This window comes from Varroa jacobsoni, unplaced genomic scaffold, assembly GCF_002532875.2.
Source record: "Varroa jacobsoni isolate VJ856 unplaced genomic scaffold, vjacob_1.0 scaffold_431, whole genome shotgun sequence".
In the NCBI taxonomy this organism is placed as follows: Eukaryota; Metazoa; Arthropoda; class Arachnida; order Mesostigmata; family Varroidae; genus Varroa; species Varroa jacobsoni.
The window spans coordinates 377759-449847 of NW_019213333.1; the positions used below are offsets into that span (position 1 = coordinate 377759).

The 72089-nt window shown below is 39.2% G+C and overlaps 2 protein-coding genes and 3 long non-coding RNA genes across 8 annotated transcripts; 3 read left to right on the forward strand and 2 right to left on the reverse strand.

The window, feature by feature from the left end:
• Positions 1-3790: 3790 nt before the first annotated feature.
• Positions 3791-8463, reverse strand: LOC111260366 (uncharacterized). The gene is made up of 4 exons (XM_022833071.2): positions 8307-8463; positions 7653-7728; positions 7170-7206; positions 3791-4045 (listed from the first exon to the last, which is right to left on the reverse strand). The coding sequence occupies exons 1-4, from the start codon at positions 8328-8330 to the stop codon at positions 3844-3846; spliced, it is 339 nt and encodes a 112-aa protein (XP_022688806.1). The 5' UTR covers positions 8331-8463; the 3' UTR covers positions 3791-3843.
• On the forward strand, positions 3950-4977 carry LOC111260367 (uncharacterized). The gene is made up of 2 exons (XR_002680302.2): positions 3950-4085; positions 4526-4977. It is a non-coding gene; the product is annotated as an uncharacterized LOC111260367 (long non-coding RNA).
• Positions 8464-16482: 8019 nt separating the features above from the next.
• LOC111260377 (uncharacterized) lies at positions 16483-22900 on the reverse strand. Of its 2 annotated transcripts, none has more exons than XR_002680307.2 (3): positions 22098-22900; positions 17052-17268; positions 16483-16862 (listed from the first exon to the last, which is right to left on the reverse strand). It is a non-coding gene; the product is annotated as an uncharacterized LOC111260377 (long non-coding RNA). The 2 variants fall into 2 exon arrangements; XR_002680308.2 differs by adding an exon at positions 21797-21942 and having other exon boundaries at positions 16483-17202.
• Positions 22901-25101: 2201 nt separating this feature from the next.
• LOC111260374 (gastric triacylglycerol lipase) lies at positions 25102-33450 on the forward strand. 3 transcript variants are annotated; one of them, XM_086968302.1, is made up of 9 exons: positions 25108-25902; positions 26655-26770; positions 27006-27082; positions 27279-27472; positions 28377-28526; positions 31872-32012; positions 32491-32562; positions 32646-32850; positions 32979-33450. In XM_086968302.1, the coding sequence occupies exons 1-9, from the start codon at positions 25597-25599 to the stop codon at positions 33167-33169; spliced, it is 1452 nt and encodes a 483-aa protein (XP_086824428.1). In that variant the 5' UTR covers positions 25108-25596; the 3' UTR covers positions 33170-33450. The 3 variants fall into 3 exon arrangements, with proteins under 3 accessions (XP_022688818.1, XP_086824428.1, XP_086824427.1); XM_086968301.1 differs by having other exon boundaries at positions 25113-25902; positions 28353-28526; XM_022833083.2 differs by lacking the exon at positions 32646-32850 and having other exon boundaries at positions 25102-25902; positions 28353-28526; positions 32981-33450.
• Positions 33451-65457: 32007 nt separating this feature from the next.
• Positions 65458-70477, forward strand: LOC111260371 (uncharacterized). The gene is made up of 3 exons (XR_002680304.2): positions 65458-66395; positions 67432-67569; positions 70366-70477. It is a non-coding gene; the product is annotated as an uncharacterized LOC111260371 (long non-coding RNA).
• Positions 70478-72089: the final 1612 nt, after the last annotated feature.

Consider the following 72089-nt stretch of genomic DNA (forward strand, 5'->3'; position numbering starts at 1 on the left):
CAAAGCTGAGATTTAGCAGTAGTTAGGATTAAGATAAGACGTTATGAAGACAAGTAAGGGTTTGAAACTAAAATGCCATCTTTTACAGTTATAATGCAACAAAGGCATACATTCCGCCCAGTCTCATGAAGACATTTGCGCTTTTTATGATGAAAATGCGCAATTGCATGAAACGTGCCTACGATGGTTCTGTCGCCTTCGTTCTAGAAATTTCGATGCTAAATATGCTTTTCGTAGCGGTCGACTAAGTACCAAAAAAAGTTATTGAAGCTATAGTCGTGCAAGTTTCGTCAAACCGGCACGTGAGTAGCTAAGGCATTTTCAAGAGACTAAACATTTACCGTTAAACAGTTTTAAATTATTTGGAGACACATAGATACAAAAAGGAGTTCGATGTCTGGACGCTACAAGAATTGACATAAAAGACTTTACCTGAGCCTCCCCCCATCACGGGTGAGGAACAGTTGAGCTCATACGACATTATTATAATATGGCTGCTTATAGTATGGCGATTTCTGCTGACCGACTATCGCCAGCTATAGCACAAATATGATGAAGTGTTTTTCTTACAGTCGTTTTGCTTATACCTCACCTTTTGAACGTGCCAGAGTTCCGGTCTGTTTAAGTACATACCCACTTTATCCCAAGGTTTTAACTACAGTGTATAGCGTTATGATATCACGCGGAAGAATATCATGGGGAACGTTTGAGAATGGGGCTCGAGGGTTGCGTTTAATAGAAAGTTGCGCCGACTGAAATGCGGTAAAGATTACAGCGTCTGCATTACCCATTGTCTGTGAAATAAAAATATCAAATAAGGCTACAATCAGAAACATTCTCAAAATAAGTAGCAGAAGAATATAGTAAATATATGATGGTGAAATTCGAATTATTTCTAGGCTTGGAATGCTCATTGCGTGTTTCAAAGAATTTATAGTTGATAAAGAAATGTATCGCTTTAAATGGGAACATTGAAAATGCAACACGTTTAAGGCTTGTACACCGACCAAGCTGGTTCTTATACGCTGTTCTACAAATCTAATCACGATAAATGTGATATTGTTAGGGTACTCAGTAAACTGTGATTCTTACTCTCCTTATACTCGTCCAATGCAAAAAAATATATTGTGTACGGTTTTTTGGAATATGACAACTGCGAACAAGTGATAGACAAAAACAGCGATAACTGATGCTTGAAGCAAGCAATGAAGTTACGGATACAATCCACTCTCTAATACGTAAGCTTCACTAGACGTCCTATGCTTTGCATAATATCACAATACTCTAAGCCATTTGTTTTTGTCGTTCAAACAATCTGAACGAACAATAATAAGTCAATTGCTTATCGCAATGCAAAGTGTCTAAAAGACCAACAAAGTGGAAGGAACGCTATGAAATTTCTTCATGCTAACCCTACATTTTTGGCAGATTGATTGTCCCTAGCATAACTTTGGTCAAAGCCAATTGGGACTCACACTGAGACTTTAGGTCATTCTGGTGCGACCTTAACCGGATCCTTTAGAACACTCTTTGCGATTCACATAGCGTCGTGGAACTCTGCATTGTTTTATGTCTTCCGTACAAGTTTACGTAATGAAAATAAATAGCTAGATCTTTTTTATTTATTATTATTTATTTACACGTGTCGTGTAGTGCACGTTAGTAGCGTGGTTTGAACCAACAACCTCTGACTATTCGTTCGAAGGTTTAGCGGCCAAAGCCACAGCACGCATGACTGTATTGAAACTGTTTGGCGAAAGCTGTACATGGGCAGTTTCAAAATACCAGTTTTCCAAAATTTTTTAGGGCGAAACCAATAAAACTGCGAAATAGTAATACTCGTTTTAATATTGGAAGCTGGGGTTTATGGAACAGTGCGATCTCAATTTTTACAGATTACTTTTTCCGAGTAAGTATAGTCATTCTGTAACCGTGTTATACGTAGCAGACGCCATACGCTTTCATTACGAAATCTATCTGAGGTTATCAGTAGAATTATATGGTAATAGGAGATCCGAAAATATCACCATAACAGGTTTTTAACAATTAAAATTATTTTCTGTTATGACGGGCGATCTAAAAGCGGCTGCGTTAAGATCAAGCGATCGTTGTTTATTGAGGCCAACGAAACAGGCTCTTACCTTCCAGTATTGTAACCAACGTTTCTCGTGTGCAAAAATTTAAACGGAATTATTTAAACAGCTTACAGGTAGAATGTTGTCACAGTAAGTGCTTGAAGTGACTATTGTCATATCTATAGTCAAGTTCAAGTAATCCTTCCCTTGAGTCAACAAGAGCTCTTTTACTACCTCAGAAAAATTCATTCCGACTTAATCTTCGCTGCAGGAAAAGAAGCATTTTCTTGAGAAACTAGTTTTTTGCTAGCTATGTAGATACAAAGCTTTCCAATGGTAAAACACAACGTCGATCATTAATTGTTATCTTTTAATGTATAAACAAATTTTGCGCCTTGTAGAGTATTTGCTTTAGCCTTTCCACCTAGAATTTTTAGCACTTTTCTGATACGTGTATAACACTCTGGTACAATGGTGACATCATACATCTGGGATTGTCCGAAAGGCCTACTTGCTGCCTCTGACCAAGTCAGTTCTGATGGTGTCTGTTACAGGTGATTCAGCAGCCTGCAAGCTCTGGCCTGCGGAGCGTTTTCGCTGCTGCTGTGTTTGGTTTTAGGGCAAGCAATCTCTAACATAGTGAGTGCCTACCTGTGTTCGTAGATAATCTTATTTATAGCCGGTCATTGTCATGAGTCTGAGATGAAGTGCAATTTATTTCCCCATATTTACAACATAGTTATGAAGAAAAACCAAGACTTTCCCTAAAAAAAACTTTTTGCTCTCTAGGCTCATCATTTTGCTAATTATGTAATCAGATTTCATATGTAACGTTCAACAACATAGTGAGTCTGTGAAAGCTTACGCGTTCTAAAGATTTAGAGTTCAGAGAAGATTTCGTGAGAGCTTTCAACTCTAGAAAGATGTATTTTTAATATTAAAAAAAAATGCCAGCAACTTGCCTAATTTCTTTTCGCTCTCTTTATAGCATCAATAAGATTCGTCATATTGCCCTGAACTGTGCTCTGTATTACTGACGAGCTTGCATAATTCAAGGCCGTGAGCTCTACCTCATACTAGTTTAATATTGATTTGTCAGCGGCTGAATATTTGACATTTGTGCCTAAGGCCCGTTCTCATTCGAATAACTTTTATCCAATTAATCAACTACGACCAATACACGTAAAGCTACATATGTGTAAGAAGCATCAGAATTGCCCTCTAACGAACAGGACTCAATGATGGACAACGATTTTTGCTGTTGGCTTAAGCAAACTTATTACACCGATTTCATATCTATATATTTTATCAAAAACCGTATTTAATAGTTAGCTGGGCTCCAATATAATAAAAACACGACATAAGAAAAACGAAGGATCGGTTTAGTCTTGTATGATACGACCACTAACCGAATGGCAATACATAGACCTCCGACATAGTTGCATCGCCAGATTTAAGAGTTCTTTTATTAAGTTAAGAAAAGCTTAACTTCTACAGAACCGTACGCACATCAACTAGAACATAGACGGTATGAAGCGATGCTTCAGTTAATTGGTTAAAGTGAGAGCTCTATGTTCATTCATCTATATCGCAAATTAGAGCTTGGTGCAATTCTCTTTACTTACGAGTAGAAAGAGGTCAGAAAGTTTTTAGCCAGCAGACGGAGCAAATGACAGCGCATTGAACCATAGTAAGCTACGCATCAGACGCACTACTGTTGTCGCAATACATTTCTTTTTAGATTTATTCAATCCTTTCGAGGAAAATACTATCCCGATTGCGTGATTGAAACCGACTGATATCCTGCACTTGTTGATGACGCTTTTTCATATTTTTCGGTGCCTACGCTTGCTCGCCTAGCGTAACCTTCGGCACCGACTTCTGGTACTTCGCTGCCACGGAATCCTCCGAAACCCCCGCCAAGTGATGCTCCAAAACTAAGTCCAGAGCTGAAACCATGCACAGAGCCCCTACAAAAGATTGCGAACGTGATAATGAAAGTCAAACGCGGTGAGCACTAACAACCGACAGCTAATACTGCCACGAAAATTTCTAGAAATCACTTAGCGTATCGCCTTGATTTTTTTTTAGCTTTCCAATGTTGATCCTAAATAAAAATTAGCTCCCCTTGGCGTAGATTTGTATATTGTGAACATTGGTTTTGTTCATACGTACCTGATGAACCTTTTTTAGCAGTCCCTCAAAGCTGTTATCATGGTTTTTAAATTTAATTGACTCCAAACTGAAAATGCCAGTAACTGGCTTTACGGTCACAGAAATTTCGTCAAAAATTATTCTGTGGAAATCTTAGAATAGCTACAAGTTAGTGAAAGATAAGCCAACGGAATGCAGCCAGTGGCCAAGCAATCTGAGCATCATTCGGAACCCGAGGTAAAGGGATGACGAGTCCTGCAAGCGTTCACGGAGAAATTAACGTAGTTCTCTTGCAGCATGACGCAACCGGCAAGTGTCAGCAGTTCGACGACATGGGTCTCTCAAACATTCATTCAGGAACGAATCGGCATCCATCGTGGCTTACACTCGGACACAACGGTGGGACGATGTCTTGCTGTTCGGACTATGCTGTCCGCCGAGGACAGCGGACCTTCACATGGTATTCAATCGAGGAAAAACCTTTGTAAGAAAGGTATCATTCTCAGGAAGTTTGCGAAAGCAACACCAAAGAATCCAGTCCGGTTGTGCTCACAGTAGGACGTCATCAGGATAGTCCTTCGATTGCATTTATACTTAGCGCGCGTTTCCGTTGAGTTGCTTAGCACATGTTGAAGTACTGCACTACTATAACCCCAAATATACAACAAAGACTTATTAGCTAGTAGCTATCGACAAGCTGACTTCTACCAATTCAAATAAAGATAGCGTACCCTTTCAGGGCCGAGAACAGGTGTTGCTTTAGCAGTGAATCCAAAACATATTGCCAGTTCCTACGGGTTTTACTGAAGGGGTTAAAGTGTCTCCACTGTGGGATTCAGAAACCCTTGTTGGCTGTGTAGGATTAAGCCGTTGTGATTCATCAGTGCTACGGTGAATCAATAGCAATGACAAAAATAATTACAAAAATACAAGTTTTCCCTGGTAGGTTGGAGGCGCGCTCACAGGGAAACCTCACGATTTCACTGTACTCAGAGACAGAGCTTTATATCACCGGAAGAATGAGCATATTGGTTAAGTCATCCCGTTGGCTCTGTGCGTTTCAACGAAAGCAACAACATAAGCACACCTTGGGGTTTCAAGGAAATATCAACAAATAGCTGAGATATTCTATTTCAAGCCTGCCATGTTGCGAAAGAGCGATTTTGCACGAAACTATGCTGCGTGTTTGCGTCGGACGGAAGGCAAGCATGATAGGCCGCGACTTCCTGGGTTCAAATTTTGCAGCCCTGTTCATCTTCGTATTCGTAAATTACTGTACCTAATTTGTACGTGTTGACCTGACCAGCGATATCTTAAGAACCGTGGTCTTGACGTTTCCTCAGGATATTTATGTATAGATAAGCTCATCTGCCATTGGCGACGCAAAGTGGTTTTTCACTTGGTATTTGATTGTTGCGCTACCCAGAGGATTTTACACTACAGCGACCGGTCGCGTTTCCATTAACCATTGCTGTCGGCGCTTTTCCAAGTATCGCCTTCACCACCAATCCTATGCGTAGGGTAACTCTAACCAAGGCTCAGTTTGAGCTAATATTTAGGCATCGTGCAATACTTTCCATGAGACTATCCAAAAATCCGCAGATGATCACCTCTTTCGGGAGCCTGAAGGAAGCAACTCATTTGCAGGGTCAGCGCTTGTTGAGGGCATAAGATGATTAATAAGGGCAATGCATAAATTACGTGGTTACAATTAAAAAAAAGTCATATTTGCTCGCTAAAAAAATGGGAGCGATACCTGTCGCTTGCTGGACACGGGGGGAATTGCTAACGCCAATATGAATCTGAAAATGATTAAGTAGCTCTAATAAATATCTTAGAATAAAGCCAAATCTTCACATTGAAGAAATCATGATTAGCGCTTAAATAAAATGACGATCGTTAATGAACTCCCATGAGGCGTAAGATCGTTTTAACTATTTGCAAATTTAGTTTTTGTCATAGTTTCATCCTGGAAGGTCACTGCAGCCACTTGAGCATTTGCAATCTTGTCCTTAAGACAAAATTTGGTGCACACTTTTGTTTTCCCATTGCATTTTTGAAACATCCGCTGGACTTTGAATCGTTCCAAACACTACAAAAACTTGCCAATTTGGAGTGATCTGGACATCGTTCTTGTTCACAAAGGTAAGTCCTTGATTAGTCTTCGGCATTACATTACGCACAGAGTCCGTTTTGGCAAAACTGTGATGTGCCTATAGTGCTAATGCTATTACTTTGATTAATACAAAATTGTAGTTAAATCGTGTACCTTCTTTCAGTGTCAACTTATATACATGCACACACGCACACACACACACACACACACACCCACACACCCACATACACACATACATACACACACACACACACACACCCACACACAGAGTGGCACGCGAGTCTCTTGTCAATCTGTATTTGTAAATACATATATATATATGATATAGAATTTAAATGGACTTTTACTATACGTTGTATTGGTATAACGGTCGCTGCATATCCACTTGCAGTCACTGTGTCATCCCTGTAGGTAATCGCAAGATTTCGGATTTTATTAACTGATCGTGATTTAGATATTGTTCCCTTTCTTTCTTTCTTGGTTAGAAAATAATTAGCGCTATCAGAGACGATGCTTTTATGTTCAGGGATAATCGCCGGAATGAAACATCCGCAGGGAGCTAGTTTTGCTCTATTTTTATAACTCTTTTATAGCTCTATTTTTTATGTTTTTATAAGTAAAAAAACTTGTTGTAATTGATAATAAATAATAATTGATAAATTGTAAGTGATAATTGTGATTAACAATTTTTATTATATTATAGATGGAATTTTTTTTGGAGGAAGGTTTCTGTATGCTTTCAGTAAGTGCAAATAATGAAGTATCAATGCAGTTTATAATAATTAACCCTTCAGAAGTTGCAATTAGAATAATATGGAACTCACCGTTTATCGCCAGTCACGCCTGAATGTCTACCTGTCACTGCGCGTACAATGAAAAATACAATTATATAATTGTATTTTAATAATTGACTATTATATGCCTGCGTTTTGATATATTTTTCGCCATAAGACCCTCATGTGCTCTTCTTGATCGTTTCATGTCCTTATTCGTTTATTATATCCTTGCTCGTTTATTAAATACCTTTTCGTTTTCGGTGTGAATAAAGTACGGTTAATTTTTCACAAACTCTTAAATTTTGAGTTTGCCCTTCTGGGTAGCCCAGTCTATGAAATCAGACCTATACAGCCTACTGTGGAGGAGGAGGAGGAGGAAGATACCCGACCAAGCCTAGGTTTGATATTATTATAGATGTAAAGGGCTAGCTGTATGGGGAGGTACAGTATGAGGTAGTAGTTTACGGCGAGGCTATAAGTAAGCCTATTCTTTTCTTAATACTTCTGAATACTAAAATCGTAACTGCTTACCTTCACGTCCTACTTGTAGGCCACTATCCGCACCAATCATTTGAGCTATCAGCGTAAAAATTGCGCAAACCAGCATCTATCAATAACACGTAAGAAACAATTTGTTAGTGGGATAAAATTCTATATAAACATTTCAGTTTGAATTGTGTAGTTTGGCATGGTCATTATGTATGAGAATTGAAGGCAATGAGTGAGTGTTTGTACTAGAACCTGTAAGGCTTCACTCTCAACGCGAATCTACAACTATTTCTCTACTGTGCTCACGACAAATCGCCTCGTGCCTATTTTAGCCTTACAGTTACGATATTCTGTAGCGTAGATTTTAATCACCTCATTCTTAAACTTCTCAAAAGTGTCTTTTACTAAGAAACAACTGAATCAGAAACCTAAGTAACCCAAAATAGGTCCTACTGAAGGCATTAAAGATACGCAGCCCGCACTTTATGATACGTCTGTAACAGGGGCAGGCGAGCTGAAGAGGCTTCATGTTCAAAGTATAACAGAGTTGAGACATTTAGATTACCAGACACATATGGGTATTACGAAGACCTTTGTAAGACGACAGCGTCCAAACTAAAAGCAACACCTAATTAGTTGAAAGTAAACAGCACACGATTTTTACGTAAATTAACCTAGAATCGAGCGCAGACTTACAGCATATGTAAAGCTCCTCTCCATGTTTGCTTAAGATTTCCAGCAAAAATACGATCTTGTCTTCGCACCGCTCGTACAAGTTTATGCACACGTTTCTGCACCTATACCCTTGTATCGACCACTGACGCATGAAATGCCAGCATATTCTATGGCTCCATTTATAGGAAGCACGACCACAGTTCAGCAGGTAACTTCCACGTATACTATAAATTTAATCTCTCAAGGACTACAGCAGTTCGGTTGCCTGCCAAGTTCTCGAGCACGACTCAGACGCTAAAGAAGCGTTCGAAATTTTTTAAGTTGCAGCAACTATAAAACAGAAGTTGATAGGATAAATCTATACTGCTTGATGACCCCACTACAGTCATACGTATATCAAATACCAGCAGATAAGGATGATTTTTACCTAGATTCGACAATGACCATATTTGATCTAATAAGTATAGTTGAATTCAACAGAGTTAACAGAGAAGGGTTGTAGCATATACCGCAAAAAATAACTAAGATTTTTACTATACTACTTAACCAAGTGGGGCCCTAGTGGGAGAATAATGAGACTGGTCCCAAAGGCAAACTCCTTGAGTCGTATTCGTCATGATAAACTAACCTAGCTTGACAACATTGTTCCTCATTGTTCAAGATTTTACAGCTGTTGTCGCGCGCAAACCGAGGGAATTCGGTTTGGTTTTACTTAATTATGAATTAATATAGAAAATATTAATACTAATTTTTAATAATAATAATAATAAAAGTCCCCGTGATAGCTTAGTGAATAACGTAAGACTGACTTCGTTTCGCGATGACTGGGTGCCAACCAGCCGTCCGTCCGTCTGTCCGTCCATCTGTCTGTCTGTCTGTCTGATGGAGTGCAGGCCTAATGGTAATAACGGACCTAAAACTAGAAACATAAAGAGACTGGTGCAATCATATCAAAGCGAGCATAACATTCTAAACACTTATTTAAGAAGTAGCGAAGAAGAGATTCTAGTTTAATCAATATATCCAAGGGTGAAATGACAAACATTTCCTCCTTATGGAAAAAATCTGTCTTAGTTGCATTTGTAGTTAATTTTGGAAAGTTTCATTCGGGATCGACTGTGAAGATTAGAGAGGCAACGCCGTATACAGTTAATATAAAATTGTTTCCCATTGTGTATCCGGATGTTTGGTAAAAATTTGATTTAACAGTACTTGACTCTTGTACCTCTAGTAGTTTTACACCTGTGCTATCCCACTGCCACGTATCGGTATTGAAATAACCCAATTCGTTTCAAATAAATACTACCTTTAACAGCGGATTAGACTGAGCTTAGTCGTTGATTGATCTGACCATTTTACACCTAGTTTCCTAACATGTACTGTGGCTTGACTGCTGATCGAGAACTTTACCTCCTTAAACTCTATTAGTAACACATAATTATATTAACACATAATGACTATTCGGCTACACCATTTCTGTTTTCCTTGTCATTATTATTACTCCATTGTATTAAGCTATTATCCTACATATCCAACGAACGAATCTTGATTTCATAGTCCTGTCATTCCGTTGAAGTAATCTATTTTCCCATAGACCCCTTCACTTATTTGCGGCTAGCCCATCCTTGTGCCTCGATAGTGTCCGGACAAGTAAACAACCGAGCTCGGCTCTAAAGCTCTAAAAAAGCACAAACACAAGTCAATTCTACCATCCTTATCGTAAAATCATCTAGTTATACTTCCGTCCAAACCGCTCAATCCTGTTACCTTAACTATTACGCTAACGTACTACTCGTACATTTTTATGGCCGGCAACAGGTCTTGGCAAGTTTAACGTCAGCTGATATTCTACACTTTTTATTACGAGTATGTATGATTATAGCAAGAAGTATTAAGTAAGGTTGAAGAATACCCGCACACTGTGTTTGATCAAAAATTGTAAAGGGTCCGCTTTGTTTGGCGGTAGACCAGCATCACCTGATGATATGATTCGTTAATAAGCAGGCAATTGATTATTGATACCCAGCAGGCGTTGTTTAAGATTGAGCTTTTGTGAGAATTTTACAAACGTTGGTTTGTACCGAAGCGAGTTTGCATAGGTGACCACCCTATGCATGTAAAGAGTATGAAAATGTTAGTGATATCTCTTGAAGGCATTTTTCGAAGCCTTTTTTTTTTAGAGACTGGGCACCTGTTTTATAGTTGCGTCCAAATGGGAGTAAGCCATACGGGAGAGGGGACTATTTCGATTAGAGGCAGGACTTTTATAAAAGTTGATTGACGATATGTGCACTAATTTGAATGACGACGCATATGAGGCTCTAACTTGCTAACATCAATTCACACAAACTTTACCTCACTTATATATGTAAGGCTAACTGCTACTGGCAGTGCGCTCGATGCACCTAACTTGAAGTCCTTATTGTAGTTTCGCCCCCTATTGCAACGTTCTTGTAATCGTAATAGTCTTTAATTATTCCATTGCTCAGATTCTACATCAACATATTCCAACAAATCGAAATCATTTTGCCAAAAAACCACAGTAACATTTCCCAGTCTCAAAATTGTTTGTCAAACACTTACAAAAATTGTCAAGGGCTGTCAAGCAAATCACCGGAAAGGTCGGTGGCGCATAAAGTAGTTTCTAAAACATAATTATCCGACCAGCTGGCGATCTCAGGGTCACCACCCTACCAGGCTGCAAGGACGACTTCAGGCTGGCCACTTTACGAAGACCATCTAACGTGAACAAGTAGACAAATAAGCATTTAATTTTTGCAGACACATTGAGATAGTCAGACAATCGATCGAGGTTGTTCTTCGATTCCTTAGCCTCTGTTACCTCAAGTGAATATAGCAACAACACCGCACTTACTCTACTAGTTTATACTTGTTTATTATACTATTTAATAATAACTACTTAATATAATACTTAAACAAACGTTTCGTTTACATGCTACGAATCGTGACTGTATTATGCAAATGACATATTAAAAAGTATGTCACAGGTCTCATCGTGGGCGCCGACGTTGTTATTAATTTTTCCTCGTTTTCGTCTTGTTTTCAAATTGATGTGGTCATTCGTGTGGTAATAGGACGCGCAATGTTGTGGCCTTGCTTATCCTTTCAATTTTCTAGCGTCTCATATTAGTGGAATTGTCCGTCTGAGATGACGCTGTTTGCGCATCTTGGCGATGTTTGCTCTTTGCGACCGTCTTCATTTCCGTGCTTGTGTTTACGACTGCTTTTTCGTACGACGACGACAATGGCGGCGGGTCATGGTGAACTAACTTTCCTGAGCAAAACTTCAACGTACAATGTTCACCCTGGACAAATTATCTTCGTTGATGTAACCTATAGCGCAAGATCGTTGAGTTGTCGGATGCTTGCTGCGATTGACGAAACAGGAAGCGGTGCCATTGACAGGATTACTAGTTGGGATGCACCCATCCCGTCACTGCTGTGTACGACTGCTACCATTGCACCCTCGCAAGCCACTTGATCGGGTCGGCGTCATTGTCCATCTAGATGGATCTAGCACGTAGGTCGCGAATGGCTGATAGGGCTAGATTGCATTCTACCATGGGCGATGTGTGTCGTCGAGCGGCGTTTAGACATCACCTTGAATACTCCTCCTGGGGTCGTTTTAGGACACGCTACTTACGGTCTAGTTCAGATGTCAAACAAGGCCAGTAACAACATTTAGGCACTCAGTTTATTTCTACTGCCAAAAAACTTAGCGCGCTGAAGTTGGACATTATCACCGAGAGTTGTCTCTTAGTCGCCTTTTAGAGTAGTTGCTGTCCATATGAAAGGAATGCGCCTATGGATTTCTATAGATTCAACTGCCTGATTTCGGCGATGGGTGGGCTAACGATGCGTTTGATTCTAGGTGCGCTTAGAATTGCTGGAGGGGATAGCACTTGATGGACGCTCATGCCGCTGTGTGGAGTTTCTGTGATTGCAAGATGCGACACGCTTGTTGTTTGGAAAATTGTACCCACCATCTTATTGGTTACACTTTGTTTTCCTACCAAGACGGACGTGAAACCGTCTGTCTCTGGTTCAGCAAAACTGGCCGACAAGTAGGTCGACGCGTTCAAAATCTAAGTGAAAGCGTGTCTTTCTCCACACCGAAATAATGAATTAAATTACCTAATACGATTTTGTGTTATCTTGGAGAGGGAGAACGTCTTTGAAGCCGGATCGGATTTTCGGTCGGACGTTAATATTTGGACAAGTCAAAGCGGTCGTTTCCATTGAAGTTGAATAATTATTTCGAATTTTATGGGTTTGTTGATTCATCATTGTCAAGGAAGATATTTCTTACCCGCACCAATCGACGACGACGACAATGCTATCTAATTATCAGCCACAACAGCAGCAGTAAAGGATACTCGGGTGCAATACGGCGTGAAAACAGGAAGATCATCTCTTTGGCGAGAGACAAAATGGAAAGGCCCGCATATATCGTAAGCCGCAGCTAGATTTTAGTTCCAATAAACGGTGTGCATTTTACAAATTATTTTTGCTTTACAGGTAGCTAACGAAGCGTTATTTTCGTTTTAGGTTGCGTATTGTAGTCATGGAGCGGCCCTACATATGATCGTATGTACCTATTTGTTCCAACTGAATGAGACCTCTTCATTTATGCCTAATCCCTCTAGACACATTTGGGAATAAGGGCTACGTATATCGCTTATATGAGTGATAGACTGGGTCGTTAGCATTTTTTTTCTGAAACCTCTGTAGTTCACCTACGCCTGCTACAGGCGTATCACGAGATGACTGCGTATTCTGAATGTTTTCAATGGGGCTAATTTTGCGTTTTTTCGGCTTCTGACGCTGTTATTTCCGATGTCTTCTAATACGAAACATTTTGAAAAATAGATTTTATAAGGCGATGAACGTATGTACGCATCGGCATTGGAATATCAAACTGTATGGCTAAAATAGATACACCAATGTTGTAAATACGGCGATCTATCATCAGTGGAGTCTAGAAACGGTGTCAGCTATTGCAGGTTGTTTTTTTTAGTGGTGAAATGAGTTATATTTTCTAATACAAACACTCATTGCTTTCGACTATCATGCGTAGTTATTATATTAACTATACCACCTCGACTGGGTGACCTATTATACTATGCCAGTCGACTAGCAAATAATTTCCTTTCTTTATTGATAGATACTGAGCTTCGAAATTTTCGTTCTGATGGCTCAGACAATTATTGTTAGCGGGTTACTACGCAGGGTTGAAAGTTGAGTGTGTACCGAATTATATCTTTTTTTCGTCTAGAGGCAGATGAGCATTTTTACTAAAAGAAAGATACTTATACCCGCCGCCGAAGATTATTTGGCCCTTATTTTATTGACAAGTAGCCTTCTTCTGAACCAGATTCAGATACATGAAACAACAGAAAACGAGATGAAAAACAGGAAGTTATTAAAATAATTAAGGAAACGGCTGTTTAGAATAGAGCGACCTTAGTATTTGCATTTACCAAAAACATAAAGTGATCTTTTTTTTTTTTAACAAGACCAAATAAACGTGTGATCTATAAGATAGACATTCTTATTCCTATTCATGTAATAAAAGTTACAAAAGAAAAATACTTGTATTAAAAAAAAAATAGAGCTAAAATAGACGAGCTAGTTGTCTACGTGTCGCTCAGATCGCCAGATGGCCAACTCGTAGGCATAAAAGTATGAGGATAAGAAGCGAATTTGTATGAGGAGAATCCGAGATCTTGCGAATAATGGATTATACCTGCAGTGATATATATGGGATCACGTCTATACGTGGATATGTAACCATTGTTATCTTAATGTTTATACAATTATAGGGTGGAACAAAAATCCCCTGGTACATAACTATATGTCTGATATATATATATATATATATATATGTCAAACAGGCAGTTTCTGCGGTTCCAGCAAAACCTCACAACAGTTAACTTTTTGTGACGCCTTAAACGACGTAATTTTCTTAGCAGACGAGCGAGTGTTTTGGAGATACAATAAGGCAGCAAAAGCATGCATCACATTCTGCGTTGGAAATGAAATTTCATCTACTTAAATGGATCTGGGTTAACTTTGCACCTAGATGGGTCTTTCAAAGCTATCTATCTTTTTGTCAGCCTCATATTGACGTACAGACTCCATATCTCACTGCCCGTCACAGTTCTGTGCAGAAATGTATTATTGTAGTTGTGTGTTGCTCCATGTCGGCCGTGATACTGAGAAGCTGCACTTACTATGCTTTTCACCAACTTTTGGGATACGTATGTTCAACTCCGCTCGATAGTATTTACCATATTTGTAATAGCATTTACATTGGGTACCTGTCTTATGAATAAGATTAATATTTTTATAATAGTTTTTTTGCTAACGTAATTCTGTCGCCAGGTTACGAGACCGCCTGCGTTCGACTACCGTGCTGACAGTTAATGAGTTCCTCCAGGAACTCGGGACAGCGGCCTGCATTTGCTGTCTCATTTTCAGTAAATATTTCATAACAGCAGACACCTTTGATTTCGATGCGAGTACTATCATTATATTACGTCCGCACCTACCCAACACCGATACCGAACTCGATTTCACTCCAGGACAACAATATTCTTTCGTTTGATCCCTGTCTCGTCCTATAGTGACAGTGTGTTCCAGAAGGATTCTTTGCCAATGAAAGCTTTGTAAATTTCCCACAGACTGCACTACACGCATCCAGTTTGGAATCAATTTACGGGGAGTCCATTTTTTACTTGATTCTTACATTCGGATTCCAATTCTAAACACACTACATGTGAAATGCCAATTTTAACCGGCAGAACTTCTTAGATTTTAAACCTTGCTTTTATGAAAAGTACCCTTGATTGCGGCAAAGCGTCCTTGTCCTTCGGGTCCCGATATCTGGTCACCTTTCTTCTGGCATTCGGCACTGCAGTCTTTTTTCTTGAGACGTTTCTGTTATTCCCATATTGTGCTTCCGCTTAAGGCTAATGTCTTCACTCATTTTCTCACAGCACTGTGGCTTTCGAGAAACAAGGACTTCGCCACAGAGCGTTAATCTTCAATACCAAAAAACGTCTTTCTTGCTGAGCTCACTTCTTTCATAATCAGTTTAGCCTGGTTATAGAAGTTGTTTGTATTTCAATGTGATAAATATGAAATAAACGAACCTTCTCGCGATTTTAATGGGATAAAGGTGCACTTAAAGCTATTGAAGAGAGCCAATCCAACCATCTTTACCACAATCGAATGGAAATTTTTAGCTAAGAAATGCTGTGTACAACGACCTAGTCTTATAGGGAGTTTTTCGCATGTAATCCCCTAATGAAATTAGATGCAGTAGCATAATTTCGTAAGTATATTGTACTGCTATCGACCTTGTGCGTGTATTGTCTTGCGTATCTGTAAATTACGTATAAATTATTAGCTAACGCATATGGTGATTGAGCGCAACTTAAAGAATTGAAATTACACACGATAAAGAATTGCTTTTGCATGTGTTTTTTTTTGCTCGAGCTGCGCAGACAACATAATCCTGTTTTTTGCGCCCTCTCGCAAGGCTCTACGATGATCAGGCTTCTTATCGGTCCTTTTGTTCTAGCCAGGAGCACTTGAGTGACATGCAACTTGAACGATTCGCACGAACGATTTAGCTAGGAGGTCAATTAGATTGTATTCTAAAGTTATTAATAGCTACATCTCTTTGCCTCTCAGACACACACCAAGTCGTGAATCACGGCTTCGATGTTGCGATGATATCGAAACTTTGAAGTTAAAATATTAAAATTTATGGGAAACGTAGGACAAAAGTAGGACGCATATTTTAGAATATCAATTCAACATGCTTGTAATGTAAGCCCTAAAGAGGATTTTTATAAATTAGACACTATCTTGTCTTTTGTGCTAGTTTTTGAGAATAGTACTACTGTACAAGAGGTAAGGATAAGGCCAGCAACAATTATAAAATACATATATGTTCCATTGAGGGCCCCACATATAGTACTTAACGATACTTTAAAATTACATTATTTGTTATTGATAAATCATACTCACTACAGAATTGTCAGCGTATAGTTCTGATTCTATAAGTATGCGATTATTATATTAATTATATTGTTAATTCCTCGAATAGAGTCAAGACTATTTTTCTTTTTATTTTGTAAAATTGTATAACAAAAATCAGTCACTCCTTTTGGCCGCATATAGCCGTAAACACATTTATTGATAGAGAGAATATAAACACACGTACGGCTACAAGATGCGAAGCTGCAAAACGTTCGTTCCTGCCAGGTGACGAGGAGACTCGAAGCGGAGATTAGAAAGAGTCGGAGTTGATGTCCGACGAAATCAGATTTTGATGTGTACGCAATTCGCTGAGGGCCGCCCAGGATGCTATTTATAAGCTAGTATTATATCATCAACCGGCGCAACCATACTGTAGGAAACGTTCTGTATGTGGTAGGGCATCGAGTCTATAGGTGCTGAGACCGAGAAAAACTTCAAGGATGTTTCCAGAGCAGTTTTCTGCGGACGAAGCAGAAGCTTGCCTAAACTCTTCATGCCGTAAAGAGACTGAAAGGTTTGTGAGGCCGAAACAGGAATTAATATTATGCAAGTGGGTGGTTCTTTCCTCCAGTTTGCTACCTCCATTACGGCAGCTAGCTCAACGTTCTTTATCGAGCCCTTTAGCAATGTACGGAGTTATAAGCTGAAATGGCCGAATTCCAAAACCGGTGACTGCACGAAGCAAAAAAAACTCACGTTTTCTCTTATCGTAGCCGACATTGATGCGTATGAAGAAAATGGCCGTCAGTACAGTATTTAGGAGGGTCTGGAGAGATGTTCGCTTGACCTCGTATTTGCAACGTAAGGCGCAATCTGTTATACGGTCTCTGATTCATATCTCCTTGGCCTTCGAAAGGATAACAGTTCAATATATCTAAATATTATCGCGTGAACAGACGACATATTAAAACACCTGCGGAAATTGTTCAGCAGTTAGAGGGTGCTTTTCTTCAGAAAAAAGTTCTAGACTAGAATGGCGTGCCTAAGCTTGAGGGCCTACACTAGCTGCCCTTGACGGTCGTGGGCCTGTTATGGCACTCTTTAGAGCAGGTGAGCTGTTCACAGCGACAGGAAGAGGGGTATGACCGCTTCGTAGAGGGGCTAAGCAAACCGACGAAACCTTGGCCTCATCAACGGGGCCGGAGCCGTGGGACACAGAAAACTTCTTTTGCATTGAAAAGCATGTATTAGCATTTCCTAAGGATACACTCCGTTTGTATAAAGAAGTAAATCTTTGAGGAACATACATAGCACAACGTTTAACCTACTAGTGGCTACGAAATCGAGTATGATCATTTATGTTAAAGAGACATATATATATATATATATCGCTAGTTAACTGAGATATTGCATATCCTTGCTATAACGTACCAATGTTGTCCTTGTCAAAAGGACACATATTTATTTTCAAGCTTACTATACTAAAGATCGGCCAGCACCGATTCATATACCGTACCATTTTCACTAAGTAAGAGCAAATCTATGAACCTTTGAATATTGTAGTATTTTGCGATATTAATATGAGTCATAGCGTTTTTCTCAGTTTCCCTTGGAAACTTAGTCAGTTGTCCAATGGTTAATTGCTAAATCCGACATTTGCTAGAAAATCGGGCAGTATGACACGATGCTCTCCTCTACCCATTTGAGCTTCCCCTTATCAGCTTAGGTCCAGAAAGAGAAACCTTTATCACTACCAAACTATGCTTGTAAAATTGAAGCGATGCCATCAAGTCCTACGAAACGATTGGTGCCGAATATTTTTATATAATAAACCCTGCAAAACTGTAAAGCTATTAGTCACGGACGTAAGTTTACAGATATATAGTACACTCTGATAGGCAATGCGTTAGCAATATAACAATTACTATAGTGTTAACAATGAAAAGAGTACACTGGGATATAGAGTCTATCGGAATAAAGTTCAAGCCGATAAGATAGATTTAATTAAACATAGCTCCTATTGGGTGAATCGATAAGCCTGACACGGGATTGCTATTACATGAACCTATTTTTACCTTATTGAAATAAAAAAATACCAAACAAAATCATTTTGATCAGGAAAAGGCCATTATCACGTACACGTTCGAGCCACTAGTCCCACGCTATACATATGTCTCTGAGGGCGCCGCGTACTCGCCACGTAAATCTATAGTTGATCTTATTCGACTTTATGGTTGGTGTGCCCATGACGTTGCGTAAATGTACCATGATTGTATACAAGCACGGCTCGATTTCTAGATAAGATCAATCATTAACTTATCTGTATTTTCATCAGGTATTAACATCGGAACAAAAGTTGTTTCTTAATACTTTCGAATCGCGCAAAAGAGCTCCGACTTGTGGACCGCTAAATTTGAAGGCAGTACACACATTTTGACGAAGTAGCAAGTAAATATTTTCTTAACAAATTAGGAAAAAAAGAGCTTCTAGGAATGAAGCAATGGCCGACGGCATTTCCAGCCATCGTAATATCAGTATCTTTTCAACGTCGGAATAGCGGCTGTATTTATACTCATTTTTTGGACAAGTCGTTCATCGATGCCTCGGGCAAAAATTATCGTATCATTTTAGCCGCGTCATCAAGATGGCCATTTGTAAATTTCTACTATTACATTTATTATTATATTTTAATACAATATTACTGAGAAATTCAGGTTATAAAGAATCCCATGACACAGATTCGCAAAATCAGCTCCAGACCATAATAAAGATACTGATATTACCTTCATTTAATGTGATTAAATCGCATACGCCATATTAATGTAACACCTGGAAACATCGACAGTTATCACTGTTTCATAATAGCATTCCACTACTAGGAAAAAATTCTCTGCTGATCACTGATCGTTTCTTCCCTATCGTGCTTCTGGAAGGTCAACAGAAACATTTCTAATTCGGGATTTTGTTGCAGAGGCCCACGGTGCGCTCACTCTGGCTGTTGCTGATTTGATACGAAACAACGTGGTAAACCCAGAGTGGTACGCACAAGTTCACCATTAGTACAACAATATTAGATCTTAAAAGGTACCATGACAGTAAACCTGACCGCGCTTCAAATATGACCAGCATTAAAAACAGAGGGGTTGTTATTGATTGATGCACATTGAATATGTGCGCATAGTAAACTCGATCAGTTTATTGCAGGTAAAAAATATATTATTTATAAATAAATAAAATCCTTGCTTAGAACTCGCCTACAGCGATCACGTTATTAATGTTTATTATAAGAGCGTCTTATTATATGTGAAACTTTCGGCACACGCATTTGCCCTAGGTAGTGTTTTCTGCCTGGGTCTGGTAGCCGTTCGTGAATGATTCGACACGTGGGGAGGTACATGTTTGTGTCCCAATACTTTCTCTACCGTGAGATGATTATTCCAATCGCACGTGCCCTATTTGCTTGTCTTATCAGATTTCTCAATAAAATTAGGTTCTATGCTACCTATGTTAGAGGAATACAGTTCTGAATATCTCAGAGTTGAAGCGTAATGTGTATTAGGCTATCCGAATTTTTAAATTGGATAAGCTTTGATTTACGGATCGCCAAAAGACCAAATTCGGCTGATAGATGCACTACTCCGCTGAGGACCCGTGAGTGAAAATGGCTGGCTGGTTTCTGGAACGTGGCAGTTTGGAGCTAGCGGTAGGGTGTTTGATGTGTGCCCTTTAGAATGCTTGTGTCTGAGCCACTAGTAACTATAGGCCTTTCTCGTAGACTATTTGTTCTCTAAGCGTGGATGATCCCGATCTGAAAGGAACGCGGTTACGGTACCATCGTCTATGCATTTCCCGTAAATAGTTATAATTTACATTTGTTTTGCTGCACGCGAGCTAGTCGGGTTAATGTGCCTTTTTCCCTAATAAGGCTCATTTTTTGGGGTAGTATTGAAAACTTAATTTTTATAGTCGCAAGATGTACAACATAGGGCATGCAGCGACGTTTTTGTAACTTTCGTAAAAATGATAGTTTTGTCCAGATGCGTCAAAAAGTTAGCTTAAATATGCGCTGTCTCGTTGACGGTTATAGAACTGCTGAAGTTCCTTACGGTAAAGACCAGAAGCACGGAGCGGGAGTATTTGCCTCTTCGTGCAGTTTACGCTCCAATCGAGGTCGAACTTGATGACTGCTTTATCTCGTAAATGGCATTAGTTGCAGTATTATAAAAAAGAAAAAAAACGCAAATTTGCTTTCCGTTACGTAGTCTCGTATGTTTCAATATCTGCTTTGCCTTTATCTAGGAGCGTTCTAGTAATGACATTGTTGCAAGTTGTTCGAAGACGCAAGTTTGAATTTAAAGCGCAGCAAGTGACGACTGAACCTAGAACCGTCATAGAAATGAATCAAGTATAGCATAAAAGTTTCAGTGACAGCGTACAATCTGGCTTGCTATTCACATTAGGAAGAATCATGTGTACTTAAACTAACTACTTCACGAATCGTCAATGTCGACATCTTCGTTTACGCCCAACTAAATATGTAATCCCCGCCCTTAGTCTGATAAATTTAAAATCCTGCAGAACGATTACCTTGCATACTTGGGTTTGCTTTATGTGTATTATTAATTAACCAAACACAATTTTTACTTGAACAACACCGAAAAGATCTTGAACTGTAAAGATAGGAGGGCTCTTTGTTAAACAATGCATAGCAACGGTAGTAGATTTTTACAACACGGATATCTCAACTTCTGCCCCGAAAACTCGTTTTTCTAAGCCTGCATTAATGCTCGAATGACCCTTGCTATGTAACTTAGCGATATTGCTCCTACATTGCATACGAAGTAGCACAACTGACCCGTAAGTAGACTAATAGTTACTCGAATCGACGATGATCTGTGCAAGGTAGTGCCTCTTCATTATGTGGCGCCCTCTTAGCTTCTCCAGCCCAGACCACTTAGATATGACGGCAGAAATGAGCAAACCTCCGGCTTTTTCTCTTTCCGAAGCCCGGTATTATTGGCCATTACTCTGACCGGTTATGTATCTCATCGAATATGGTATGAAGCATACTTGTTTACGGGTGCTGGCTATCATACTCGGTTGATGAATGCGCGAGGCAGTTTTTTTGGCGTGCGGCACAAAGCTCCCATTACGTTCGGGATTGATTTGCCCTTTACAACGTTATCTATTTCTGCGCAAATCGGCTGTCATGTGTGGTGCAAGACTAATGAAAATGCGAAAATAAACAAGGCTCGTTTTGAGATTTGGGAAAGTAGGGCTAATGGTAACGTAAATGTCAGTTATGTGACAAGATCAGGTTTTTTAGATGTAGTAGAAGGGTTCTATTCACTCTTCTGCACTAACCTAAGTAGTCGACCAAATAAGCTGACGTGGCCGACTATTACTGCTTAAACGCACTGCCCCAAACAACGGGACTAGTCAGCCAGATCTTAAGTCTTCAAATGATTGTATTAATATGAGGTATTGGCAATTTAGCGTACCGAATTCAGTGGTTGAATTGAGTACTGAAAAACTGGTTTTGGTAGAACAGCTAGAAAACGTAGTAAATCTCTACAGACATCAGGTGCTGGGACACGGAAGAAAGACGAAGCTGGCACGCTCGTTGCCGGTAGACGTTTCTTGCGACCTATTCAAAAATATATTGAAATATAAATGTTTAAAATTTACTGAAAGATACACCTAGCAATGTGACATTTAAACAAAACATGGGGTCGTTCCCTATGTCAAAAAAAAGCAGGCGTACTGTTGAGGAGAGCACTAATGATTTGGTCGATTACTTACGGATTTTGTTGAAAGCTTTTCGAAGGGTATGGAGACCGCACGACAAAGATAAACTCTGAGGGTGTACACGTGCAACGAAGGAATAAACACATCAAAAGCCAATGATATATCAGTGTAACGAAGTGACTGTCGCCACTGGACCTGAGCTCTATCAAAGAGCGCAACGCATGTTCAGCATTCGTTCCATAAGTACCTATAGCATTTCCTATTCATCGTTTGTTTGAACCGAGCAGACACGATTCCTCTATTCTTCTTCTATTCTATTCTATCCAAAGTGAGATTTAGGCCTGTCTTTCGCGAATTCGAAATATCATAGCTTGTTGCGATCGTTGTGACACTTCATTGCCGTGTCTGTTACCCCGCTGTTATCATTGTTCCACGGTGTAGCTTCACGATGTGCCTTAGCCGCTTTTCTCATCTAGAAAATGTTTTTTTTTTTATTACTCGTACAGCACACGTGAACAAACGTCAGATATCGCAACGGAAAATGAGCTTGTTTAGCTGAGAACTTAAACGTAATAACACCGTTGTAGCGCATTATATAGCGCTTGCAGTTTAGCTTGTCATCATTGTCTGATGTACAAATGTAGGCACGTAATATAGACGACTACGTACATATTGTACGTAAATCGAGCATATCCAAATTGCGCGGCCAGAGTTTCAGTCGTAGCAGTTATGTGACTATCCAAAAAAGAACCGATAGTAAAATATAGGGAATGTTAAATTAATGCAGAGAAACTATAACAGAAATTGCTATAGCCTTTAATGGGAGCGATCGCGCAGCGTTGAACTTGGGCGGGAATCGAAATAACGAAAAACTAAATATCGGGCTAGTACAAGTAGCTAGAACGAGCGGAAAAATATAACAATCTATAGTGGTATCCGTACAATAAGACACCTTTAAGGAAAGGGAAAAATCACGTGATAAGATATAATGCATTAACCCTTAAATAGATACGTCGTAGCGTCAAATGGTAGGCAGGCAGGCAGGCTTAACAAAGGTTTAAGAAACTTTCGGTTGGAATTAGGTAGCGTATCAAACGATCCCTGCTCCACTAACAGTCTCAGCGAACCCGAAAGCACTATTTAATATGTGTTTTATTCGAACTCCTTTGTCCCGTTGCGGCTTGCGGTATATCGGGAGAGTTTCTATCGGTTCGCTTATCCACCGTACTTATAATAGATAGCGGCAAATTAGTGCTCCGGCAGAAAATGTATCAACTCTGGTTAACGCACCATAATGGTATATGAACGATAGGGTCAGGTCTACTTTTGGATGGCCTGCAGAAGCCATTCGCTAATGAAACGTCCTTAGAGGACAATCGCACGATAGCGATCCTAAGAGTGTACATGTCTCAGGGTTTATAGTAAGTCAGTAGTCGATTTAGGTCGAACCAATGATTTCAGTCCACTGGGCTGACATCTTCTGAACCTTAGCAAAACGATCTTTGCTCTGCTGTGGCCTATGCTCAGGGTGTTATATACGCTGTCTTTAACGGTTACGTTTTTCGGGTTTGCTTTCTTTAGCGGATCGATTCTGAACGGCTGACAGATGCACGGCGGAGGACGAATCGGCGAACGAGGTTAGCAATGCGAAAAAGGGTTTATGCGACTATGAACTGGCAAAGCAGTGTGTTCTTGTGTACTCGTCCGTTTTTGGCTGATCACCGTAATCGTTAGTAGTACGCTAACTACTACAGATGAGTCAAATGCCGATACCGTATGCATACAAACGAGACGGGCGTCAAACGTTCGTCTACGACTTTTCCTAAACTTTCTACAACAAAACATAGCAAAGGAATGCCCTTGATCAACACGGGTTGATAGCCATGCTTTATATGATAACACTGAAAATAGCTCGGTGCAAGTTGTAGGCCAAAATGAATCAACCTGAAATGCTTTTGCATGAACATTTTATACGGAACAAAAATATTGCTCTATTGTACTTGCTTGATTTTTCGGCCTTTGCTAATAGGCTTAAGTGGTGTGTCTTCTATATCCTTGTAGAGTACTTGAGGCACTTTTTTAAAATTAAAAAGGCAGCCATATTCTCTAACATACCTAGATTGTATATCGCTACCTTATTCTATAGCTACAGCATGTTCATATAAACGTAGATTGAGTTTCGTTTGAATTGTATTAAACCCTTGTGTATTAAACCCCTTGTGACTAATTTGCTTGGTATATAGACAGCTCAAAAGCCCACTGACGAGTTTAAAAATGGACCCAGTTAATGCATATACGTAGCTCGTATTGATGTGTGATAACATGAATGAATGAAACCTGTTTAGACATTTGCACTCATTTTTGGGATGGGTCGAGATAATCAACAGTTCGTATGTATTATAGCCTTTAATGGCTGAAATACACTCTTGTGATGTATGCCAATTGCCAGGTGTTTAGCGATGAGGGTACTCGGCAACTCTCATGATTTACTTATTACGACAAGTAAGTTAAAATTAAAAAAAAATTACATCGTACATGAACGTAAGTTTTTAGGACTGAGATTCGGGTCTGTATCGAACAGTACTATTATCATTTTGGTGATATAAAAAACGTTTTTTAAAATAATAGAAGCAATACGATAGTTCGACTACCCTTTGTTTTTATCAAGTTTTTTCTTTAATTATTATTATTATTATTGTCATTTTAAACATAATCAAAAATATTTATTTTATTGCTTTACGGTCCACTCAAGATCACAGTTTGTGTATTTAGCATTTCCTTAGAGGCAACTATACTACAGTATTTCATACGCATTCTCCGTTTTTTTTTTTTTTTTTGTTTCCATTCTAGTTTTTGTCTTTAGTTCAGCTGAATCCGATTATAATGGAGTATACTCGTAAAACGAGTATCGAGCATCTGCATCAAATATCTACCATCATCGGTCTCTTTGACACATCCAATTCGAGTGCGCGTTTTCGACACTTGGGTAAAGGGTACTCGCTAAAATTGTTGTTCGACATCTCTGTAAAGCTAATTTTGATTGAGATAGCATCTTGTTGACAATGAAGAGGCTAAGATTTATCTAATCTTTTAATATACGGTTATCGGCACGTCAGACAGGTAGTGCGTCCTAACGCTCCGTATCCATTCTATTCTGAGTTGAGTGGTCCACAATTGTCCTACGGCCACCAGCGGTACTGTGACATGTCTTTGTTAATGATAACTGTCAACTTGGAAAACCAGTGAACGGCTTACTGAGTGAAAATTCCGTGGAAATAAGCGTAGGCGCGAATCGAAGGACTATTACGGCCAGTGCTCCATGTCTGTGAGAATCGCGGCTACTATTGTTCTAAGTAAGGAAAAGTTTGCTGGACGATTTTGCGATTGAGGTGGATTCGTATACGTCTGCTACTGAGATCTAACGCTTTTTACAATACACTGGTGCAAAAGGGCCTCCAGTAACAATCCTAAACCTAGTATTTTATTGTTGTCAGGAGGCTGTCATTATCTTTAAGTTATCGATTTTATGCTAACTTGTACGTGAAGAGCGACGATGTCAGCCATACTGTCGCACAAAGAAAGACCATCTGTTCCAGTTTTAAGGTTGAGATACCAAGATGGCAAGGAACCTCGCGATTCGAAATATCAGGATACTCTTATAAGTAAACTCAGTATCAGCAGATTACTAGGACCCCGAAGCCCGACGCGCGTCTTATCTCGCTCGACGCTCGTTTTAACTGTCCTTTCTGGAGTGCTGTTGTTTGATTTGTTCACGGGTGGGCCCTGTGTAAGGCTACTGATTCCTCTTGTGGATTATGCACTCCCCGTGCTGAACGAGCCCGACTTTGGAAGGAGCGTGGTAAGTGATTGTCCACGCATCGTTTATGGATAGCCCTAATTTACAGTTAATTGCAATAGTCTCTCAGCTAATGAGTGTATTTTACCAGAAAGATAGGATTTATGAGACTTCAGAAGAGGACTCAGTGTTTATATCTGTATTGACCAGCGTTGGCATACTTTATAAAAACGAAGAATTTATCCTACATACATTAGGTATTTGTTTATTATTGTTAAACCTTTGCAAATTTAGGCTCAAGGCAGAACAAAAGAGCTTGCAATAGCCAATATAAATAAAATATGACATAAATTTGAACTTTTCAAGTTCCTACCTTTTGAAGCAGACGATCAATATTTCACTCACGATACAGTATCTTTACAACAGTTAAGGGGTTAGGAAAAAAACACGATGCAAAAAATTAATTAATGAAAGTTTTTAAATACTTGTAGTCGAAATTCTCTCTTCCGCTTGTTCGCATATGTATCGTCGTATAAACCGCCAGCCAACCACCTATGAGAACTAAAAGCTTTCCTTCACCACGCGAAGTTCAAGAGTCGTTGTCCAAAGTAAGCAAACTTTGCAGCGTTCATTTGATGGAGGAAAATTAGTGTCTCTTTGGTGTTATGGTGATTGAATTTGACGATTGCCCACGCTTAATCGCGTCATGTGTAACACTGCGAAATGGGTCACAAACATATTTTTCTCACATAATCAGATGTTTCGGCAAAATTTCATAATCATTTACGAGCCTGTCAATGGTGAGAGTGTTATAGGAGGAGCTGGTCCGAAGTCGCGGCTTCGAATTCGAGACGCACGAAGTGACGACCAAAGATGGATACATTATAGAAATGCATCGAGTGTATCACAAAAAATTCAGCAACAGCGTCCGGTTTGTACAATATGTCTATATTTTAACCCAATTTTTCTATTAGTTTTTGTATATGCATACGATTGCTTACTCGAACACTGTTACATTCGCGGGACATAGAAGTGCCACTGTTTTTTTGTTTTATAACATCAATATCGACCGATAACATCAACTACTACTAGAAGTATCTAAGCAGCGACAAATGCTAAAATGCGCTCCTCCGAGCTCATCTTGCATTGAAAACTCGCTTTTTCAGGCCTGCGCTGATGCTCGGATTACCGCTCTTCTGTACTTCAGCGATAACGGTCGTTGACTACAGGAACAACACAGCTGGTGCGTGAATAGGCTTATATTTACAGAAATTAGAGTCATACTGCAAGCTAAAATAATATGGCTATGTCGAACCCTCACGGCCGACACATAAAAACGAGATAAGCGTAAATTTCAGACTGCTTCTGTTGACTGTCTCAGTGGACCGTTCACTGTATTACTCGCATCTGTAATACATTCTACGGTATATCTTGTGCAGCATATCTGTTTGCAGATGCCGGGTATGATGTTTGGCTGATGAACGTACGAGGTAATCGATTTGGTAGAAGGCACGTTTTTCTCGATCCTGTCAAGGACAAGCTTGCCTTCTACGATTTTACCCACCTCGATATAGCAGAATTCGACTTTCCTATGCAAATCGACTACGTCATACAATATACTGGACAAACAAAGGTACCAAAATTTCAAGATTTAGGAAGACCAGGTAAACATTAATATATATATATATATATATATTAATATGTAGGCAAACAACTGGGTCGTCAATAACACAAGGGACTATTATAGTTAGTTAAAATTCACATAGCAGATTATTACAAAAAAGAAAAAAACAAGAGCAAATTGGTGCGGTTTGGTCAAGTCGTTATTTCAAGGACGATGAATTATGAAGAAATTGCTTGTATATGGGAACCGGCTCTTCCTTCTAGAACGATTTGTTACTACCAGGTTGAATGTTTATGTCCAGTGTAATACCGTTAACCAAATTTGTACGACCGGACATTTTTTTCATTTTCTCAAGATCTTGAAAATAGTTGAAAATGATCAAGAAAAAATACGGAAGCTCGGTATTTTCTATACGAATCTCCGCGATCTGGTAGCAGCACTTAACCCCTATGCATGCAAGCCACTTTCAATTTTCTTTATCTATAAAGTACTATTTCGAAGGAACTATAAAGTTTTTTTTTTTTTGCCAATTTTGATTATCCGGCACTTCAAACTCTTCTTGTCAGTACGTATTCGAGAACATCCAACAATACCTCAAGAAAAAAATGTAGCGGATCATCACTTCCCGTCATGTTGTACGTAATTTCTTTTAGTTAACTGGTCATTGGAAACGAATGTAATCGAGCACTCTCTCTCACTCAGTTCTTTCTTTTATATTATACAATCTATTTTTTTGCAACATATTATTGAGCTCACCACTGTACTCATAACTATAAATAATTAATTATTTACAGTTCACGCAATGCGATGAGTGGGGAATGTGTGTTTTCCCTATCTAACCTATCTACACCTATCTTACAATCACGTCTTCGGTATCGACGCTATATAGGTATATTTGACCGGTGTTTCTCAGGGGGCAGCCGCTGCATTCGCCCTACTCTCGAAACGGCCAGAATATAATTCAAAGGTCCACGCCATTGCATCGTACGGCGGGTTTCGGAGTCTTTGCTTCTCCAGCAATGTTGGAGTTGTCGTGTTCTCCAAACTAGCATGGCCCTTATCGGTAAGTGCTTTTTAAAAGTCACTCGAATGTACATATACCAGACAACACAACCATATGGCGTCAAGGTAAAGTTTGCGATCGCCCCGTACACATCGAGGACAGGGCTTGTTTTGTATTGTTGATGATAGCGATTAATAAACATGTATGAGTACTGTTTATTTTCTGAGCCACTGACGCCATTTGTTGCAGCTTGTCATAAACCATGAAGAATAGTACTGCGAATGAAATGACCTTCCAGCTGATCACCAATACCAGTTCATGGATTAGTAATAATTCATATATTTACTGAACTCGTGTGGTGTTCGTCCACTTCTACTTACGAACACCCATTGCGGTCCTTGACTTCGAATAAGTCAATCTATCACATTAAACAGATGCACCACTCTGTTCCAGCTGCCCAGCCTGAACCCAGGTTGGTCTAGTTTGTTGTATTCGCTATATGGTTTTGTTGAATCATCCCATCACTTTGTCTTAGCTATTTACTTACATTGATTCAATACACTGATCCGTTACTTTTGCTTCGGAGGCTTACCCCAATTCAGCTGCTTCATTACCCTGCTCCAAGTACGCCCCTGGTCCGAGTATCCTAGTGACATGTGTCAATTCTATCGTGCTCGTGTTGTGATTGAGATGGCACTCTGCTGCCTTTGGCCCGTTATTTCCTAGGGACTATTCTGGTATGAAAGTATTTTTAACTTTCAAAACTGAATAAAGTAAATGGGGAATATAAATAGGGAAAAATATATATTTTTCATAAATTCTAAACTGGTTAACACAGCACATCCGACTGTTGCAGTCAAAAAGATAAGTAATTTCTTCCGAGGATCTAATTTTCGACGTACTATATACAACTCGAAAAGCTAAGACCGTTTCAGGTTTAAGTGTATCATAAATGCCGACCGTTTCTGAGTTAATTGCCGCATCTTTCCGAAGTTCGCAGCGCATATAGGTCTTTCATATTTGTTGACCGAAAGAAATTTTCCCATATATCGCTTTGATCAATATTTTCTGTTCGAGCCAAGTCCACACGCAAAAAACACACAGAGGTATTCCCGAAATGGTAGGTAAGTACGTGAATACAAGCCCTTCTTTCTCCTTATTTGTATTAACTCAAATTTAAGTTTATAATCATAACTATACAGAATAAGCCAAGACTAGATGAAGGCCTGTGTTGCCATACAAACGCGGAATTTCTCTGTGTTGTTTTACATAGCTATCCTGGACTAAACAATACAGGGTAACTATATAAGTTACTGCGTTTCGAGCACACGTATCGGATGCCTTCGATGCTAATTTTACGGAGAAATTAAAAAATCTAACCGGCAGTGCAGAGTGCGATTTAGCTCAATGGGCATACGTATAAGTGTCTATATGTTAGGTCAGAGCATCGTATATTCAGCAACTGTTATATCACATGTTGTCGTTGTCAAGAACGTAACACATTTTCTTTTTTTTTTTCATTTCATAACGGACAAAACTGTGTTATACAAATGTGCACCATACTGTGGATAATCCCGAGCATGGATGAATTTACTATAATTATGTATCTACTTTAATTATGTACCTTCTGGTTGATGTGCCCGTATTTAGAGCACTCAATACCGGAGCTCACATTGTGCAGCAGAACTTCATATGGACCTATGGGAATGGACAGTCATTTTTCGTGTGCCTAACTTGGCAGTAAATGGTTATAAAATGTCGTTTCTAATCCCTCTCCTCACAGCCCTTTCTAGTAGGAAATGCATTTTTCTCATTCTGCAGAATAACAGGCTCGTTCGCACGAAATCATGAATAGCTCATCATAGCTGATTCACAACAGTGATGTTCTATAAGCGGATTTTTTCAAAAGTTAATAAATTGTAGTGAGCCTATTATTGGGCTATATAACGACAAAAAAAAGAAAAAAAAAACGTTAACGAATAAACTGGAATAATTCTTCCCTGCAGAACCGGTTGCCTTTAACGATAGTGTTAAGCTAATCATCACCTACATAGTCCTTTCCTACCTAGCAGTTATTGAAGCATATCGATAATGGTAATATTTTTTCATCATCATGACGCAAAATCGCCAAGGTGAACGTATGCTTCAAGGAGCTTGCTGGTCTGCTGACCAAAAGACTACTTGCCTTTTTAGGAAGTAGCAAACTTCTACCGAGGGAACAACATAGATTTCGGAGGAGCGGAATGCGGTGTCCTGATGCCTGATATTAAATAGGCACCCTAAATAGCCGCATTCGGCCCTGCATCCAAATATCTGATCCTGCGTATTTTGGCGTACACAAGTCCACTATGATATATGTTTGCCCTGCCAGCTGCGATCCTCCTAGAGGAAAATATAGGCATTGATGACAAGGTTAAGAGAATCTGGTCGAGATTATCCTATACGGGCATAGCTGGGTAATTTACCCTTTTGGAAAATTTTAAGAACATTCCGCGGCTTTGACTAGGATTGTTGCGGCCGTAACGGAACTGGGCTTAACGGTCAACTTGGATAAGGCCATAAATTCCAGAAGGGAGGCAGGATCATGCCTGGCGATATAATGCCTCTCATCGTATCGTTCCTTCGGTACGGCAACGGATTCCGATTATCTCAGGCTATTTATCTCATTTAATAATCACTACTTCACCCCGCAAACCACAGAAAGGTATAGAAAAGCATTAATTTTATCTTGTGCAATTAGGACTCCAAATCATCGTTCCACCACAAGAGCGCTCTGCGTTTTCGGCTTCAAAGAGGCACCCGTAACGAGATAAGTATAGTTTAGGGGGATCTTACTGCAGGTGATCTCGAGCTACTTAACCAATAAAAGCCTCTTTCCTCAGGCGTGCTCTTGGCTTTTATCGTGCACTCCGCTGCTCTCCCTGAAATCTCGTTGTGGACTTCCAGCAAATGAGAGCTTCTCTGAATGTCTCAGCAGATCAACCTAGCGAAAAATGGAGTTGTAACAGACGTGAAGGACTGTAATACATACCATGCAGGATTAGCCTTCTAGTGCCCTCGCGCGAGAGCCCGATACACTGATGCAAAGCAGCTATGCTGTAAACTTAACCTATTTTTTTCTCAGTCAGTGAATGTTCCAATCTAGGGGCCATACAGATTATCATTGGATCCTGTGATATAGAACATATGTGTTGTTGCTAAGTGTTTGTGGCATATATTTAAACATGTACCATCAAAATGTAAAGCGCATGTTATGGTTTTTTCTCCAACGTTAAACTAAAGTTACACTCCATTTCTATACGAAGGTAGTTATTTCATGGTTGCTGAATATTTAATGTTAAAATCAAGCGCCTTGAATTACTAGATGTTGGTTATTGTTTGTTATTATTTGTTTTGGGTACCTAGGATTTGCTGCTGAATATCGAATATCTGGCAGCCCTCTTTCTCTCTTTCTCACCAGTAGGCCGTCTATGTGCGAGAGCTGGCAACTTCTGCGGGACGCTTATGACGTACGTGGGCTTCAAATCGGACCATTATTTCAATGTTGTAAGTATTCACATTACAAATACGCCTTGGCTTCATTTCTAAAACTGCAGGAACATTTATGTATATTTACGTATTATATTTTGTTCCAATACCGCTGACACGAGGTTGTGTAAATTAGAAAAGTTTGAGCATTGATTACAAGCGACATCCGTTTGTAAGCTACCCGGCGAAAACGTTTATCATTTCTTTTCCCTCCAACGTTATTTGTATGGTCTAACAATTTGTCATGGCTTTACTTGTATATACGTACATAGTCATCTTGAAACGATTATGTACACATATATAATGAAAATACATCTGAAGTCAAAGTGGCATTGTTAAAGTATCGGAATCTTCATTTATGGAGAATGTAACTAAAAAACAACAATGCAACAACATAGGGTTTTACTATGGGACTGCGAAAAAAAAATGTATTGAACGACATTGTTTTCAGAAAAGTCAATATACCGTTTACATGGCGTTCGCTTGCTACTTTCAGTCGCGGTTCGCGTTATATTTGGAACATGTTCCCGCTGGCACATCACTCAAGACATTTGTCTACTATGCTCAGGTGAGCGATACATCAGCAATCGGGACGAAAATTATACCGGAATAGTGATAGATGCTAAAGCTATAGTGTTCCAATAATTCCAGACGCGACAAACCGGGTGTGATGGTTCAGTGCGTGATTATGATTATGATCAGGGTGCGCTCACGTCCCTTCTTATCTCGCTCGGCTGGAAAGAGTCGATGAACGTAAAGAAGTATGGAACCCCTGAACCGCCGTTGTTGGACGCCAAAAATATCCAAGTTCCAATTAAAATCTACTACAGCGATGGAGACGACTTCGTGCCGTTTAAGGAATGAGCTTTTATTGCTAACTAATAAAAGACTGTCATTTACTGTTCAAGTTCATACTTAGTCCGTAAACGTCTCTTCAATGAGGAACTGAGTTTGACGTCATGCTATTTTTCCTGTCGAAATTGCAGGAGGTGCAGAGAATGGCGAAAGATATAGGCATTCCCTCGTCGAACCTGCATCGAATCGCCGACGATCGTTTTTCACACGTCAATTTCGTGTTCAATAAAGACCGAAAAGACTTCATTGTTCACGCGATCGACTTCTTTCAAGGAGGAAACGCCTCGTGGCCGGAAGACCTAGAAAAACTTCGAGCATAAAACCGATCTATACGAAATCGGTTCTTCCTCTAGCAAGGGTATTTGACGGATGTGTTCTCAGTGCGGAAAGCGTCGATCGAAACACTCCGTAAAAGTGATTACGATGACCCGTGCTTCCAGTAGCACGGTTTGCAATATTACACATATTGTTACAATTAACTACGACGTTCTCGCGTTTAGCCACGAATTACAAGCTTTACACCCTGCAAAACATAAGGCACAATTAACTACGTAATAGAAGGTACGTGTAAAATCAATAAATTCTGCCTTATTTACCTATACTTCTTTGCGAATCCGTTTCAACTTTAAGTACTGGAAAAGGTTTTCTGTGCAAGTGAAATCAGATATTTAACGTAAGTTGTTTCGATGGGTAGGCAAGCACTTGCGAGGGCTAAAAACGTTAGCAAAGGACACATTTTCATTCGAGTAAAATCTAGCTGTTTTAGCTTGACTCGAAGCTTTTTGAGCACAAAATTGAAGTCAACTTCACCCTTTGTTATTAAGACCAGCGAATTAGGGTGAGGGCGCTCCGTAGGTATCATACACCGATAGTAAGAGGTATAGGTGTGTATTTTACTTTTCGCAGCTTCTAGTTCCAACAAAGACACACCTACTAATAATGCCGATTTTCCAAATTATGTGTACTTTTATTGAAGTGTGTTACATGAATTTTTTGCAACCAGGAGAAATTCGGCTTTCGGAAAAAAAAGAAACATAGGAAAAATTAAATTGTTGGTTCAAGCATTTTAGACATTAAACGACGCGCTAACACTGAAGAATCTCCATCACTGGGTGTCATAACAAATTTTCGATTTAGTTTCAATTTTTGGCGCGAAATTTAAATAAATATCGAGTATCAAAGACACTTTTAAGATCCATAGATTTTTTCGAAACTTTCATTTGGACATTTCGTTACTGAAAAGACGGATATGTTTTTGTAATAAAATTGGACTCCGATATCCTCCTAAGTGTTACTTTTTTATGTTCTTATATTAATTTTTTTTTTTGGTTTTTTGCAGCTTGCGTGAAATTCTTTTTATCGACTTAATATAGGCTCTACTAGCGAAATCTGGAGTGAAATTCGGGAATTTTATTTTAATTATGGTTGGGAGATATCCAAAGCCTGAATTGGCTGTACGAGAGCATTTTTTCGATAAAATCGCTGCAAAATATAGTACATCAATACAAAACATAAACTCTCTATCCAAAGGATCGTTTGGCATTTGTTACTGATGCGAATAATTATTAATCATGAACATGTTTGTAGGCCCCTCTGTGAGAGACCGTGTGCAGAAATTGTTAACTCTGCTCTTAAGCGTATTGCACATAAACCGTGAAATCTCTTGTGTGCGTTTTGGTCTGCTACAGGTGCCGAACATGTACACTTAATAACAGTACATGGTACAGCTCGAAACAGCTTTTACACTCGTATGTAAACGCTATCTATAGGCTACCCAGTAACCGTAGCAGGGTAACAAAGCTACTTTTATAGGGCGACAGCTCAACGATAGGGAAGTCACGAATGGATGGTATTATTATTACAGAAAGACGGGGTAATTAATTCAAATCTATTTCTTTTTCGGAATCGCAGCTCCCACAATGTGTGCCGTTTCCCAATATAACCTAATGAGACTAGCCGGTGTAGAGTCACCCTGAAATAATCAAGATCAATGAAAACAACGATGATGCATGGTAAATCGGTTGACGAAAGCCATGTGAATGCTCAGGAAACTCCGATAAAAGATTCTCATGATCAGTTAGGTAGTTTGGTCAACTGATCTTACCCACGGAGTGTCGAAACAAGCAAATAAAGGGACGCGACATAAAACATGGCTTCAACGTCGCGTCTAAAACCGTTGCTAATTAAATGTCCTAAAAAGAGCCTGGTTGTCGGCATTTAAAATCGCTACTCAGTGTAAATTTGTATTTTATGTTGCCAGTGCTGGCTCTATAGTCGTCGTCATCATTTAACAACAGGAATCAATGCACTATTCCTCCTGTGCAAAATCAGTCCTATCACTATAATCATATCAATCCATGTATAGATCAATTTTATAGTGAGGGTATAGCACGGATTCATCTTAGGCTCATCTTGTCGTAAGTTAGTTCAACTTTCAGTAACGTTGACCCAAACAACATCACTAACAGTGACGTTGCAATAATTAACAGTAAATATAGGACTATTCCCCCTGTGGAAAATTCGAATCAATACATCATTACTATAGGCGATAAAATATATGCTGAATATGGTTTCTTTTCCTACATAACGTAACGGTACATCGATGTCAAAGTATTAGAATTAAATTCTATCTAACTTCGGGTACTTCAGACACCGTGCAGATAGACAACGCTATCATTTATATATTTAGTCTGCTCCGAAGTAAAGTAAGTCTGCACTCAAACGTTATTCAAAACGAAACAAAGAAGTCAGGGAGTCAATGTACTAGATAAATCTAGTAGTTTTATAGCTTTATAATATGGAATCTTTGTGTCACTCAAATACAATTTGCGAACGACATATATCTTTTAGCTGCGAGGGCAGATCATTACCTGAAAGCTCATTTGACTGGAGTATTAGCCGAAAGCAGCCACTGGCTCAGGATAACTTTATGCTATTCGTAGGAAAAAACTGAGATATTAGGTCATACGAAGGCCAAGACATGGAAAGGACAGGAGAAAATGTCGACTACTTAGAACTCACAATTAGGTAAAAACAGTCAAATCGCAAATACTTTATATAACTGAAGGCCTAATTAAAAGCGTATCCAAAACAGGTCAGCTCTATCCAGCGTATTCTTCTGTTCGCTAGATTCACCAAAAACATCCTTAACCCAATTGCAACTTTTTTACACGTCGTTTCCTGTCTGGAATATCTAGAAACTACTGGAAAATGTACTTTATTTCTATGATATCGGCCGCAAATCAAACAGCCAGAAACTGTTTGGAAAACTACCAGGTTCTCACTTCAACCTTCAAGGAAACTTCGGCCTAAGCGTCAATAGAGTTAATTTCAAGGACCGAATTATGAATATAAAAAAGATCATCAAAAAATCCTCAGCATACTGGGAATGCAATCAATTCAAATAAAAAAGAGAACCAAACATTACTACAATATGTACCAGAGGCTCGGCAAACGGTAACTTTTAGTTAATAGTATTGATAGAAGAATATACTGCGTATTATAATTTAATCGTGTATCCATCTAAATTCAGAAGCCCAATGTATATATAGTGTATATGTAGGAAAATAACTGTGAGGTCTACGACTCACCTTATTCAGAGATGGGTGTTCGCCTTCCCAAATAGCAAATAATTAATATGCCCACATAACACACGTGTTTTGATAAACAACTGTCTATCATGTGTCCATAAGCCTATAATTGTGCAATAACACAGTTGATTACCATAAAAATACATATATAATTAATAAACTTAACTCAAGCCAAGTGGTGAGGTCCATTCAAAAACTATATGGTGACATATGGGGTGTTTTTCATAGCAGTAGCTTGTACCGGAAACGTATTAGAACTCTCCTAGTATATTCAGCATATAGTTTTCGTTTAAGCTATCAACACTAATAGCAACACTGTTATTTTATGCTACAAATAAAACCTTCTATCATTCAAGGCTAAAAGGTCGTGTGCGTACATTGCCATTTAAATCTTCGGAAGCGTTTTGCCTAGAAGCATACTAAATCTTATTCAGTCGGTCTTTAGAAATTCTATATTTTTTTTTGTATTAATCAAATCCAATGTTGGGATCGGGACGGACGCTCGTTATAACTGTATTTACTAGATTTACTTACCTTGAATTTATTTACTGTGAAATTTTTTTGCGGCCTATCAAGGATCATTGACCTCCACTAGGAACATTAAAATTTACTAAATACAGTTAACGAATAAACCATTCATGCGGTTGTGATATGCAGTAGCAAACAATTGAGGGTCTAAAAATATACAGTATTAGTTGAAAACAATAAGCCATCATAAAGATTCAATTTGGGTTCGGACGAAACATTGAACATGCCATAACTGACCCGTTTCTAATAAAACCCCACGGAAACACGCGAATATATACCTATAACGGCAAATAGATGTTACAAGAAAATATGCAAAGCCAAATAATTCGTTTATAAGCTTTTTTAAACAGGGTTACAATGGCGTCTATAAATCCAGAAACGGTCTTTACATCATTATGCAACTTCAAAGGCCGCTGTGAGCCTACTGCTTGTAGGTAGCGGCTTCGTATCAATCGTTTCTTTGTTTCTATTAGGCTCTCGGGAACCAATATTAGCTATCCCCTCAGATATTATTCATAGACTTGATTACAAATGCATAGGAATATATGGAAATATCGTTTTCCTGACTTGACCTCCACTCTTGCCGTTTAGGGAACAAGCTGCCAAGTGCGTTTCGGTAAATACTAGGTTTGTTGACGGACACGGTCGGCAGAGAACTTTCTGTGCAACTTTGCACTGTCAACTTAACAGAGCATTCTTTCAAATTACACATACTTTTTGTCGGGTACTAAAAATAGAACTGTTTGACGTTCCGTATCAGGATAGAGCGGAATACGTGCTAAGGAGCGTCGAAAAGTCAACATAGTCTAACAAAATTTTGGCGCGCATCCGTTGCTGCCGGTACAATAAAACCTGGCTTCTGTTGCACTGTTAGACAGACTATAGATGAACATGGACGAGAAGGGACAGCGCAATAGTGTGGTAAGTTAGCGAAAGTTTCTAGTGAAATAGCTTGAAAGGACTAATCAGTCGAGCAAATAACAATCCAATACTAGCAGTATCCTTTTGTACGACATGGAGGGGACCATTTAATCGGAACTTCCAGGGAAGCATTTTGTTCCAGCTCTCGTAGCTTGTGAAGACTGCTACCCTTTTAGATTGTTTCCTCGCATAGGTAAGCATACTCTTTTGGACCTCATATGTTTATAGTGTATCTAATGAAAATGGTAATTAAGGAATTAATAGCATCAGGGCCAATGCGGAATAGAACTATTTCTGGCGTATTTTGTATTGCATTAAATGGCGATGTGTCGGACCACCGTGCTGAATTATCAGAATATATATAAACACTTGGGGTTGCGACATAGAGGGGATAAAATAACTACCCGATCGCTAATGAGGCAAGCTGTATGCCGCAATAAATGCATAGATTTTAGAAAACGAATCTAAGAATGACATAGCAGAGTTTTATATAAGGCTGTCGCTGCAAAATTCAATTAAAAACTTCTTCGTAGCATTTTATTGGGATCCTGCTCTATTATCTAAGGTAAAGGGCTTCACAAGACTGCGTTTTCCGACGCCACTCTAACCTACAAACTCATCAAGCCAAGGTAGGAATCAGAACAGGAAATCCTAGGACAGACACCAAAATTTATGAAAACAAAAACAAGGTTCTGATAGGGGCATCCTGACATTTTGACGTAATATATGCCTAGATTACATGCATCATATGGAAAATTTACTTTCGGCTCATTGTTTTCGTTTCTGTTTAGCACAGTCAGGCTATTTACATGACTTGTGATATTATCGATACTATATGAACATTATTACTTTGCTAATCTCAACTTAGACTAAGTTACGTGCATAGGTAAGTTCATAGAAAATATCCAATAAAAATGCGAATTCAATGTGAGCAGAATGAGTATCAAACCTACGTCGTAAGGAAGGTGTAGGCCCCAGCAAATGTTACAACGTCAACGTCTTGTGTTATACAATTAATGCAAAGCAATACACGTTGCTGAAAGCTGAAGGCTATATATCTTTCCAAGTATATTGTTCCATAATATTGTGACAATTAAACAGTAGGTGTTGATGCTTATTTTTAGAAGTTTGCGTTCATTAATTAAGAAAGCCATTGACGAGACGGAGTTGCACGCTCGCCACAAGAACAGTAAGGCCCACGTCTCTTCTAGCACTTTTAGGCACCGTTTTGCCTCGGGGTCCGATGTATTTTCATTTAATCTGACGAGCATCTTAGTTATGGCTATTAAAGCAGTATCGGCCAAACGGAAGGAGAACGCTAACTATGACGATATTTTAGTCATACTGTTTTATACACCCGTCATGACCCACAGTTAACCTCCATACGGTTTCATCCGCTTAACTATGTTGGCTGACTTACGTGGGCCAATTGAATTCGTAACGCAGGCGCCAATAATCAATAATATTACACTTTCGCAGGTATTGAAGGATCGGACTCGTAATACATGACAATTTATCAAGTACCCTACGTGTGGAAAACTACCGATGCGTTCAGTTTTTTTTTTTTTCATAAGGCGGCAAGAAAATTTAACGGGAGGATGATTTAAAACGTCACTACGACTGTCTTCAGCAGTCCGGTTTTTTTTTAACACAACTGCGTAAAGTTATCGTAGATAGTAAGTCTTAGCCCTCGTATTATTGTAACCCCGACATTCTAATATGTAGCATACAACTTCGACACCGCCTAATAATCTGGAATGTGTAAATGGAAGTAGGATCGGATTATTAGATTGTTTAATATCTGATTGATTAATATCTAATAAAAAAAAATTTCGTACTAGCAAAGCACATACGCCACTGTACCTATGCAAGGATTTGCCTATTGTTCGCACTTCTCGACTGTTATACTAGATAGTAAGTAGCACGACTTTTTGAAAGCATCATAAAAAATTATATGTAATCAATTTAAAGAACTAGATTTTCTCCTAGAAGCGTGCCTCCCCGCAACCTATAGAAGATCAGGTATTTCAGTCGTCCATTGACGACGATCCCGCCCGAAATACGCCGTCTTGTGCTTGAAAACATACACGAACAGAAGCACAAGGAGGAAGGTTTCTTTGCAGTTACGTCTGCTAAGCCGTATAGAAATTTTAGCGATGTAATGATAACAGGCAGGCCTTGTACTTAGTGGTAACTTGTAACAAGTGGCCTAGTAATTAATTAATTAAATACAAATGGATAATTATATGCAAATATCAGATAGTCTGAAGCGATAACACCTAACGCTATTCTCATACGTGCGATAACAATTTGCGCAGCCGATAAATGACATCAATTAAGAAAATGATCCGTACTGAACCGTTGTGTATTACACCCTCTTGACGAACCGGCAGTATTGCGGGTCCAACATAATAATTATAATAATAAAAATAGTAATTGCACATTGGTCCCCTTTAATTTAATATAAACATTTTGATTTGCCCCTTGCCCAAGTGAACGTCTTGCGATACGTTTTATTTTTTACCCAGTCGCTCTCGATCTATTAACTGTAAGTTCAGTTCAAGTACGACAGCCCTGCAGTGTTTCTGAGAATTGTCACACAGCTACTTCTATTTCTACTTAATATTGACACTGCAGTGCGGCATCTCAGCTGACACCATGTTTAAATTCAAGTTTATTCTAAAAAAAAACTATCCCTGCTTGTGAGTTATACTATAGCTAGACAGAGATCATTTGCAAAATTGGATTTAAGAACATAACGGGTCTATAGTATAAATTTATTGAACGAACATTCAAAAATCTTATGAAGTGCTCTTCCAATCGAACGATACGTCCCTTCTTGTTCTTTAGACGAATGAAAAGCAATGCCCTAAGGGAATGAACGTTTACTCCTGTCAGACTTCCTTTAGTAGTTTCAATCTCTTGGAGAGTTTCAAGAGTGAGCCAGTGCCCATGCTCAGGCCTGAACGCGTCAGACGGCGCGATACTATGCGAGTCCGTGTAAACAGGAGTTCGCGTGCTGGTGTTATAAAACACAGGCATAAAAAGCCCCTGCATCGTTGCATTGTCACCGGGCTGAGAATCACTTCTCTGTCCTAACTACAACGGTACACGCGTATGCTTTCAACAGATTCAGGCTAACTCAATACAATGTCTGTTAACATTAGATAATATTTTTAGTATGAGTGTTTCAAATTAGTATGGTAAATTAGATTTCCCAAAGGCTCCGTCCTATTCTGATCGTTATATGGTCAGGGGGTATATGTGGGTGTGGGGATAGGTGTGATTATGAGATGGCTTCTATTTGCAGCGGTGTATTTCAGCCAGAATGAATAGGATACAAAATGGGACTTATATCGAGTATGTATATAATATCTAACAAAAAAGGAATAGAATCGACAATGGCGTATCATACACATATGCCGAAGTCATTCTATAAAGCTTATTTACAATGTCTGCTACAGCAGGACATTATTCTCTATCGTTAAAATATGAACTCCCGTGAGCCTTTCATTCAGGGCCTTTTGCGTATTAGTAACCGCTTTGCAAAATAAGGTGTTCTTAAGCTCCGGCAACATTTGAACGAAAGGCACACAGTCTATCAATACCAGTAAACAAGGTTGCGTATCGCGTATGACACACGTGCCTATCAAGGGGCCTGAAACTTTATTGTTTCCGAGGGTCCAATAATAGAGAGATAAAGTTACTAACCACAGATCATAGATGATGGATTATTTGCAAGCGCCATGGCCAGTCTCAGTGATCAGTTTTCTGACCAAAATAAATACCCAGACCACATGAATGTATAAACAAAAACACTCACATATTGATAGGGCTTACAAAAGGCGAAGTGAATTTATAACGACAATGTTGATTGATCGCTTGTCGGACTTACCTATTTCTGGCTAAATCAGTTACCCGGACAGCAGAAGAGTATAAAAAACAGCGTGCGCATATTGATGCAGCCTACGGGATAGCAAAGACGCCAAGCGGGACATAAGGGCTTCCAGTCCTACCTTTAGCGAATCAGGAAGATTTTAACAGATCTTTACGTCCAGGATGACCTAGGAGCGGATGATAGCGCGGCTCATACGTCGTTCGGCTGTTCTAGCTAAAAAGAAGCCAACCCTACGGGAAGGGTGAAACTTATTGGAAGTTGGATCTACAAATAGCTCTCAAAAGTAAAGCTCTTAGTAAAAGAAAGCTCTTAGTAAAAGGAAGCTCTTAGTAAGGTAAAAGGAGACGCATGATCCAGTTTATTAAGCTCAGTCGTACCACTATATGCGGCCGGTTAGTCGAATAGATGGCAACATCCGGAATCTAAACCAGGAAGCGCACTTTACGAGAATTAGATAGACGTTACAGGGGATGCCGATTAACGAAGAGCCTGACGGTTTAGCATATCTAATTGATCTGGTAGACATTCGCTACCGCCTTCGGTTAGCAGCCTTATTATTTGGAAACCCAAACTCACAGACAACAAGTTTAAAAGAGGCTTTCCCAAGGTTTTCAGATTATTGAAAACTTTGGGAAGTTCCATGGAGGCAAAGCCTCCACCAGCACACGGCATTTCTCCACTTCTCAAAAAAATAACTTGTGCCTATTCTGCAAAAACAGAAAGTAATTTAATTAAAAAAAATGTTTTTTTCAACTGCCGATTGCCTCTCTAATTTTCGTCAAATACGATTCGAGATATTTAGTTACCAGTCACCATGGCGAGACAAACTCTCACCTATACACTCATACATCATTGTTGTTAATATTTTGTAATTATGGTTATTTGGAATCTCCTCCGAGTTTATGGTCATTTACCTTTTCATGGCATTGCTCATATTACGCGCGTCTGTAGCCAATTTTTAGTTAAACGCCATCAAAAAGAACGACGGCAAAGTACCGGACATCTTTTTCTATAATAGATAATTGTTCTTCTTTTTCGGTATAGCCATAACGGTAGACCTGCATTATGACTTGGATATTTGGGCCTTTGGTTGAAATAATCGGAAAGGCCGACGATTCTAGTCGAGTTAACGGTATATATCACAGGTGGAATACAAAAAATGTAGCGCTTTAGTGTTATCAGAAAAAGCATATTCTTTGAAGGCAGCAATTATTTCCGTTTTGCACTGGTATAGTTACTACAGTAGCTATGTTTAAACACGACAAACAATGTGTGACACATTTTTACATACATTATACGTATGGTTTAAAAAAAAAAAGCAGAAGCGAGTTATTAATAATAAATCTGTTTTGTGTTTCGTCTCGCCCGGAGTAGCTACGGTGGATCGTCACATTATTTCAAGCTTAAAATAGCCTGAGCAAATGTATCACATCATTGTCGTTGTAACTGCACATCTGATGTGCACACTGAAATCAGATATGGCATCGGCATTTTTTTTACCAGTGGAAAAACACACATCTAACACAACGAAATAATTGCAACAATGATACAGTCATAATCAGCTAACGCATAGTCATAACTCAGATTCGACGTCCATTTCGCGGACTCGGGAACCTTCGATAATGCCTTAATGTTTTTCTGTTTGGGTAAAAACAGCTTTAAAAATGTTTCAGGAATTAGCTAAATACTTGTCGGGAACTCTGTTATTGCCGATGGGCAAACATTAGCCATGTTCGACCGTCAAATGGCCAACCTTTTTTTTTCTACTATGCCATTGACGATGTGCAAAAAACGATGGAAGCGGATATGAGAATGGATGCATACATATTAAGTTTTTCTTTTTTTTTTTTTTTTTTTACTAAAAACTGGGTTCGTTCGAATGAGTCATGATTGTTCGTCATCCTGCTCGGTGTCACCCATAGTGCCATTTTTTTCCCCTCTTTACAACCTATGAACCGGCTAAAGCCTGTCAAGCTCAGCAAACTCCCCCACATCACCCTTCACTCACATTGACTCATGCCTAGACGAACTATTACGCGAAGCTTCAGATTCAGGAAGCGCCGGCTATGCTGAATGTGCCTTAAGAAGTAAACCGTTCATGCAACCGTTCATACTGCTAGGGCGACCCATCAAGTGGATTGTCAACTGGCTTGTGCAGGTAGATAGTTTTATAATACTGCTTTTGTTCCATATAGAAGACAATGTACGTATGTTGCTAGTCGAGACGAAACTGATTTGGTATAGCATAGACTATCGGCAATCCTAACGTTTTGTTGATCGTGATTCAGACCAATGACGATAGCGTTCTTCGACGCTACCGCGTATCTAAAGATTGGGCCATCGTAATGATCAGCCGCATCATCATATTGATAAGCTGCTACATCACCAGGACTATGAGATCATCATTGTTGCCAATGCAATGTGTCTTTAATCCATAATAGTGTTGCGTTAGGACTACTGAGATGAAATTGGCGTATTCGATTGTCTAAAAAGGTCAAATGATAGCTGAAACATGGTCTTAGAGACATTATATAAAACTTTATTTCATTTTACGGTAGCCCCTAAGATGCTTTAGACGGCGTTGATAGGGATTTCATTGGCGTGGTACACGCAGACAGATATATGGAGAGGAGTTGAATCCATATATATATTATATATACGAATTTAAAATTAGCTAATTTCCTTCAATTCCACATGTATTACAATTTCTCATTCCAGCTATTAATATATCTGCCTGACTGATTGGACTTGGACCTTCGGAAAACTGCTGTTGGCCACTGCAATGAATTTAAAATTCTCATCAAACTATAAATCTACAAACTTTAGTAACCCTTCTCGTAACGCACTTGGACTTGAACTATAGTAGAATGCTATAAGTTATATTTAATTCGTTCATATGTTATTTTGTACAATTTACTATAGCCTATTATTTGTGCCTCGTCAAAAATAGCTAAACACTCAGCTTGAGTAGACAACCAGCGATGTTATTTTTTTCTTCTGCTTTATATCGATGTAGAAGTACCACTTCCCGTCAGTGGTCGCAATTCTATGTGGACAGCTGTCATTGTAACTGCATATTGCTCGGCACTTCGCGGGCCGTTAAGAGGTAATGAGGCTCATTTTATGAGACGCAAATGTCTCTCCTTAGAGTCTTTTAAATCGCTAGCTATATGACTGCTTCGGCCAACTCACAAATTGTTTATTAGCTATTTTGATTCTTTTTTTTTTTTGAGCTCTTTCCATCGGTTTGTAACGACCTTCTATGGCCTACCGAAACGTCGTCATCCGGTCGTCAATCCAATGTGCCCTTTTGAGAACTTACAAACCAATTTTGAGCGTTTCACTCGGTTTCAAAGTCCTCGCTGTACGCTCATAAAGGACGTCCAGGAAACAATAAACTGGGAGTATTTTTTCCTCTACCTAATATCGGACATGTGGGCGTAGATAAAATTAATTCTAACAGCGCATCGGGCGCGCATTTTCAACGCGGCGACAAGTTTCAGTTTCAAACTTGCAAATATCGTTATCAAGACGCAGTAAATAAATAAATAAATAAATAGTTTGCTATTGGGTCGGTAAGTAGTTCAGTGTAGTATAGCATTCACCCTGTACTTGTGCGGGGATGCGTTCCGTGAGCAACTAGGTCAATTCTTCCAATTCTGAAGATATGGGTGTTCTTTGTCCTTCGATCAGAAAATGCAAATTACAACGTATAGTATCGTTATTATTATATATTGATAGCCGTCGTGTAATTCATGTTTGTTACATAATTTTTATCTGTTTGTATTTATATTTGTGCCTATCTGTTTTTCGTCATTGTACAAGATATACAAAACATTTACCGATCTACTTTTTTCGCCGTATAAATTATACATGAATCCAATAAACGGTTTTTTCGACATGTCCATAGTGATTCTAGTAAGCACTAGCGCATATCTGCTTAATAAGCCATACATTTGCTTGCCACTAACGTTCCTTAATAGGCACCGGAGCCCTTAAAATTGTTGCTCACCGATTAAACATAGGAAGCACCATACTTCCACTATTAATTTACGCGAAATTTTCATTAATCGACAATTGAAAACGATATTTTATTTTTTCTATTAGAAATAAAATAAGCTGTATTCGCACAATCGAACATACTTGAACTACCCTACCCAACTAACTTAAGGGGAAAGATATATGCAGATTTCGTAATTCCATTATAACTCAATACGCGATTATCGCAAAAGATGATGTAAAACTCAAATTCAAGAACATATCGCAGCGAGCCAAAAATTGAGCAAGAACTCAGGAACGAGGTAAAATTCATAAGGAAATTGTATATGATTCACAAAAACCACTAGAGGCGTTGACAAAGTTATCACTATGCGATGATTCAGAGCCAGGTTCTTTTTGAAATTTCGCGCGCGTATTCGTAATGCTTGTAGACGCTGGCCCAAAGAAGCAAGTGTTCTTCTCTATTGTCAATAACAGACTATTCACTATGTTCTGTTATTTTTAATAAATAATGGTTGTAAGCAAATTAATTCGCTTATACTCGTATAGCAAATAAATATTCAGTCCTTTCATTCAGATCCGCCTAAATGGCAGGCTACAGTAATTAATCGAAACGAAATTTAATTCAAACTTACGTAAACCTATGACCCGATCGATGTTACACGCTAAATCGATAACACCTTTGATCGAATCGCAGGTTCTTCATAGACTTCATAGTCAGTTGCACTTCAACTCTTCAACAAAAAAATGCTTCCACGAGCTTGGCAGCCTCAACACTTCAGGGCGGCCTAAATTACTAAATAACTTTCCATTTATGTCAGCATAGAGGGAATATGCTATAATACAGTTAGAACAAGACAGTAGAAGCAAGTGTAACATACTCCTCAACGAAACAGCTGACTCGAATCTAAATGTAATAAACGTTGAATAACAACTTTACAACAAGCCTCGCTTTGTGCATCATATTGTTAATCGGTAGTTTCTTTTATCATTAATGTTTTTTTTTTTAATAAAACACTATCAAAGTTGCTATGTAACACTGAATGATAATTTGTAACCAATAAAAAAAGAACTATGGTGGAGTGGGTTATCTTGTTATAATTAATTAGCTTAACATATAATACACATAATGTATGTGATCTTTGATACGGATGGTCATGTTTTCCGTCTAGCTATCGAATCAATGGCTATCATAAATACAACTGTACGCGCATCTTTTAAGTACGTTTGTTAATATATTTTTCAGTTTGTATTTTAAGATGAAAGACATTGCCGCACGTCTGAGCAATGGCGACGATTAAACAAAGTTCCAGTTATTCAATCCGTTCTCTACCCGTACTTTCTTTTATCGAAGGTTAACGTCATTTCTTGAGGCGGATTTATCCGGCACTACTACCGATTCACATCCAATTGTATCGCGGAAATTGGTATTCCCATGCATCAGCATCAGTGGACTCTAAAGCTAGCTTACAAAGCTAGAAAGCTCGTGTGTCGTTTCGGGGCATTTTTCCGAAACTTTGACTCATTTCTTTTAAATTCAGCGCCATAGCAGCAGAATATCACGATAGACATACGCTTATAATTAAACACAACCCCGTAGCATTCGTGACTGCTTAGTGCAATCTATTGGTCGGCACGCTACAAGCAAATATCTCTGGTAACATATCTGTGATAACTGGAAGTCACGAGGAGCACATGTCAAGACGCTTGAGTCATGCGCGTGTCACACCTTATTTTCTCCAAAAAAAGGCTGAACAAAATACTCGCCCCAAATGGATCCAATTATTTGTGGTAGAGCCGATTCTGTTAAATGCAGATAATATCAAAAGTAGGACATATTTTTGTTTATATTATATTACTAAGAAAATACACCGAGCAGGCAAACTCCGTAAAGCATCACTTAAGATTGAACATTTGCTATTGCCTTTAGGAACTTCGTCATGTGAGCATCTACGTGTCGTATCTACGCCAAGTACGGCCCCTTTAATATACACACGTTTTTCTGGCTCGATGCTCTTAGGTAGAACGGACTCGAGCGTGTGCTAGTCGGACAAAAACATTTTTGCCTTATAAACGTTTTATATGTAGTCTGTTAGCGACGTCGACATACGTATGCATATAGACATTGTATACTCTCAGAACATCGCACAGCTTAATCCTAATGTCGGATGTGGTGTAATTTATTAAAGATTTTATCAGTTTGTCGTGGCGTGTAATGGCGGCTATTTAAGGATAACGTTTTATGTACACGCAAGTTTTCGTAGCGTACGTTTCAGAATTTCCGCTAGCTTACTATACGTTGACGTTAGGGTTCGCCAACTGAAACCGTAGCAAACGTTCACTATTCGAGCACACACAAACTTTGCCGAAGGTAAGAGTACTTTGGAAAGCATCACTGAGGATGCGGTAGTTCTCGTCTAGGTAGATGGCCATTGCAACTCCAGACACTACGCTACTGGCTACGTGATAAGGACAAAGATTGCAATCATCATTTTCTCGTCCTTCTCATTCCCCTTATGAGATGGTTACGGAAGACTACTAACAGTCTGGGCTGTTTATTATCATTATTCGGATTTTTTTTTACTTACTCTGTTTAGAAAGCATACCATGAGCCGTAGAGACGGCACAAATGGCCAAAAAAGATAAGTAATACAGCACCTTTTCTTAAGGTCAAGCTGGAATCGACATAGAACCCGTTGTATTTACCACTATCTATTAAGTCCACAAATATGAAATTGACCATATGGAACTATATAAAAAAACCTTGTTTCCCTCTGTCATCGAAACCGCTAAGTAGCTCGTGAACGACAATTGGTCGAACCAAACGGGACCGTACTTTCAACATTTTGAATGAAACAACTTGCACTGGTCATCCTGAACTGTTATGTACTTAATAGCCAATTCTAGACTGCAGTGTAAAGATTTAGGCTGAAACGTTTATGGCTTCTTAGCTTATACTCCACCTGAATCAATGGTTAGCGGCATAAGCAGACGAGTAGTATATTTTTATTCAATAACAACATCATATTAATACGGCAAACAACTACCTACTAATGAAGTAATTTTTAGGGATGGATGACACTTGGAGAGATAAAGCAGAGAAATTAAGAGGAACCCGGCAAACCCATTAACGTATTGCATCACTGAAATACAGTTGATCCCTCCAAAGTGTAACTCATCGAAATGCCAAGTAAGTTCAAGTTATGCAAAATTCTCTCAAGTACACTTCTTGTACGTCCTATGTGGTCGTCCACAAAAATCCGCTATGTAGGGCAGCTGCTTATATAAAATATCGATTTATCGTCATGATACAATTTTTGTACAGCCGTTTATTTGTAAAAGCCGTTTCTCCATAGACTAATCGTTATCGCTGTTGAATCAGTTTCGTCTGAAGCTTTCGCTCTAGCTTACTTAGTAAGTTTCTTTTGTTTAATAAACTTTTCAAGTTGTGCTATTGTTGTGCGTCTAAAATGTACAGCCAGTTCATGTTCGACTAGAAATGCGTAATAGTCAATTTTTTGGTGCATTAACACGACAAACAGCGTTTCCGAGCAGAGTAGAAGGTTGGCCTAGTCAAAGTTTCCGTAACAATACTCTAATGTGAACGTACCCTTAAAGGCTCCATGTACTGCTGACGACATAGATTCTCCCAGAATTCCTTTAGTGGACTGCTGCCTAATTATACCTTACTTCTGTGCCATAGTGAAGTTGCAGCCTTTATAAGAGTTTCAAAAAATTGAGCAGTCTTAGATATTTCTCCTCGTAACAGGTAATAACTTTAGGTAGCAATAATAAAAGTATTGACTTCTTTCGCTAATTTAACGGAACCTTTCTCTTAGCTAATCACGGTATTTTTGGTAATAACAAATACAGTTCTCTTAGAAATAGACTTACAGGTCGCAGATAATGACATTTCGCATATTAAAGATAAGTTATACACAAATAGACGTAACAAAACAAGAAAACATCATGGCGAGATTAACGAGATTGTATAGAGGAGGCATACCGCCACGCCTTTCCCTTTTTCCCGTCTTCCATCTTATATCAGTTTTTATTAACAGACGGCTGCGGGTAACCAATTCCTACTGGCAACCAAAACTGATATGTGGAATTACGCAAATGTTTATTCATTGTGTTTACAACTATTAATAATACACTTAAAACGCAAACAATGATATACTGGCCGTTATGTTGTCCTAGTGAAGGACATGAACATCAAGCCAAGTTTCATTGTGGTGCCTGATGTAGCTCCAGCTACATTTGGGAAACGTCATGTTTCGCTATTGAAAGAACGGCTCACACGGTTTTTGTATGTACCTGCGCGAACAGCAGCGTTGGACGCCTAGGAAAATTAAAGGACCCTCTAATTAGAAGGTAAGCTCTCCCTTGTGGTAATAAAACGATTTCTTCTAAGAAATTATCGAGACTGAGTAATGATTATAATGTACACAGAAAGTGAACGGCAAATTTGTCTGTCGATTTGTTACGTTGTTGTTCATAGATTTGGCTATCTCCTGAACTCCCTCTTTGTATTGTTTTGGTTTTGTGACCCCTGCAATAACTATAAACCTTTCAAGAACGGTAACCTTGTTTGCGTACGGGGCTTAAATAAAGCACCACCTTTACTCGTGATACTCAATGGCTGGCCAATGGATGGTATAGGCGCCATCTGTTCTCAAACGACGTGCAAAAATAGGATAAGGGTTTTATCTATATAAAAATAGCAAAATATACTTTACTCTTCACTGCACATTATGGTAGAGAAATTAAGAACACTACAATGCATTTTAAAAGTTCCCCACTACATGGAAGAAAAACCAATCGATTTCCTCGTACGACATATTAGCTTGACACCCTAAGCGTTGACAACATACGGCGCAACAAACGTACAGACAGAGGTTATGGTAAGACGATTGCTCGGCAAACACAAAACGAATTGCTGAGCTCGGTTAGACGAAAAGCAAGATATAACTGTCATCTGGTTGACCCATATGTATGTCGCAACGCGAGTAGCTTTGTCAGGTAAGGTCTAGCTTGTAAAACTCATAAGCCACCCGCTACAGGTTTCACAAAATTTCAGACATTAGTAGGGTTTCCCATTTTCTCAACTGCAATACTATTTCTGCCAGCTTTGCCTTTGACTTTATACTCATTCTAGCTACGAATTAACAGGTAAAAATAATGGGTGGCTCTCTTGAGTGAGTTTTCAACTTTTCCGGGTTAATAATTTCGTCCGAACAAGGTGCACTGTATTCGGCCCGCCAGTGTCGACGAATTGTCCTGTTTACTATGGGTACATTTGAAGTGACCCTCTACCCGTGTTCACAACTGTAGGCATTAAGCTCGCAAATACATCGACTTGGACGCTGGAACGCGACAAACGCCGGAAACACACGTTTGTGCGTGATTCCACGAATACACTAATGGTAAAGGCTTCAGATGATGTTCTGTTTTGAGTTAAAGGAGTATGGTGCTCAACAGACGCATATAACGTAAATGCACGAGGTAGGCAACCGGTCGCAAACCTGGTCACGCTCAAAAGCCAATCTATCACAGTCAGGATTGTTGCAATACAGGCTCTCCATAGGCGCGTAGGTGACACATGCAGGTATGTTGTTGACAATGTCGCTGCTGGTAACAACCAAATAAATTACTTTACTGACAGATAGAGTGACTTGCTGATAGAGTGACTAGAACAGCCAGAGCTTTGCGTGCAAAGAATCAAAGGTTTGAGCAACATATTTCGGTAAGATAAAAATACTCCACTATAATTTAGGACCACTATTTTACCCTATTTAATAGGAATCTCTGTCTTATTTTTAGTTTACATATTAATTCACTGCGTAAATTGATGTAAACATTAACAAGATCTGTAAGGTGCTTGTGTAAAGAATGATATTTATTTAATTTGATTCTATAAATAAAGATAGAGCTACTCGCATACATTTGCTAGCGTCGATGAGCTGGGATTGCTTTTAAGTTAATACGATAATTCTTTAGAAGCGCGAAACATCAGGGTTACAAACAAGGCTAGGGTGGATCGAAATGAAAAGGAATTCATATAGTTCGAAATATAACTAAGAACGTTTGAAATTGACGTGTTCTACTGCTTGTATAAGTTAATAATACTACCTGAGTTAAACATTTAGGCTTAAATTATACGTATGTTCGGATCTGACTTAAGCAAAAGTTCTCATTCGCCACACTTTAAGGCTGACAACGGATGTCATGGTGCGGATGACAAAAAAGAACCCATTTTCACTTCGTAGTCCTTTTCTGAATGAGCACCCGGCCGCCATCTTTCCAAGGACAGAATGTGTCCTCGAATGAACAGGTCTGGTAAGAACTTCGGGGACAATTGTCAGTATTCAACAGCAGGACAAGCGACCCAGTCAGAGTAGTAGCAGACCAGCCCTCTCCATGATAGAAGTGACCACGGATTCTCAATGAGGATTCTGCTACCCCCATAGCATGGGTAAGATTGAAATTAGGAATCGTTGAAGTCTAAATGAAAGAGATCTCTATTGCTACCCTTTATTCTGAGCAATTTTGATGGAGAAAAAGAAGGCAAAGGACCGAGATAAATGCTGGACAGCTCACGGGACCACTATCTAAACGATTTGCCTACCATGACTACCGAGTATAGTGACTGAGCGCTTAGCCGCTACAAGCAGTCCTCCAAAAATTAAATGCCACAGTTTCATTATTCAATAATTTTACTGTTATTGTTCAGAGCAAATATTTGCGGGACCCTATAGTGCTCTAACTAGCCCTACCATGCAAACATATCAAATATAAGCGGCATGCCTATATTTCATTATATATTAAACACTTGTAGGCGCTTAGATGTTGAGCCTACAAAAAGGTGTGAATGAATTAAGGGTACTGTTAAAAATTCGTTACCGAAAGCCATACTCAATATATGATGCCGTTATTCAATTGTTTACTTCAATTGACAAAATAGCAGCAATACCATTGACAGACAACGCTACGTCTGTCATCTACGATTAGGATGCGGGAATGTATATAGTCCTACATATGCAGATCTAATTAACAAAGTTTCGTGCGTATTGTCCTTCCTTACGGTGCACAAGTAACTCTTATTTGGTCCTTTGTCAGTAATGGCTTCATCACCACATAAGCTAGACATACGCTGCTATATATATATATATATATATATAACACTATAAATCAAATCTCACACATCGTCCTCATCGACTACGTATGTAGAGGGTCAAGCAACAATAAACACCAAGTCATGTTTGGTGAGATTCGATATTTCCGTTTATTCCACGTAAATAATATGGATCATATGAGACTTGCCTATAGAAATCGTCTGGTGAACGTAGCCAAATTACTTTAGGTAACTAATTTTAAACATTGAATTTGGAAATAGCGAAATGTGTGCGTAAAAAAAAACTAAAATTATAGATAGACGATTATGTTAATGCGTGAATATAGCAGCTTGAATGGGTTTTTGTTTCTTCCAACTGTGCAGTTTAAGGTCCCGTAGGCCATTTCTATCTTTGATACTATATTTAGCATATTCTGAGCTTCCTTCTATGCTGGAATTCGATCCATGTGGTCCTAAAAAGAAAACCGCTTAAATTTAGAATGCTTCACTCTTCACTGTAATTTGTTCCATCGAAAAGCGTAGTAAACCCATTGAAGTCTGAGTCGGGTAAATAATCTTATCACTCGTTGGGCTGAGATGAAGCAATTTGCTAAAACCTTTCCGTCCGCGAGGGATATTAACTAAGTGGCTTTTAATTATGACATATGTATATATATTGCTTGCTATTGGTTAGTAAGGATGTGGGCGAGACGCAAAGAGAAATGCAGTTCAATTCCCCTATAGTGGTTTTATGATTTGCCCTGTAGGCATTCGTAGAAAAGTACAATGTACAAACGATTACTACATATGGCCAGTATCAGTCCTAATGATGATTGCAAGGGACCTAACAGCACCTCACTCTCCCCTAGTGGGAGACGAAGCCTTGACAGCTTTAGCAATTGGCCTGAACTAAGATTGAAACGAATTTTTTCCCTCTGTCCCAGCTGTTAATTTTATCACTCTATTCTTTCTGTCTCTTGTGCATGCTTCAATATTGTTTCTTAATGCGTAAAAACATTTCACGTATAATATACGCCTTTTCCTCACTTCAAAAGCGGATACTAGCGTTGTATGATAAGCGATCATTGTTACAATCTCATTTTTATGACAAAATTGTGCGCCGACTATTCTAACTTACGCCCTCATGTCGTTTATTAGAATGAGGGTGTTTTTTTTTTCTTATAAATTATGCCTACGTATAGAAGAAAGCCGCACACATTTGGGGCAAACATATCCTCATATATTCCACGCGTATTGTTTTTTCGGTAGAAACAGCTATTATTGAATAATAATTTAGATTCAAGTCGCTATTTATGGTTGTCACTACTGACGGTATGAGTCAACGTTTAATTAATACGCCTGGTAAGGTGATGAATTATTTCAGAGGAAACCGAGGTTATTTGGCTCATTGAGCAGAGTACGCAAGTGGAATAGAAAAAAATCTACCAATCTTCGCAGCACTGACATAAATTTTCCAGCTGGTCGCTAACGTAAACCTCGGTCACTTTGAGTGAAAAAAAGCAGCAAAGTTAACGACCCTCAATTGAAGAGGCGTTTTAAGAAAGGACACTGTCAAGGATTTACCAGCTCCGCGCATCTGCCGGGATTATGAACTCTATACAGCGGATGCCTATCCCATAGCTACAGCATATTTGCCATGCGAAACCGGTACCTTCGCGCAAACTCTGCTGGAACTCTGAGATTTACTGGAAAGTGACCTCGCCTGTGCCGCTAGTTTCATAGGTAGTATATAAAGTATGTGTCATCCATGAGAGCAAAGGGCGTTGCTGTCATCGTCGTGACCGATGCGATGAGATTGATTGATACGGGTAAAGCACCTGCTGATGGTCGCCCTAATTTGTTTCCTGTTGTATTTAATTAAAAAAAACCCAACGCATATGTTATTCCAGGAGGTGGAGCATTTAGGGCAGGTTTATTGTACTGTGTTCTTTGTTCACTGGTTACTATAGGTTGTGAGCATATTTCCGTTTGTCAAATCGGCAACTGACGGCATAACTTGTAACTTATGCTATAAGTATTGCTGAGCTATGGCCTAATCTTGCGTAACGCCGGAAAATCATAAACAGAACTGGAGATTGTTTTGGCATAACAGCGGAACATAAGCAGGCTATGGCTTATTAGCAGGTAATGGAGGGCAGCCATCCTGGGGCATATACTGGGTTATTTCTTCTGCAACACAACTTGATTTTTCCTGGGTCTGTATAGGAAAGTGAAATAGGAATAATTCATTCTGATGTACCTCCAAGATTAGGCGTCTCAGAGCGGGCCGTCAGAATGCGAGTAACAGCTATGATAAAATTTAGGACATGCGTAGTAGTATTAAAACGTGACGTCTAATGTGAAATTATTAAGGTCGTTTGGGCAGGTACTATGCCATGTACGGCAGGATGACCGTTTGGTAGCTTTAAGACGTCAGTTTTTTCAAACTAAGCCTCGTATAATATTAATATAGGAAAATATGTAACATATATGTTACGGATTGCAGTGGTTGTTGGCGCATACGAATTTTTGATTCATACAACTTCAGTCTCTAAGATAAGGATGATGTTTTATTTTATTGAATTTAGAACTTGAAAATGTCAGCTCACATAAATTATAAAGCGAATAACAATATTTGATGGGCAAAAAGGTTACAAAAATGACCGTGGCCCGTCACTAAATTCAGATAAGACGTAGCAGGAGCGTTCTTGGTCTAGCTTACCTGATCTGAATTATAAACATTATAGTTGAAAACGATCCTGATACCATTGCATCCCAGTCAAAGGACTGGATAGCAGTACGATACAATTCTTGTCCATATCGAGTCCGAATTCACTGTCGGTCCTATTTGGCGCTCGCTTGTAACCGGCCAGACATTTCTTGTATCTGTAGCGAGGGAATGTTGATTTGGGCTCTGTAATCTTTTACAGCATTGGTCCAGGGTGGACGCTTTACCTCAATTACCCATCGGAGATAGCTTATACAACGACAAATTGACGAAAACTGCTAACAATGTAAATGCATTATTTTGTGTCTGGTACCGCCACAAAGCATTGCCCTAAATACCTGGTTCCCAATAAAAAAAAACACTCTATGTCTGAATCCGTTCCAGTCCCTTCGCTGAAATCCGCTTTCGCTACGAACTGCCAACCTCTAACTGTGTACCGTGTTTTCCCTTCTTATCTAATACATTACATCAGTAAGATCCAAGCTCACCCCGCAAGAGATTTTTGCTAAAGAAATCACTAGCGGTTGTTGACATATTTGCATCTAAGGTACAGGAACAAGACTGCTGATCGCGACTCATAGTAAACGAGCTGCTAAATTAGCTTGGCCCGTATGGGTTAAATCACCTCTTTCTATAATAGATATTTCTAAATAACTACTCAAGCAGAATAATGGTTAGTGACAATCAACAACGTCATAACGTTGTTTAGAACGCAGATTTTTTTCAAAATAAATCTCTATTGGCGCCGTCTGAGAATATCTTCGTGTCTAGGGTGCAAAACGAAGACGCGTGGGTCTGTAAATTGAAAAATGAATTAGATGAACACCAATCTAAGGCCTTGCCGAGCGTATTGACGCACTCTACGTACCTCACACGGCGAAATAAGAAATCTCGCGTTTTCAGTAGACGTAGTGGCATATTTGATTGCTATTTTCGTCAGACGCTACTGTTCTGCCGCGCCAATATTCGCGTCTAGCTAGATACCTATCTCAAATGCATATATACATATTTTTATTTCTTAAATGAACGAATGCTTTGAAGCTTCTGTTTGGAACCGCAAGTTTTTGTGTACTGCAGAAGACTCAAGCCACATTTATGATTTGCTCAGATCGGATAAGCGAAATCCACTATGGCTATGTTATTAAACGGTCGAACAAACAGGATGCTAACATGACAGTAAAGTTTTCAAGTCAAGATAATTTTAGTACGAAACATTTGAAAATCTACAGCGCCTACCTCTCCTTGAGTACAATCAGCACGCTGTCAGCATGGCTTACGGTACGAGCTGCGCCGCGAAACGCCAATTAGGACTATGTTAATGGAAGGGAACTGCAACTAAGGCCGTGTATGCCGTGTACGAAGGCAACAACAATCTGACACAACAAGCATCTGGCAACGTCTGTGCGTAGGCGTATACTGCTAGATATACATGTACAGCTGCTGTGAAGTCAAGGCGTAATACGTTCTAATATAATTGGGAGCGGGTCATAATTGTAGAATTATAAACGTCAGGCTGTCACCTTTCGATGTTAGTTCTCTGCGTTTCCCTGGACAAATTAGATATTATTCCATCCCTCGAGCATTACGTGTTCTTGACCTGACGTACGACTTGATAAGACGAAAGCTGCAATGGTTAGGATACTTCCGTCCGTAGTGTTCACAGGCAGACACTACTTATTATAAGGAGAGCACTATAGGCCTCGCAAATTAAGTCCGGTCTTTTACCCGTAGCGATTTTTTCGAGATCTAAAGACGACATCGTGCAGGACCCTCCATACACTACACTTATATCATAATAATTACGTATACAGTTATTTATCAAGTATCGCATAGTTTCATAATAAATATTTCTGCGCATCGCATCCTGCTTCACGAATTAAAAAATTGCCTACATTTTTTGATGGTTTGTGCCTGACTTGAATTCGATTTTTCAAACGTGTGTTATATACGTTCACGGCCTTTGGCTTTATTAAAGGAGTCAGCAACAAACGATCCTTAAGCTGAAGAGGGTGCTAATTACGCACAAGTAACACTCAATACTCATTCTTTCCACCTCATAGCGAATTTTTGTCAAGGGTAACCATTTTAATTTCAACAAACTATTCTATAATTATAGTTATAATTAAAGTTTAATCGTTTTTGAGAATACCTTTTCGTCATGTATTTTACCACCTCAGTTGCCGCTCCTTGCTTTTTTAAAAGCCGTTTTTATATCCGGACTAAATACATTTTTTAAGGATCGTGCCCTTGAAAAACTGTCAGAATCCGGTGGCTCCCTCTAGTGAATGCCAGTGTAGAACTAGGGCAACCGCGTGCCCACCAAAATGCACGTTACACAACCAATTTTTACATCCGATATACAAATATTTACTTTTGAGGGTCACACTAGACCATATTTATGGTCGCTAGTTCGATCCCCTTGAAGCGATACGTCTTTTTAAATATAGCTTGCAATGGAATTGACATTACATACACTTATCTATTTTCAAGTAAATACCTTTGGCTGGACGCAGTGCCTTGATTCTCGACTATATAAGTTTGTTCCTTTCATAAAATTATTCCATGTTTGTAATTATCAGTGTTGCATTTCAGTTGAGGTCTGAGTTTCGCTCACTGAGAAGATCGTAGTGTAATATCTAATGATCCACCTCCAAAACTAACTATCTATCTATATCCATGAAGATATAATTAAAGCTCTTATATTTTAATAGTCCAGAACTCATCATTTATCTATGCTTTCTGTTCATCTATACAATATACTTGCATGAAAGGCGCGATGAAGTCTATCAGAAACCTCAGAAAGGCGATTCAAGATCAGCACATTACTCATTAATTGCCAATGTCAGAACAAAGCAAGAATTACGTTTGGCTAATAAAACACATATCGTATTTAAGAAAAAAAAAAGATTGTTTTTTTTTTGTTGAATCTTTCTTTGTTCAGTAAATGATTATGGACCAAAAAAGACGCCTCTATAGAATCATTTAATGTTTATCCATTCTTCGTTGCTACAATACCTATTGGCTGTTGAAAATTATTAGCATTTCAGCGATAACTAGAGCACTTAATGAGACCTTTTTTTTTTTTACTAGATTATTTTAACTCAGCAGAAGCGGCAAATTTCGTAACGAATTTTCACATTAAAAAATTACTTTTTACTTTGCCTCGTTTGCTTCAAAGCGTTGCATATATAGCTAAACCATAAGGGAGAAAAACGATATGATCTTATGCGATAATAAAACCTTGTTATATCGGGACAATTACAAAAAAAAAAAAAAAAAAAGAACTTCTCGACCGCTTGACACACGCTACAGAAACTATTGAAAAAGTTGTTACTTTTAAAAAGTGTTTGTGCGTATGTTTCTAGCAGCCTTCTAAAGGCATTTGTGTGTACTGCAGGTGATAGGCGCTCCGCTGGTGTTGGACTGTTAGCTTCAGTAAAAGCGGTGTTCTCACCTCTTGAAAGCTTCGGAAAGACCCAGGAAAAATAAAGACTAGACCTGCATCGGTTTTCCACGACCTCCTTCACCATCTTCGAAGCTGGGACACCAGTGAATTTAATTGAAAACTCCTTGCGGTCATGTTGTTTTTAATACTTCGATCGCTCTCAGCGACGCTTTTGATTATAAGCTAATTTTTCGTTGTCACTTTGCTAGTCCGCCTCTGCTGTCACAACTTCAGTGTTCGTGATGACCGCGTTTGTTAGTTGCTATGTGCATTTGTTGGTGGTCCATTGATCCAAATCCAAGGAGAAAATTGAAAATTGTGTAGAGCTTTTTCTATTGCTCCGTAGAGCACTCTTCAGAATATGTTTTTTTTTTGTTGATTATTAAATATATTTAAAAACTTTTTCTCACAGCTAACTAATTTCGATTAGCTACGTTACGCCATCATATCCTATTATGTAGTACTAACTATCCGGCTGAAGGTGTATTTTTGCATTGGCTGGTAAGACGGGGTCCTATAGTGCGTATAGCAAGCATACCTCTGTATTAACAAACACGTAATGCTACACACATTGAAACAACACCGCCTAAGCCTATAAGTACACCAGAAAGAGGCAGCATTAATTGTTTTCATAGATAATTGCAAAGTCAATATTAAGGTCTATGGATTCGCTAACTAGGACTGAGACAGGCACTTACTATTTTAAACGTTTATTTTCTCATTCATTGACGTTCCCTATATTTTAATAGTTGTTTCTAACTTTATAGATATAAATAATAGACCAGTAATAGAGCATAAGTGTTAATTCTAAGCACACTTACATTTTATTAAAAACGAGCTCTTTGTAAATAAAAAATGAGATTTTATCTAATTTGCTATGGTACGGTTGCGCTATATTTAGCGCTCACGACCATCCTATCGCCACATTCGTACATCAACTAAATGGAAGTGCCGCACCCGGGGGCTTCAAGCCGTAGGTCATTGGCGAAAACTAACCCGCCTGAATAGTCCACACAGAGATAAATAAGGTAAGCGTAAGAACGCTTGACGAGTTTATGTTTTTGCTATAGTACAACGTAAATAAATCAAGCAAGCACTACTATATTTGAATGGTTTGAAAGATCGATCATTTCTTCCGGCTGCTTCCTCGCCTTGAAAACGAGGAATTACATCAGCTTTACACGTCAACTAGGACAACCCAAAAACCAGATGATGCATCACACTACAATGAAGCCCATTTCCCGGCTGAAGTCGTATTGGCAGAGCTCGAAAATGTTAGATACGACAAGGCATGCTTTTCGTTTCTAATGGCTCTAAATACAACTGCGACCTTTGCAAAGTTACCGGGTGCTGAAATTAGGCTCCTACATTTTCTAATTTGTTTACGCTCTTTTACTGAAGTAAATTGCAGTCAAATACTGGGTTCCGCCACGTCCACTTGTCCACAGTGTCAATTAGATAGGTACTAATCGATACCCCTACTGGCGGGTAGGAAAGCCATAATAAATTGTTCGTCATATACATTATGGAAGATGTCAATCTGACGCTGTTAATTGGAATTGGTGCTTTCGGGTCTATACTACTCACAGAACAGGCATTTTATTTTCTTTCTTAAATAAAAAAATAAAGTCATCGTTTGAAAAAAAATTTTCGTCTGTCCTATCTAATCTATACTTACATGTATTAAAATGAAACCATCGGCAACACTTGCGCTGCAAATCGGCACGCAAAATGCTTGTGGTCTGTATCTGGCTTTATCTTCCTCTGTGAGATAACACCTGGACAATAATTTTAAAAGTTTGTGTTTGAAATCGCCATCCAGTATAGTAGAACGAACGGGCTGTTGAACAGAAGGCTTCTCTTCAAAGTAAATGCTTATTTAATCTCTGAAATTTTATATGGCATATTTTGTACTCACTATACAATATGTCGCGTATTGTACATAGTTGCACGCACCTCTATACATGCCTTTTTTTTTATTATTTCTGCGCAAATACAATATTGAAAGCAAATGTCGTTTTCATCAAGCTTTATTTCCTTGTATAGCGGACCTAAAAGCATCTTGTATGAAGTAGCATGCTGTTGCGCATATGCTAATTCGCAATGATCTCAATGAAGGCTGTTTGAAGTGTCCAATCTGACCGTCTTTTGATGGCTGTTCCTTTTGATGCTCCTGTTATTCTGGAAGTTTCCTACGTACTTCGTAGCTGATTCAACCGTGCCCAGTAGCGTCGTTGTCTGTGCATTCGGCAAAAATTCTATCAAATTGTTGGTCTTGAGAGATGTAGATCTCAAGGTTAACTGTTTTACTCAGGAGACTTAAGGCTGTCTTACATATCGGCAATTTACTTTAAACCGAAACCATTCATTTCAGCCGTATTTGTCCGAATCCTTACTAGTCAACACGAACTGATTAAAGGGAGGAGCGTTCGTAAATTATCAGGGAAAACGTTGTGAGTTGTCTACTTATAAGTATACTCATAAATTTCTATACAAAATTCATTTCAACACATTATAGCGTTTTAATTATGGACTATCCGCCTGCGCTCTTGCTTGACATGTTTCTTAATAGGTTGTTTTCCTTTATACGTTATGTTTCAATATTTATCTCAATTTAGCGGCTGTTTCACAACTTCATGAGCTCTCTTACAACGGAATACCATTCTAGCTTTACTTGTTACTATACATTTCATTTTGGACGACTGTTTTTCTCAGATAGCGTTCCGCCAACTCCTCAGCTATGCACATGCGTGTATCCTGTACCTTCAAAACGGTAATTGGATTGGCAGTTTTCCCACTTAGTCTTGCTCAAGATGCCCCATTGTCAGATTATTGCGAAAACCTTGTGCCTTGTAATATCGTCCTACCTATGCCTGAAATACACATTACAAACAGGATTGAAGAAAACATTCCCATCTGAAAAACCTGTTTGATGGTTAGTGTTCGAGTTGCATTTTGTACCCTATCGCACAGCAAGCATATATCGCTTCTAGTCATATACGATACGATATAGTACGTTTTTCAAATGTCTTGAAATCCATCAGAGCTGTTCTCATATCCGGATTTCTTAGAGGACTGCATGCACCTTCGATACGAACCAAAACTCCAAAAAAGTATCCTATTTTCAGCGTTAGCCTGATAGGTATCACTCGTGAAATTCAAAAAGGTTGTTTTTCGCCGATCGAGCTTGCATGACATGTTTCATGTGACGGTGTGGTTGACCTCTACCACGTTTACTAATTTCTTTAAAAATATTCTATTCAGGACATTGTCTTGAGAATCGTGCGATTGGAACCTAGCATAAAACTGTTTCGGCCGGATTTCAATAACAGTACAGCCCCAGCGACGTTGGCCATAACTAGGGGTTTAGCTCTTTTCGTGAATTAGCGTCTCTGGTTTTTCCTAGTAACGGAAGTGCTTGATACTTATTTAGCTGAACTGTACTAATACAATTTGCAAATGATTCGGTTCACAATCAAACCGCCATTGCACCCGAAGCAATTATGACCTTCTTATTCTGATGATATACCTTCACTGAGGTTGTCAGCATTTTATCGAAGACGTCTCATAAAACCCAACGCAATACCACAGACGCCAATGCAAGTGGACTCTTCAAGTTCTCGCCTTTTGCATTTTTAAACCTCTTCTATTCACCCGGAAAGAACAAGCTCGTCGATATTACCGATACACGTACTTCTAATTTTTCTTTTAGAGTTCTTGCAAATTTCATTACTTCCATAATTTAAAGTTCGAAGTTGCTAGGAGTTCAAACTTCATCGATCGGATGCCGCGATATTCATCAGATTTGTAGGTAGAAATCGGGAGTGGGCGCTGCGGGCAGCATCCTGGACCTAATAGCTGCTTGTGCTTTCGACTGTACTCGAAGCGTTCTGCCGTTTACGAAGCCCACTCCCGATTACTTTACCACTTTTTCACCAATTAACAAATAGTTTTCTGTTCTACTGTGGCCCGATGCTTCATATTGGACAGTGTGGTCAAATGTTGTGATGACGTCTTTAATAGCTAGTCGAAAGTTCTCCGTGATTTCATTACTCGTTGTTACTATGTCCAACTTAGATCTGCGAAGTGTGAACAGAATTTCGCCTAAATGAAAAGGTAAGGCTATTCATGATCTTAGGTTGATATCTGTCCTTTTCGTCAGCCTCTCTACTATCCTATTTTCCATGCTGTATGCTAGTTCGTTCAAATTATCGGCAGTTATCGATGGTTTAAAGCATCGCCTTTGTACTAATTAGCTAAGGCCCCAGTTCCACTCTCGACACGCAGATAAACTTCATAACCTCTGGGTTGAGCTGGGCTTCCTTACCGTTTACCTAGACGAAAGTCAAGGCCCGTGACGAACACCCACCATCCACTGTTCTCCTGTCTACATACGCAGTGTAGCTTAAAATATGAGAATGGACATCTTTCCATGCATAGTGTTATTAAAGCCTTAGGATGCTTGCGGATCTCTCTCTGATTAGTCGTAGATTTTTCTTCCAAGCTCCAGCTACAGTTCCAATGGATTATTAGACACCTTGACTGGGTACCGTTGCGACCTATCTAGACCCGTAGCGTGATTAAGCAGATCAATTAACAGAAAAATCTTTATGGTATTTTTCGTCCTGCACCAAATTTAATTTTACCTTCATTCAAATCGGTCGGTTCTTACCGGCTCTTGCCCCATATTGGCCTGGAATGTATCGACCGGTTTTCCTCAAAAACCTGATTAAAGCCTTTTATGCCATCATCATAGCAATGACGTATTTATCAATATCTATTTAGTTATAGGTAAAGAGGGAGCTGATGCCTAAGAAATATTAGCGTGTTTGGTGGTCGAGGACCACTAACCGAATGATATTAGCCTATAATTTCTAACATCTAATGACTCGTTAGTTCAACTGTTACTATATGCATCGGTCTTTAAGTTACTATTGCACGTGTGTGAAAATTATCCATGAAGGCGCTAGCCAGTGCAATAAAATGCTCGTTAATTCAAAGGATTTTATTATTAAGGGGAAGGTATTGCAATTTAACAAATGGACATTGACGTAAGTTAGTTTACAATGTGCCACGTTTGTATAATTCAAAACGCAGTAAGTGCGCTATGACCCGTCTCACAGCGGGTAAATGTACAAAAGTTCGATTGTGTATTACAGGTTATTAACTCTGACACTCCTTCGTAAACATATGGGCGTATAGGTAAACTCGGGCCAATTACGACGGATCCTGTAGTTGTTCTTTTTTTGTTCTTACTATCTCGAATAAGGTAGCGATGCTAAACTGTTGTAGACAACGGCTTCGCGTTAAACGGCTGGCTACTATTAAGCCATACTTTTCAATTCTATTAAAACCGAAAATAATTGTCAACCCATACCATATACCCCTAGATAATGAACATGATATTATTTCATGTAGGCGGATTCCAGGAACTTCGGGCTTTTACGGCGTTTGAACGTTGCAAAGGTTTGCGATTGCGATGCAACGATTTGCTATTTTATATATAAACTAGTTAATAATTCATTGTAATAGTGGGTTTGAATACAGTGGAATATGTGGACGGTTATACAAGACAAGAACTCATAGCCGCGCGCAACAATATGCCTGTACATTACCGTGGTCATTTAGATACGTGTGCGCTCATTTTACGTGACTGTTCTGTTCCGCATAAACATTGGATTGCTCTCGATATTTATTGATGTCAAGAAAGATGGTCATTCAGACATTTACTGTTCCTTCTTTCTGCGCTATCGACTGACTTCGTGGAATATCATTCAATAGCTGATTGACGCTATTGGACATTGTTATCCACCCATTCCACCCCGGCTGCAAAATGATGCATTCACACCCATTTATCCACCCCTCTTCCTTGCTGACATCCGTCAAGTGGGTCCTCCACCCACCTGCAAACTGAGATATCTTTGCCTTGGGGGCGCAGAAGCACTAGCGGTTCCAGCGGTGGCCACTTAGTCGATATGTAGCAACAGGTCGAGTCTGGCGATCATGGCTACCGTCACTTACCAGCATTATTGAGACTGTCGCCTCCTATTTCTCATCCTTCTTCTTCAGCGGCACAGTTACGGTTCAAGCGTTCGATTTCTAATATGCATTTTCTGCCATAGAGAATGGAGTGTCGATTTGTTCCTTTTCCCGCCCATCCACCTCACACAGAGACAGTGTCTCCCGATACGCCATTTTCGCTCGTTTTCGGCGGTGCCAGCACGAACCTAGACAAGCTTGCAACCGAACCCCTCAAACCTACAAGAAATGGTAGCCCGAATGCGGATGGAGCGGAATAGGGTGGCATTTAGGGGAGAGGGCAAATAGGGAGAGGGAAGCACATGGAATCAAATGCAAAGGACGGTCGGCGGAGATCTCTAGGCGGTCCGCGTGGTGGACGCGAGCTCAGCAGGACGAAAGGGTTTGGGCCAAGCTGAAGCCGGCAAAGACAGGATTTCAGATTGCAAAGCTACGGCAGAGTTGTTATTTCGCCGTCGCGATGCTTTGTGGCCAATCGTGCAAAAATTGATGTTGGTGTAGCACCGTGTCAAAGTTATTGAAGTACGAAGATACAGGAACGGCATCAGGATGAAGAAGGCCGTATAAGCGAATATATGTTATAAGTTTGTAAAAAGATACACATATGAGACCATCGCTTCTAGGTTGTAGAGGGCCAGTGTATTAGCGTACAGCAGCATTGGCTATATAACGAGTATCGGAACATTATGTAATCGGAAAACGTTTTAACGGTCAGTCAGCTGGAAACGAACAGCGATTCTTCAATGCTTTCTTGAGAAATTGTGTGTGTTTTTTTTATTGGCTATAGTCGTATGTGAATGGGGCAAAGGCAACTTCCACGTCAAAACATGCCCGGATGCTTACGGAAATCAATTTCCAGTTGCGAGTGCATTGATCAAATGACTGTGTTCGAGTGTGAGTGAGTGAGTGAGTGAGTGATCGTGCTTGTCCTAAGCGTTAAGTGTCGCAGTGAGATCGCGGTGTCTTGTGGGGCATTTGGGGTGACTGTGCTGTTGGATTAAAAAATGCGACCCCTTGCCACTAGGAGCATGTGGATGGCGATGACGGTAACCAGCATCTCTTCTAACAGAGTAACACCAACAACTGGCGGAAGATATGATAAACTGAATCAACGACTGCAAACCTTATCGTTAGTGGAGAAGAACTGTGGTAAAAATCGCCTACATTGAAAGTGCATCAGAGTCCACTCTAGACTCGAACTGCAATAGAAGCAGGCTGTAGAGATCCAATAGGCCATTAACTTCTACAAGGGCCGCCTTACATGCTCAGACTCTACTGTTAAAGGTATAAGTGTATCACTGCATGTGTAGCTATATAGCACATGTTAATCCGCTATGAACTACAACAATAGAAATATGATCGCGTATTGACATTTTTGCCTATATTGGAAGCTTGTATATCTGTAGGCCTACTTTAAAACAAGACCATGTTAGCTTGTTTTACCAAGCGTTTCGGAAGTCAGTGTCACCATTTAAGGGTTTTATAAGGCGAAGCAGATGAGAGCACAGGAAGCTGACACTTGCTACACAGCTAAGACCTGAGGTTACTGAATACATCATTTGGCTGATATCGCTTCGAGGGTTACGTTATTGGGTGAGAACTAATGTCTCGCTTGACAAAAAATCAATCTAAAAAATCTCCTGCTTGCTCCCTGTTTCGACCCACTTCACCCTTATCAGTTTTTATAATATTATTATTATTATTATTCAACTATTATTACTAGTTAGTTGAACTAGAACTGGATTTACCAAATAGGGTTTAAGTCATCGATATATAAAGCTGGGGTTCAGTCAATCAGCCTAGTTGCGATCGCCCCGGGCCATTTGCCTTTTTATAATGAGGAATGATATGTCTCGTCTATAAGACTCCTCTTGACTTGTCTAAATATGTCTTAGTACGAATTTATTGTAGTGAGATAGTGTTTACCGCTGGAAAATACCTGATATCTTCTAAACCATGCGTCAATTTTTTTCTGTTCTATAGGAAGCGTAAGGTTTTGTTTGGGCCAATATTTGGAGGACTTATTGTGATATTGATATAAAACTTTTTCTTTTTATTAATTTAGCCCTCAAGTTCTGCCTTTCCAAGGAATTGCTAGTTATTAAAAAAAAAAGGTAAGAAGTATACTTCACAAGGAAGAAGTAAATTTCTTCACTTTTTTAACCGAATCAGTAGTTTCTCCAAAATGACACACTTCCCAATGTGACATGGGTCAAAATAAGTACTTTAGATAATTCCAACCTTCAGCAGTAAAATAGCACCGATGTTTATGGTCTTGTTGGAAAAAAACTTCGTTTACTGAGACTAATCATCCTTCCAGGGAATGACGTCGACTACTGAAGCATTCCGCATTAAAAGTCGTAAATACTATGACCGTATGTCTTTAAAGTGGATCAAAGACGATCCAGCTCGAGTCGGGGAGGAGAGCGCTAATATCATACGAACTTTTTTTTCGCTAGTAAGTATGATAGTAACTTAATCAAAATCGCGATTAGGTCTCTGGCATATTTATTGTGGAAGCATTCATTAACGATTTCGAGTAAGAGTTACTTTTGCAGGGATACCTGAAAGTCGCAATATGCAAAAGTGTCCCGATTTCTTTTATTACTCTTTTGGCTACCTTTTATCTGTCACTTTAGAATACAGGCTCTACATGATGCACGCAGTTCTTGCACGCAGGTATTGTTTAAGTGGCAGACCTTGCGTCGTTTGCATGGGGACCTTTGCGGCTTCAAAGATACATCGACCCGTTTTATTGAACGAGATCGACATCAAATTCCTATTACCATAAATATTTGCTTTTATTTGAAGAAGACACACGCAACCATTTCGGCTTTCTGGACTAAAAATAACAATGGAAAAGGCACAATTATCTTGGTTAGTAAACAGTGGATATCTTTCAGAGTTCCAACAGTCTACCATATCAAATATTCCAATGTTTGTATATATGCATATTCGAACTTTTACGATGGTAGAGCAGTCTTATGTATGTATTAGTCAAGAATTATTTTATCCTTTTGGGATTTATTAACCGTTTTCGTTCAATAAAGAGTTTTTCATTGTAATTTGGCAAAGTTGACTAAGGGCATCTGAGATATATTGCACCCATTTTTATATATAGCGTCAAAGCTGTTAAGTTTGTTTGCAGATTACATACATATATCTAAAGCACCTTTCGGAAGAGTTAAGTTTGGAATTATTGCTGCCTAAACTTGTATGGTGGCGTAGACATATTTATATAGTAGTTTTACGCTATTTTTACTGTGTACTGTTTGCTGAAAAATGGTTTATTCACAATACATTACGAAGCTATGCAATGCAAAGAATCATTATGGTTCGTTCCTACTCCATCGGCATTTGTAACATTGAAATTTACGCTGACTGTTTCTATGGGTTTATTTCTGTCGTTAATAGAATTCGTGTAAGAATGACAAGAAGGTGGTCCTATTCGACCTATTCATTAAACAGGCAGTCTTAGCTTGGCCAAAGGAGTGCATTTTTATTAATGAAATCCGCGTACTACGAGCAGATAATTATTGGCCGAATCAGTATTGGTATCACGGGCAAACGACCTCTACGTTCAACCGATAGGAATCGTTCTGTTTGATCTTGATATGACTAGATTAGCTTCCGGTTCTTCCTGCTACTTTTATATGCCGATCAGAATCCTCGGACAATGTAATGCGGCTGATTGTATCCGTGGGAGAAATCACGGTAAGCTGCTAACGTGCTGCGATAACAAGCACATGCCGGACCTACTTAGCTGAATTTAGTTGATTAGGGAAGCGTGCTTACAAAACCTTGAACGTCGGGCTGCTTAAGGGAGGGAAATATATATTTTGGTATACGAATGTAAGCTAGCAGGATGGGCTCAAACTAAGCGTCCGTATAACAATGGGAGCCAACGAAGAATATGCCTTTAGTATGTAAACGTGAAAACAGCTTAATCACGGAAGATCTTGCCTGTAAAGTAGACATTATTTACCATAGCAGTGAACCATGGCAAAAAACATAGGCCGTGACGTCACTTGCGACGCATAACTGTCACACTGCCATACTCGAGGTTAGGTCGAGAGCGTTCTATATAAGTTTTTCATCCCGATACAAAGCTGCCCTGAAGAGTATTAAGAATCATCGCTTCGCAGAATATGTATGATCGAGTGCTTTCTTTTTAGTGCATTATTGATGTAATATTTCTGAAAATGCCCAATTGTGTCACACGTATGATTAGAAGGGGATTTTAATCGGGATATTTTTTGGGCAGAAGGACAAGATTTTGCGGTTGTTCGCCCATAAATTGTCAGTTTAGACATTTAGACTCTTGTTTTATCATTCGCACTGAAAAACATACGACCCCTATATTGGTCTCATGGAAAGACCCAATTAGCACAGTGATATAACTGTTTGTGTCTAATTTAATGAAACCGAATCCTGGGAAACCAGGCACAATAAGACGGGTTTAAGGAAAAACGTACGTGTCTATGGTAGTTCAAAATCCTTATGGTTGAATTGTACTTGATACTAGAAAACGAGTAATACAAATTTTTATGCGTCTTGTATCTTTTTAAAAGGTCTTTGAAAGATAACATTTTGAAGAACAACAGCTTGCTTCGTTCCAGAAGCTTAATGGAACGTTTTTTGGACCGAAAATAGAAATCTATATTGTTTAAATCTACGAATTTTTTTATGTATAACTAAGTGTGTCAGGCCTACATAGAATGATATATATTCTAGACGGTTCGATTGTGATCTGGCCTTGCACTGTGATACCTGCGTATATAAAGTAGTCCTGATACCCAGTAGTATTAAATCTACCTAGATCTGTTCTGGGGACACTGAAATTCAGATATTTCACATAATAAATTTACAATGTGCTCTATACTAAATACGATCCTTATCCCTCATTTTATTGAGCTTATGCGACGACAATCAATATTCTTATTTCATGTTTAAAAACAACTGATAAACGTTATTTTCGAGTACAAAGTAAATTGATAAAGTTGACGAAAAACTAAGCGATTTTCAACTTCCAAAGGTTCTTAGGAAGTTCCAGAAATTTTGTTCTTATTGAACAAGTTTCATAAGTTCGTTTTCGTTAAAGAAATTGATCTTTTAGTTTGGGGTTTGGGGGCTTCGAAGGTAATGTGCAATTATTCAGACCAGTTGCACTTAAAACCCTACTAAGCAGACGAGAGCTTCCAATTGATCTTTAGTAACCGTTCTCGACGTTCACTTGGTGCATCCGTTTATTTAGGGTAGCGGAAAATACGCTGGTCTTCGAACTTCAACAAATAGGTCTCCGGCTAGGGGGTACGGATGTAGCGATTTCAGCTTGACACGCAGCCTTCACAAAAAAGAAAAAATCAACTGGGGTTCAAGGTAAGTAGTTATCGATCATTTTGGCCGGATGTCTGTCTAGCAGTCTTATTTTTTGCTATCTATTTTGTTAGCCATTTATAAATATGCTTATTCTATTTTTACTATTGTGTACTTCTACCGAATACAGCAACATAATACCTGGTTGCAGGATGACTATGCATTCCAGTACTAATCAATCTAAGTGGTATAAGCGCGGCATTACTTTCGCTGTTTTTTCTTTTCAATTTTCAAGCCGCTAAAATAAACTAAGAGTATTCTTAGGGGCTATGATGCGCTGATCAGTCAGTGATGACAACGAAGAGGCAAAGATCGAGAACCGCGGTGTAGCTTAGAACCGGCTTGCAGCTTTCGAATAGGCCGAGGATCGAAGTAGTTCTGGATATGGTATAGAATGTTGCGATAAATATCGACACCGGTGTTTTGCTTGCCATCTTCTTCGAAATACGGGTTTCGACTATAGATACTGATTTTATAACTCCGGCATCGCCCCGTCAGCGATATATCCTGCATGCGTCTTTGCAGAAGAGCAGATCACCTTAACCAATTTAAGGTATCTTCATTTCCAATTGACCGAAATGTTGTGTGCATGGAGCTGTTCTTTCCTTATGAGGAAAAGTTAATGGCCTTTAAGCATACTGCATATCCTTTAATTAGAGCACCTGCGTTTCGGGGCAGGTCACTGCTTTACATTACTCTTTTCCTCATCGAAAAGACACCAACAATCAAAGGAACAAGAACAACATAACAACTTTGCCTCTTGACCTCTGATAGCAGTCGGCTTGGGGTAACCATACACCTTTGCTAGAAAACAAAGTAAATTTGACTATCAAGCGCTTGCCGTTTTGATATTTTCAATATCACACTAAGACATCTAGAATTAGATACCCACAATAGAGTACGTAACAGTACAAAAAACAATGTGCGCACTAGGGAACATCAGGCATGGCACAAGAATTATGAGTGACCACCGCAGTTTCCACCGGAAATGCTGTACAAAGCAATGATACTGATTGGAAAAGGCAAACAATTACATTTCCGCTGAAAAACGCTTAATCGACACAAGCCGATTTTAGCTCTGCTATGGTGTGATGCGACGGGAACATGTCATCAGTGAATTTAGAAGGTGCGCGTAATTGCAAAGCTGAAGGCGTGCTCTCATAACGTTAGTGGAGCAGATCTCTTGAGTGGATGAAAAGGATCTATCCCGCGCAGGATTCGACTTGAGAGAGAAGGTGCAATTTTTTTTACCCTTACTTTTTTCCCGAACGAATCGTTTTGACCCGGCCTCTAAGAGCACTGTCGGCTAACCATGACCCATAAAAAAACAAGCCCTAATTCGTTTTAACGGAGACTTGCTTTGATACAGAAATGGCGACGTTGCCGATGTTTCAAAGGAGTACCGAGGAAACACCTGTAAGGGAACAGTCCTGTAAAGTTGAACACAACGCTGCAGGCGAACCTTTTCTTAGACATGACATTCTTCTTAATCGACACAAATATAAAAAAAAAGCACGCATCAGTGCGCCCTTATATATATTTAATATAATTAAAATGAATTCCAGCTATGTGTGTTGGCTACGCTTGGCTAACTGCAAGACA

Excerpts from the sequence above, each read along its gene's own strand:
- LOC111260366 (XM_022833071.2), bottom strand. The coding sequence starts at position 8,330 with ATGGAGAGGAGCTTTACATATGCT. Across the intron at positions 7,207-7,652 it reads CCTACAAGTAGGACGTGAAG|TGACAGGTAGACATTCAGGC; the intron begins GTAAGCAGTTAC and ends TTGTACGCGCAG. Across the intron at positions 4,046-7,169 it reads GGCGTGACTGGCGATAAACG|GGGCTCTGTGCATGGTTTCA; the intron begins GTGAGTTCCATA and ends AATCTTTTGTAG.
- LOC111260374 (XM_086968301.1), top strand. The coding sequence starts at position 25,597 with ATGTCAGCCATACTGTCGCACAAAGAAAGACCATCTGTTCCAGTTTTA. Across the intron at positions 27,473-28,352 it reads AATATACTGGACAAACAAAG|GTATATTTGACCGGTGTTTC; the intron begins GTACCAAAATTT and ends GACGCTATATAG. Across the intron at positions 28,527-31,871 it reads AACTAGCATGGCCCTTATCG|GATTTGCTGCTGAATATCGA; the intron begins GTAAGTGCTTTT and ends TTGGGTACCTAG.